The following is a 69,813-nucleotide window of genomic DNA, read 5'->3' as shown; positions in this document are numbered from 1 at the left end:
CCTGTGGTTTGAGACCACTATTTTTAGATAATGCTAAGGCAGAAAAGAAAACTTAAGCTCAAACTGGATAATAACCTTTCTCTAAAAGTTCCTGTACAATGCCCATTACTGTAAGTACTTCATAACTAATTAACATTCATTAAGTAATTCTAGATATAGCAACTCAGCTTGTTTGTTTGTTTTCACGTTCACCCAGCCCTGAATCCTAAACGTAGTAACAGTCAGAGGGGCAAGACTATGGAGACAAGCCAGCGGTAATAGCTCCCCGTAATGCTCTCCCTGTCACCAACAAATTTGGGTCAGGATATCCTGAACCAGACAGGGAGAGCTATATTTGTGTTTAACAGTTATCAAGGTATTTTTCTTTCATGATTTTGAGCTGTTTTGATATTTTAACATCCACGTCACCCTGCAGCAAAGATCCACATGCAAAGAGCCGGTTTCTTTTGTTTCTTTCAAAATCACAGGTTATTGGTTTCGTTTCAGTCCAGTGAGTTCTTGTACTGGAAGAGAACTATTGGCAGGAATGTATGGACCTCTAGCACTTCCTTTCCTCCTCATTTCTCTCTTTTCTGACCTAAATTGCTTTAGTCCATTTACTTATTATTTATCTGGAAAATATTCTAAACTTTTGATCATCTTTGATCAAAAATGATGATTCATTTAAAGCTTTTCCTGTTTAGCAGTACCATTTGGAGATGGAGGGTTAGAACTGTAGGCAGCACTAAATACACAGTAGTCTCACACATTAACCTTCAGAAACTCAAATCTGATTATTATTATTATTTTATTATTCCCTCTCTGAGTGCTTTGACGTAAAGGGCTGAAACTCAGAAATTGATACAGTGATCTTCAGGAAAAGAGCGTAGGTGGAAGGTTTGAGGTTTGAGATGCTTGTGGTGACCAGCCTTGCAGAAGGGAATTGTTGAGGTGTCCTCTGTCACTTGGAGTTCCCAGTTTTGCCACTGGCTTCACCTGTGATCTGTGTTTCCCTAACTGTCTTGTCTTCTACTAATGAAAATAAGGATAAGAAATACTTTCCAATGTTCTTTGATACTTCAGGTTTCATAAACTGGTGCAATAGAAACGAAAAACCCAAATGGTAGAATTCTTTGCATGCTTGCTCTGTGGTGGGCTGTCCTGGGGTCATGGCATGGAGGAGGGTGAGACCTTACTGCAGGAGGGCCAGCCTTGCAAGCTCTTTGTTGGTGCTCTTCTTCCACAGGTGCACCTCGCTGTGGTGCCTCGCTCACCGACCTCAACAAATCTTTAAAGATCGACCTAAATTCAAATGCAAACTGTGTCTGGCAAATTCAGAGAAACGAAAATCAAACGATTAGGCTCATCTTCTCCTATTTTAAGTAAGTATTCCCTCTGTAAGTTTTGGTATGTTTTCAATGAATTTGAACATAAAAATGTTGAAAATGTATAATAATAGTTAAATAAACTAGTATGGCTAAGCTGAATTTCTTACTAATTTCAACTTAAGACATTGCTGCCTCCAAATATTTCTCTGTGTTTGCTTAAGTAAAATGCTTTACTGAATCTGTGTTGTGGACTGCAAAGAGTCTGCATATTTATCAGTGAATTGAGGTAGTTCCCACCATGTTTTTTGTTGTTGTTTTGTTTTTTAATAGATTTTCTCCATCTTCAAGCTGTGAAACAGAAAGTATTAATGTATATGATGGTCCTTCCTCTAATTCACCTCTTCTTGGACAAGTATGCAACAACACTGATGCAGTCCCAATGTTTGAATCATCTTCAAACAGTTTAACTTTTCTCATAAAAACAAACTCTGTGGCTTTCGCACGCAACTTCTTTGTCTTCTATTACTTCTTTTCACCGGAAAAAAGTAAGTCAGACCTTAATGCAATAAAATCAATACCATTTGAATTGTACTATTAAAGGAGGATTAGTAAAGCAAAGTTTGGGATGACAATTAGAGGTTATTCACAGAATCTTTAATTAATCACTCAGCCCTTTGGGAATGGTTTGGGTAAAATCAGCAGAAGGAAGGAGGCAGCAAAACAACAACACATTTGCTGGAGAGCCTAAAAGATGCAGATTTATTCAGAAAAAAAAAAAAAAAAAATTAAAAAATTGCAAAGAAGGCATTATGGGACTCTAATTTTATTTAAAGGCATCTACTAAATTTGCTCAGTTTGCAGATGACATAGCATTTGCCCAGAAAAAGAATAAGGCCATCTTGTTGTAATTCCATCCGAGGACTTGTGACACAAGTCAGTGATGGTCTTCATTCAACGCATCCCATTTTTGTCCAAGCTGTTCTTATTCTTAAGAAGGAAAGAAAAAGCCTTAGCTTGTGACTAGTTCGTTCCTTTGCTTCTGTTGACCTGAGTGGCATGGTATTAAACTCTCAAAGACTTCAATGTGAGAGAGAAATTCCCACCTCATAGTTTTTGCTGCTCCAACATTTAATTAACTTTGCTGCTGAAAAAAAAAAAAAAAAAATATATATATATATATAGAAAAGGTGTATTTAGCACCTTTAATAATTTCCAGAGGAATGGAATCCTGAAGAAATGCACCTACTAGTGATACAGCTTTAGTTTTTGAGTTTATTTTTTATTGTTATGTATACTGTTGTGTTACCAATGTGTCTTTTCTTCTTTTCAGCACATTGTGGGGGAAGTTTAACAGGTCCCAACGGGACATTTATCAGTCCCAACTACCCATCATCTTACCCTCCATTTACATACTGCGTCTGGAACATACAAACTGCAAAAAAATCGAAGATAAACTTAGAGTTTAAGGATTTGTTGTGAGTAAATGCCCTACACTCAACTGTTCTTTTGTCATTTTGTTTAGAAACATTGCTTTAAACACAGCAAGCAGAAGTGCTTTTAGAAATCTGTAGACATGTAAAACCAATATGATTTACTGATAATCATGCTCCAAATCACTGTACAGTTCTCTATAGCTACTGCAGAGCCAGTCAGTGAACCACAGAAAGCTTTTCAGGTGCCTAGCTGTGAGGTGTCCACAAGCTAGCCTGAATTTAAATCCAAAAGCATAAAGCTTTTGCTTTGCTTTTACTATATAAGGAACATGCATAAAACAAACATAAAAAGGACAAAAGCCTTCCTTTTCCTCTGGTGATACACATAAGAGGCATCAGAGATCCACTTTAAAAAGTGGATCACACTTTAAAAGCTCTTCTTTATTCTAATGTGATTTTTTCCCTTTAATTTATTTGAAGGTGTGGTTATTTTTATTGAGTAATTTACCTTCAATATATAGTATCAGAACTACAAAAATGTAGCTATCTCTGTTGAGAGCACTAGCAAAATTTCTATTTCAATGAGAGTAGAATCATGCACTTAATTATTTATTACCTAAGAGTTTTCCATGTTTCATTTATTTTTTAATAATGTTGATTTGCGTGTTCTTTTATTCTCCACTCTTCTATTTGAATTGAGTGGGACTTGTCAGTTACTATCAGTACTGAATCCTTTATCCGATACGAGCGATGTTCTCTACACTCATGTTTCCTATCGTTATTTTTTCTCTGTCTACAGCCTGGAACTGGATCAAAACTGCCAATTTGACTTTCTGGCAGTCTATGATGGCCTCACCACAAACACTGGCTTAATTGGAAAAGCATGTGGCGTTTCTCGGCCCACCTTTCAATCTTCTTCAAACGGCATGACGGTTGTGTTGTCTACAGACTACGCCAACTCCTACAGAGGATTTTCTGCTCGGTACACCAGCATTCTGCCAGATCCCCCAGAGCCTGACAGTAAGTCTATTTGCTTCTCACTTCCACATATGAACCTTCCCTTTTGTAAAAAATACAGAGATCTGACAAAAGTGACTGAGGATTTAAGCCTTCATAGTGGTAGCCACTCTTTAAGTACAAAAAAAAACCAACACACATTAGTCTAACTTATAGAACATAAGTTATTTTGTGACCTATCCGCAAAACAAAGCTTGTTTTTCAGTCTTTTTGGTCCTTTTTTTTTTTGTGTGATAACTTATTTTAATTTCTCTTTCAATGGCAGCATCGCTTACATGCTCTTCAGACAGACTGGAAATTGTGCTGAGCAAGGACTACCTGGACTCCCTTGGCTACAATGAAACTCACTTGTACCTGATCGACCCAACCTGCAGGCCAATTTCCACAGATCCCGTGATCTTTTCCTTCCCATTAAGCAGCTGCGGAACAATTAAAAAGGTAAAGGGGGAAAAAAGTTCTGGGAATAAGCCAACAATAGCTCGGGAATGACGAGAGCTTGTCAGAACAGTTTGTTTTGCTTCATTCCCTCTACACCCAGATCATCCAAAGTAACACAAGGCTAGGTACATGACTCCAACATCCCCTGCAAGTGACACAAGTCACAAGGAGATGGAAAAGGCCCAATGATGGCAAGGTTCCTAGGAGCTCGTTAAGAGCATCGTTTAGATAAGGGTGACTGAAATGGAGCTTTGATACTTTCCACACTGTGCGATATTCCTTAACCTGCTGCATGGGTCTGTTCAGCATTTGGGACACATAGGTAGGAGGGCTGATGATGATTTTTTTGGTTGCAACACATTTCATGCAGCTTCCTAACGCACTTGCCTTCCACTGCAGTGCCCATGTAATCACAGCTACTTCATACTGTTCCTTTTACAGGATGAAGGTCACCGCATCACTTACACCAACATCATAACTCTCTCTGAAACCAACACGATTATCACACGCAAGAAGAGGGTACAGATCGTTGCAAAGTGCATAATGGAAAACAACTCAACTGTAGAAGTCATTTACGTAACAGAAAATAATCTAATCAAGAACACGACCTCTGTGGGAAGATACAATGTTAGCATGTCGTTCTACGACTCAGATTCATTCTCCAACCCTGTGCTTCAGTCCCCCTATTACGTAGAGTTGAACCAAACTCTTTTTGCTCAAGTCAGTCTTCATTCCACCGACCCAGATCTTCTGGTGTTTGTCGATACCTGCGTAGCATCTCCACAACCTGATTTTGGATCAGTAACATATGACTTAATCAGAAGCGGGTAAGACTTTACAACTGTCTCATACTACATGAGAAAATGTAACCTCCATATCAAATGTAGCCCTTTTGTCTCTTCTCCGCTTGTCTTCAGGAGACCATGGTTGGAAGCTAAATTTCATAGAAATATAAAGGCATTACATGTCAGGAAAGAAGCATACCACATTGCAGTGTGAGGGGAGCATCACTGTATGCCCACATTAAAAAAAAATAGCCCTAGTCAAATGCTTTGGTTGCAGCTAAGATTATTTAAAGTGTTTTTTGTATGCAGACCACTTTAACATATCTGTAAATTCTGTTGCAGCTGTAATAAAGATGACACTGTGGTAACCTACCCACCCATTGAGCACTACGGAAGGTTCAAATTTAATGCCTTCAAGTTCCTGCGGAGCTTTTCATCAGTTTATCTCCAGTGTGACGTTTTGATTTGTGACAGTACCACAAACTCCCGCTGTACTGAAGGCTGTATCTCCAGGCAGAAAAGAGATGCTTCTTCATACACTTGGAAAGCCAAGACTGTAGTGGGTCCTATCCGCCTGAAGAGAGGTCTCAGGGCTGCCGATCACTCAGGTAAGAGGGGTACATAAACTGAGAATCTGATTAAGCTCTCTTCCCTGGTGTAAATCCAAGCACAAACCTTCACCTGAGAAAAGTGTGTTAGGCCATATGCTTTACCATTACTCAGGCTCTTAATACTAATACATGAAACGTTTATTAACCTCTCAACTTTAGCAGCACTTTAAACATATTCCCATTTATTTTAATGAGTGAAAAAATTTGGAACCACATGCTAGAAACAGGACACATTTACAAATGAAAAAGTTTCTAGCGCAAACAGATCACATTCAAGGTATTATAAAACATATTAATTCCCATAGTGTCCTTTTCATGATTTACAGAAAGATAACCAACTTTACCAACGACCATCTAGTCAACTCTTAGAAGGTACAGGGTTAGAATTACAAGTTCCTTTTTTGCCCAACATTGCTTCAACAACATATCCCATATCCATTTCTGAAGATAATGGTAACACTGATGGGCAAGAACTTGACTGCAGTGATACAAAAGTATTTAACAACATTGTGATGCTATTATGCATTATCATTTTATTATAAAATTTTACAGCTCCTCTTCAGTACAAGTTCAGAATTTGCAAATCAGTATGGTCAACCCCTCAGAAAAAATATCTGAAAAATGCCAAACCTTCACTGAAATGACACGGTATTCAGAAAACTTTAAACATGCCACTTTCTTTTTTTTCCTCTACACAGGAACCCTCACTAAAACAGATGCTGAAGAAACCTCAAACCTGCAAGGAAAGAGCTTCTACATTCTTTCATTTGTGGCTTTGATTTCAAATGTTATTATTGTGGTAGCTGCAATACTAAAATATTACAGACGCCAGCCAGCATATGGCTACCAGAAAATCCAGAGTTCATATTAACTACTTTAGGATGTTGTGAATTTGTGCCAACTTCTGTTCAGATTTGTCAAAGAGGGGAGAGGGGAAAAAAAAAAAAAAAAGCCAACGAACATACTCAATAAACTAACAGCCCCAGAATGCAACAATGCTTGGAAACACTTCAACCTTTTTAATTATAAAAAGAGAATCACCTCAACTGTATCTCAAATTGAGTTGAAAGAATGCTGGTGTCTACATCAGGGTGTTACTGTTTAGAAAGCATCCAAAAGTAACTTTAGAAGTAATTTTATACCTCTGAAGTATGAGAATTTAGGTCCTTCTTCAAAAAAAAAAAAATCTTTTTATATTTTCAAATCACTTTGAAACAGTACTTGGCATGAGCTATGTTGAGGGACGTCTATGAGATATTTGTTCTATACAAGTTGTCCTGTCTTTGCAATCTACTTTTGTGGGTTGCTGATTGTCTTCAAAATACATCAGTTTTCTTGGAGTAGAAGAAAAAATTAGGTAAGCCAGGTAAAGAGCCTGGATTGTACGTGCCTACTACGTGCCTCCACCTGTTCTTTCAACACTTGCTTCTCCATCTATAGCTTTTGCTCAAAGCATTTTAAGACACCAAATGCAATCACTCTATGTTCAACTTAGGAGTCCACTGTTAAGTCCCTGTACAGTCAAAGTTAAACGGTGCACCCCAGATTTCAAAGAACAATTATCAAAATGGAGTATGAAGACCGACCTCTAAGACATACTTGTACCTCCTCAAATGACAGCAGATCTGATTCAAAGAGATTACAGTAAACATGACACAGTAAGAACTACTTCTTTGGCCTAAGATTGCTAAAACGCAGCAGATCCTAACCCAGCACATTCTGTTTTGCATAGGAGGTCCCCCTGGGGAAGGACCATGAATGAAGTACTTTCTTCAGATAGTGAAACATGGATAAATACAAATCTGCTCTGTATACATCTATTACAGTTGTTCCCATGGCTCAATTCATTTATAAAGGAAAAAGCCTAACATCCCCATTTTAGACATCACTTATGGAGCCTATATTGCTAATTTTGGTGCCTGTACAGCCAGGAGAGCTTTCAAACCCAGGTTAAGGATTCTACCTCTGTACACCTGATTTCTTGCAGAGTTTAAATGAAGCAATACAAGTACTACCATTCCTTTCACAGCTGGAGTAATAAACCACTTCAACAGCAGTCCCATTAGAACAATCCAAAGCCACAAGGAAACCATGTTGCTTTCCAGGGGTAACACATTACACACAAGACAGAAGAAAATTGAATTAATTACATGTACTTAAAGAGAGAAGCTGTAACTCAGTTTATTTAGAGTGTTCCTCTCTATTGTTCAAACTGAAAGTGGGAAACTGTGTTTTACAAGGCTTTTAGCAACACTCTTTAAATAAATAAGCCACAAAGGGCATACAAAATTCTTATTTAGGAAAACCACACATTCTTATGATCTTTCATAAAGCTAACAACTGTGTACAATAGTGGGTAGAATTACAGTAACAAAATGCAAGTTAACAACACTGAGGTTCTTTATGGTTATAACTCCATAAATACTTAGCTTTGTAAAGAGTAATTGCCCTTAAAAATACTTATATTGGAGTTCTACATCTATATACATTTATCGTTCTCCATTAGAGAACCCCTCACTAGAATCATAGTGTGCTTGTGAAATTTTGTTTTGCTTTGAGTTCTGAACCAAGTCCATTAACAGAACCATTTTATTATCTATGTGCGTCTGAAGAGCCTGGATTTGGCGATCAATATAGTCCATTAGTTTTTTCTCCATCAGATCCATATTTTTTGAGATGATCTTTTCCAAATAGGAGCAAATAGGCTGCTGTTCTACTCTGTAAAAAGAGCAAGTTAAGAATTAGTATTTCTTAACAAGGGGCAAAATAGCAATCTGTGTACTTGAACTTCATTTAAGTCTAACATCTCATTTTGTAGACAATGGGTTTTGGATGGTATTAGGTTTTTAGCATAAGCAAAGTATCTTTCCTGTCTGCTACGTTTTAAATGTGAGATTTTTTTTAATAAACAAGAAGATATACAGTCACCATCTTTCTACCTTACTTTTTAAAAAGGCTGTTATACATTAGAAGGAGCAGTAATGAATAACAAAATCCATATACCTCAGCAGTATAAACAAAGTTCAAACAGCATCAGCATGACAGGCTTTATTCTTTCCAAGTACAGTGTTTCCAGAGTTACATACACTATGCATTATTTATTTCCACACCAGTAATCGTTAAAAGCACTGTACTTTCCCAGGCCCTGGAGATATTCGAGCATTATTAGAACTCTGCCTCCTAGGCAACACTCCTACATCTCACCATTTCTTCTACGGTTCTTTGGGTATCTATCAAACTGGCTGCACTGCTAGAATGAAGTTTGCACTGTACATGCAAAGAAGCAAGGAGGTATAGGAAAGACTGATGGTATAAGATACACCAAGGACAGCAGAGAGATCATGGCACAACATGGAAACAAGGACAGGGTGACAATTTAGGAGACAGAAGCAGTTGAAGTGAAAACGGATTAACAGAGGAGAAAAACATACTAAATGCATGTAACTGAACAGAACCACCACACATTTTTTAAACCATAAAAGGTGGAAGGCAGGAGAAAGAAAAGATGCACAAAGAAGACAAAAATAATTTAGCAAATCAAATGATTTTGTGGTTTCTTTTAGAAAAATCTTATCTTTGAGCAACTCATCTGAAAAACTGTAGTCATGTTTGTCACCAGTCTTCAAAATCACATATTTTAAGACTCGCTATTGCTGTTATTGAGAATAAAATGCTTTTTTTAAAAAAAACAAACAAACAAAAAAAAACTTTCTCATACAAACTATTACTACGCTAGGCATATCAAACTTAACTTACCGAACAGCCTGAATGCCTTCCTCTTTAGTCACCGTATTTTTACTGAGATGCCTATCACCGTCTTTTAGCCGAAGATGATTAACCTGACTACAGATGTTTTGAAGAAAAGGAAGAAGCACCTGTGGACTAGCTACATTTTGGTTTGTTTGCTCCTGCATAAGCAAAGATCCCATGACTTTAAGATCGTTTCTGAAGTCAACTGTATTTTGCTGGGTAGTAAGTCCTCCAGAATCAGAAACATTCTCTCTTTCAGGTACCTGCGCGTTCTGATCAAGATTTATTTTTGAATCTTCACATACTGTTTCGCTTGTTAAAGGATTTTTGACAGATAAAGATTCACTGGCTGATTGATCCTGTGACATCTGAACAGTTGCACCATCTACTGGATTCTCATCTCCAAAGTCTGAATTTTTCCCAAAGATCCAACTAAGTTTGTCGCCAAGAGGTAAACTGTTCTGATGGCAAGAAAAAAACAATAGACTTAAATATTAAAATAGACTGAAAATTATACCATAACAACTAGTATATACTTCAAAACTCTAGTAATTACAGCATTCTAATAGTATAATACAATGACTTTAAAAATATTTGTGAATTATATTCCCAGGGAAAAGCAGAGGGAAATAATTCAACCAGGATTAAGGCGGCAGGAAGTCTAGGTAAAAAACCTTATTCACCAAATCTGTTTGGAACGTGCTTGACCATTATGGAAGGCAAAGTCATAGATCGATACTATTCATGCTTACGGAACAGGACAATAACTTACTTTCTGCTGATATCGGACCATGTCCATGAGTTGCTGAGCACCAGGAGACAACTTGGATCCCATAGATTCCATTATAGTCTGGACTCTGTCTAGATCTATGCTCGATCCTAGTGAAGGAAAATCAGTTGCTAGTTTTGCAGACACTGTTTTCACTTCTACAATTATTTTACTGATGAGTACCCTTTGTTTCTCACCAATGGAGAGCAGCTATCACAAGAAGGAAAAAAAGTATTTTGGTTAGGGGAAAAAAAAATATGTTTTCTTTGTATGAATATGCTGAACTCTTTTCCAGGGAAATAAAGCGGATTTCTCCTTGCTATTACTCTTAGGAGAATTCTGACTGGAACAGAAGGAGGTTGCATGACCTTAAGATCAACAAGCTCCTCATCTTCAAAGTACTTAAGACAAGCAGTAGCTGCACAGATTTTCCTAAGATTATTTACCTCCAACACAGAGTTATTATTACTAGCATACAGTAACACAGAGTTTACAATTCTAATTATATAGCAACTGTAGTTTACCTGTAATTTATCTGGTTTATGTTTTCTTTTTCTCTAATAGGATATCTTGATCATATATATTAGGTCTTCTTAAAAAGAAGATCACGATCCCAAATTAAGATACCTATGAAGACTATCATAGGTAACTGATTTTACATTTTATAAGAACTGATTACTGCATAAAAATATCTCCAATTGAGTAAGAGCAATGCAATATAGTCAATTAAATGATTAAAGAGACAATGAAAATTAAACAACTATGTTGAACTCCCTACCTTAATTCTACAGGAGGCTGCCGGGCATTCCAGTTTCAGATACTTTTTGTATAAAGTAACCTTTTCAGTTTCACTACAAAAATAAAATAAGCGAGCTGTGACATCACTAATACAAAGTTACTTTTAATTTCATTGAAATACACAGTAGCAGTAGACATTCAGATAAGAAACAAGACTGGCTCAAACACGTTTCTACTGTGGTACAGCAGTTTTAACGCTTATATTCAACTTGTATTGAAGCCGATCAGACAGGTGTATAAGAAGCGATTTGTATGTGTACGTACATTATCTGCTAGAGCAGCTTTTGGGGTTCAGTACGTTATTCACACATCCTCCCTGAGGCTCTGAGTCGGTTGTTTTTAATTAGTTAATTAAGCAGATGTGCCACGTAACGACTTAAAAACAAAAGAGAAAAGACATTGTTTTTAACTCCCCCGGCGAAGCACGGAAGGCAACATCGAAGGGGAAAACAAAAACCTTTTATTTTTCTATTTTTCTCTCTTGTTCTTGAAGCCTGAGGTGACTGCATACCAGAGAGACGAGACCTCCTGGCAAGCACCTGCTAGGAGAGCCCCACTAAAGCAGCAGGCAGACGCTTTGCCCAGGGTTAAACGGGACAGAAAAAATCACGTACCCTTGTTGCGGTCTCACCCAGCAGCACTTCGGAGTAAGATTTTATAGCGAATGAAGCGTTTCGGTGGCTGCAGAGCCACAAAACCACGACTCCCCCCTAACCCCCCCCCCCCCCCTTACCTCGCCCCCCAGCACCGCTGAGGCGCCGCCCGCGGCCAGAAGATGGCGGCGGGGCGGGAGCCCGCTCACTCACCCCCCCGTCCCCGCGGAGCCCAGGCTCTCTCCGCGGCCGGTGCCGCAGTACTCCTCGCCCGCGTACACCTCCATGTTGCGGGCCTCGCTCACCACACCGACTGCGGCCACCTCCTCGGCGCCGGGCGGCCGGCATTGCAGCTGCAGCACGCAGCCCGCTTCTCCCCCACCGCCTCCCGCTGCCTCCACCACCACCGCCACAGCCTCGCTGCCGCCGGGGGAAGCGCCGCACGGCCCCGCCGCCTCGCCTCGCCGCACGCACAGCACCCGGGCTAACTCGCCCGGAGGCGAGCAGGGCCACGAGCACCCCACGGTCACGCCGGGAGGCTCCCCGGGGCCGCCGGGGTGCGGAGCGGCCGCCCCGCAGCCGCTCGCCATCGCCCCGCCGGGATGGGGAGGGAAGGAGGGAGGGAGGAGGGCGCCTTAACATGGCGGCCACCGCGCGCATGCGCTGGGGGTGGGCGCTGTGTGAGGAGGCGGCAAAAGGGCGGCCGCTGTCAGGGCGACCCTCATCAAGGGAATTAATCCCTCAGGCACCGAGCCCGCGGGTCGGATCCGGGGTCTGCGTTGAGGGGTCGGCTCCAGGCTCTTCTCGCCCCCCGGGGGTCCGTGGCGAGCAAAAGACCCCTGCTGTGGATACCGGGGGGCTCGGTGCTCCGCGTGGGCAAGCGCGCCCGTGGTCCCTGTCAGTAAAAATAAATAAATAAACAAACAACCTGAAACCGCTCTTCCGGACACATAAAAAAAGCCCTAAAAGCGTGACGGTGCTACAGAACTTGATAAAATGGGAAAAGTTGGAGTACCGCAGCCCCGTTTCCTGCGCTGCGTGCTAGTAGTGTGTCACAGAGGAAGAAATATAAATTAAAGATTGGGTTCATTTAATTTTCAGTAAGGTCCCGGCTTCTGGAGTCGGGGAAAGTTCCTCTTGATGCTATGGTACAGATGTACCCAGGGAGTGTGGGTATCGGGTCTCCCAGTCCGCCTGGTGCTTTGGCTGAAGCAAATTAATTAGCTGCTTTAAATAGAAAGATGGGCTTGAACAGGCTTTACACAAGACAATATTACAAACACTGCTGGCATCTCTGCTTTTTTAAAAAATATATATAAAATAATTAAGCCATTCCTTTATGTGCATTACCACTGGAAAAAACAATGGGTTTGTTCTATTTTAATTTAAAATGAATGAATTAAAATTAATTAATACAAATGCTTTAGCTTGAATACTGTGTTGTATTAGCCTCCTATTTGAGTTTCTAAATGTGCATGATACTTCTGAAGTGCATTGCAAATTCACCCAGCTTTAGAAGCATTTGTTTTCTGCTTTGGATGATGATGTGGCTGCATGATGCCTCAGAAGATTATTCTGATCCCAGAAAAGTGATGAGGTCCTCAAAATTACAGACTTTGGGTGAGGAAAATTATCTTTAATGCAAATGCAACTGGCTAAAATCCTTGTGTGATATATGTTTGTGGGATTTCCACGTGTTCGTATGCACTGCATTTTTGATATTTTTAAAGTAAAGATAAAATAATGAAAAATAAAGAGCAAGATGAAATTTCAAAGAGTAGATTTTACTGATTTGATGGTGGCCAGTATAAATATCCTAATTATTGTATCCACTGGTAGCAACGTTTTATGTTCCTCATCTCATATAATCTCCAACTGTATCTCAGGTGGTATCAGCCTAAATCTTTTGGAATAAACCAGTTTGGTCCTGACACGATTTATCTGCCCGTCTCCAATCGGTATTTCAGAGTGTGCTGCTTTTTATTTGCGTTAAGCTGCCTAACCAGTTTTCTCGCGAGCCTAATGGATGAAATTTTACTTCCCGTTTCCCTGGCAGAGGTGAGGTATCGGAGTGCTTTTTCGATTGTTTACCTTCAGAGCAGAGCGTTCTTGTTCTTCTAGTTCTCCCGTGCCAGGCAGCTGAGAGCCAAGTGCACCGTGCCTCCCCGCATACCGTAGTGCTTTCTCCAGGAAATCTGGTCATGCTAAAACACAGCCTGTTTTTGTTCACCGTTGGACTAACATTAAAAGGAAGCTCTTTTGGGATAAAAGGTACGCTTTTTGGTTTTGTTATGTATTCAGACCGTTTCTCTAAGTCTTCTTGTAGTGCCTGGTCCTGATGGTAAATATGCACACCTCTCAAATCCAGTCACAGCTCTCCCTGGGCTATAGGCTGTTAGCAGATCTCCTAACCAAGAAACTTCATTTTAGGAAGAAAAAATAAATAAATAAAGCACTGTAGTTTGAAAATTTTTATAGTTTAGTTCTTTGTGTTTATTTGTTTGTTTCCCTCCATGATGTAGTAGGTGTTTAAAAACATTATTTTCTATACAGGATACGGTTGTAGCTGCTGTAACTGATGAATAGTAAAGAGTCTAGAAAAAGGTTTGGATCTTCAGTAATGTGAGGGAACTTGCTTGAGTTTTATTTCCTCATTAACTCCTGTACATTTATGATTTGGCTTCATATTTTAGACTTAGATTTAATGCCTGAAATATTTCTTAGAAGGTGATGCTCTTGTGACTGTACTAGTGCTTTCCTGCCTTCAGGTGTCAAAACTTAAACTCTTAGGACCACATTTCCACTGTTAGTTCCACATATACTTAACTCACGGAACAGATTTCACCATCTAGTTAATCGAGTTATTTCTGATGAAAATAAAAGTAAATATGGAGTGCCAAAGTTACTTGCAGACCTGTTTGTTAATAGCAACTTCCACGTTTTGATTGTAATGACAGTATTTAATGTTGATCATAGGCTGCCTGAACCCAGCTTTCAAAAATCCTGATGTTATCTGATAGGTAGAGATCATCATTACACTGAGGAATCCTCCTCCTCACTTTGAATGGGTGATTCATGAGTATTCTGTGGCTTCTTTGCAGTTATGAAATTCTTTCACAGAAACCTGGGAAGCTGAGGTCAACTTTGTACTGCTATAAACGAGAAGAAATCTCTTTGTTTCCTTATAAAAGAACAATTTAAGAAGTAGGAAGCTACTTTGGTTGTTATAACCCATGTTATGTTATTATTGACTCTGTAACCTGTTTAAAAACAATGGTTATGTCTCTGTTGACCAAAATGAAACCAGACTGATGAGCAGACAAGGAAAAGGAAAGGAGAAAAAAAAAAAAAAGTCAGTAGAGATTGTTGTTTTCTGTAAAACCATTTATCTGAAACCAGATACTCAGCTGATTTCTTATCTTTAACTTCCTTAGTTAGGACGACAGTTCTGGAGATAACTCTGATATAATGTAAAAGGTTCCAAACATTTTGCAAAGAATGCAGGAGAAATATGACTGTTGCTGAACAAACATCCATCAGCCATTCCTGGAGAGCCCTGCTATCTACTGACATATCAGCACATCGTTCCTGACAGCAGTGAGGTGATTTCACAAAACTCAGAGAAACTTAACGGATTATGAGATGTCAAAATCTCTTGCACAGTTAATTTTAACTGGCCAGCTACCTCAAAAATCACTAGGAGGGGGACAGATGGGTGGACAGAGAAGACAGTTACTGAAACTTTCTGTGTTGCTTCAGGTTAAAAGTATAGGTCATGGAAGAAAGAGGAGTTTCAGAAATGATAGACAAACATAAAAAGTTAACAGTCTGGGTTAAAATATGTGAGAATTGTTTAAGTAACTTGATAGCTTCTCTTTATGTACTCTAGAAGAGTCTAGCTTTAAGCAGAAGTTTCCATGAAAGGAAACTTTGGCCATGAAAGAAAATGTTGATTTCTGTGATTTTCTCAGCATAATCCAGGAACTCTGGCAGACACAGAACCTACCAAACTGAGCATGGACAGTTGGGTCCCATGCAGCTGAAATTACTCCTTCTTCTTCTATGACCTGAGCAGAATTATTTTTCAGTTATCACCACTGTGCACAATATATTACTTATCCTTCCTGGTTCCTTAGAAATTTCAAACTTTATTTTTAGGGGTATCTTCTGAAGAGATGTCCAGAGTTTCAACATTTGAAACAATTATTCCTCAACGTCTGACAGGCAAAGAGAAACATCACACATTTTTTCATGAGGTTTGTTGTTATGTCCATTTTTTTTTCTTCTGATATTGCTGTTTTTCACAATATTGTCCTATAATGCACACACACACACACTGTGTATGTTATATATTGATTATTTTGTGAAGAAATGTGCTATTTCTTCAGATTCTTAAGTGTTTTCAGGTAGTTTTGAGTAAATTTGTTTCCACAAAGGGCTGTAACTGCAACTCTAAGTTAAAGCCTTTCAAACTTCTAGTCCTGTTAACAACCTTTTTAGAGAGAAGTAAGAACAAGGAGAATATTTCTGTTTCCTCCAAGTGTGATTAGATGTTGAACTACTGTCTGTGCTCTATGTATTCTTTTGCTCATCGTACCTTGTCTTCGAATAACCAGAAGATTTCAGCCATGTATTGGCTAAAGGGCAGATGCTCACCTTGTACAAGCGGTTCCATAAAGTCGTACAGGTAAATGAATGAGTTAAGAGAGAAAGGTCTGAGCCTTAATTCTTTGGTTCTAAGGTTACCTTTGCACCAGATACAGAGTTTAATTACTGAAGTAACTGATAATAAAATTCCATGAGTCATCTTTGTGCAAACTGATTAACAAAGGAAGAATTTGTGAGTCGTTCATCCGGCTACAGGTGATTTACATAAGGAGTGTCATAAAACTTTATGTGATAGTTTAGCAAAAAAATACATGGGCTGTGCCCTCCTTGGGAACCTGAATCTGGCCAACCTTCATCCAAGCTATGTCTACTTCCTCTTCACTAGTGTCTCTGGAGTATCTGTTTCTGAGCCTATAAAACTATCATGGTTGCCTAGGTTTAGGTATACCGATTCTTCTTATTTTTTTGTTGTTTTAATACCATAAGTTTTAGTTTTTCAGTTTTCTATAGACTGCATATCTTTTACATTCCCTGTACAAGTCTCTAATGGCAGATATACATAATTTCTTGTGTAGTTTTTGTACTTTTTCATTATGTCTTCCATATGAAAATTCATAGCTTAATAGAATTTAGACTTTCCATAGGAAAGAATGTAGAGTGTGTTGCTGAAACTTTGTAATATACAGAGCATGAGGATTAGGAGTGCGTGTTCTGTGAATCTGGTAAATACTTCAAAGATGTATAGTAGTTGGATCTCTGTTATCAAAGAAAACATGGAACTGACACGCCCAAATAGAAAATAATATAGTTAAGTGATAACTTTTGTTCTGTTTTCAGGAGCATTCAGATGACAATCTTTCTTACTCAATTAAAACAAGAAATGGAACATACCTCCTAACACTGAAGAAAAATAAGTATGTGACAGTGTTCTGAGTAAGCGATCCATCTTGGAATTTTGTTGCATATAGACAAGTATTTTTAGATTGTAAAAAATATTTTAAATATTTTTAAATATTTATTCTAGTGCAGAAATTAGATTAATTTTATATTAGCACCACAACCAGTAAGTTTCAGAAATCCTTATGGAAAATTCAACAGTAGCTCTTTATTGGCAGGGAGGGGAGGGTTGTTAGTGTTGTTGCATTTGGAAAAAAAATATCTGTTGTTGTTCCTCATTCCAGAGTCAAAAATAATCCAGGCCCTCCTATGGCATAGTCTGCTCAGGTCATAATCTATGGATGTTTTAGTTAAAATATTTCAAAATGACTTACTTTCCAAATAGTGCAGCTCATTTTTAAGATATTTTGTTTCATGTCTGTGAATTTTAATAATAATGTAGCATGAGTATGCTGCTAACAATGTAATACTTACTAGGATTCCTGATTTATTTCTTGCTTTATAGACTCTTAAAAGAGCAGTAGTTTATTTTTGTTTCCAGAGACCTTGTTAGCAAAGATTTTATGCTATATACGTACAGAAAAAATGGGACACTGGAGGCAACACAATCAAAAATCAAGGTATTGTACATAATAAAATTTCCCTTTTGCATAAGAGTTTCCTCAAATCAGGAAAAACAACTTTTATGAACTGAAGGCCATATTAACAAATTGTTAGAGCTGAGGACAGCAACAAGAGTGTACATGCATCTAAATGTGTTTCCAAAGCAAACTTGAATGTACAAAACCATTCACTCCAAATTCTTTTTGTCTGTATCCTACAAGAGTGAAAATTGTTTACATTTTTGGCATTGGAGGGGAAAATGCAAGTGATGCACATAAAGTGCATACACAGAAGAAAAATATACCTGCTAGGAAAGAGAGATTTTCAGGTTTTCATATTTGTGGCATTTATCTTTAACAATTCCCTGAGATATAAAACATCAGGTTCTGTGTTCTATGAGGGAGTGGCCTTGTCCTCATATGATTATACAGCATCACTTTTGTAAGCTGTGAAAGGAGACACCAGGTGATTATGCCAAGGCTAAATTTGAGCTACACAAGTAGGTCACCTTTGCATAATATGCAATTAAAGGTACAATGGCAGCATCAAAGCTCTATAGTTTTGAGCAAGCCTTAAGAATGCTTTTACATTTAAGTTTCTACTTGCAGCTGCATGTTGGCTTAGTGAGACTGCTTTGCGCATGGGAGAGCTTCTCAGATCAGCCTGTGAGAGGATTCTGTCTAAGAACACAATGAGCAATATAGATACAAAGATCTTGTTAAAAGATGGTGATGGGTTAAACGAAAAAGCCGGTTGTTTTCTAGAACTAAGGGAACAAATGCTGTTGTAGTTACTCACATCAAATAATATTTTACTCCAAGAACTTTGGGATTATTTTAGAAAAGGGAACACTTTAAATATGCAAAAGCCAGATTTAATGTCATGCAAATAATAGGGTTGGTAACAAAATAAGTTTGTATTTGAATGCAGCTGCCTTATTTTGTTATTAATTATGTGGTTTTGTTGCATTTCAGGCACACTGTTATTATCATGGCACTGTTGAAGGAATGGCTGACTCAATGCTTGCTCTTAGCACATGCGATGGCCTGAGGTATTACTTCTTCCTTTTTACTTCAAGATAATTAATTGTGCAGTATCACCAATTTAAAAACAAACAAAAAAAAAACCTGCTGATATTCATTATACACCCGGAAAGAAAACACAATCCTATCTTGTAAATGTTTTTTTACATTTTGCCTCTTGATGAAGCTGAAACTCTATAGAGGTTTTATACTTTCCCTCCCCTGTGACAGATACTGTTGATAGGCTGCATTTAGAATTTAGCTTTCAGAATAATGAAAGTGTTTCAAATATGATAAAATTACATTTATCTGAGAAACATGAAGGTGGCAGATTAATGCATAATAGTTTTAGGTATTCCCCTGACAGTATCGGTCTATACAAGCTGGCAAAAGGAGATGGCATGCACAGCAGATCAGGCAGATACTCAGAATGTGCCTGGAGCATGTCAGTGCTTTCTGCCTTCAATGAGTTTGGCTTATCACCTGGATTTAGATACACTTGTCAGTCCTAGCAGCCTTGTTCAGCTTGGTATCTTTTTGACAAGCAGGAAGAGGCAATAGAACAAAGTTCACCTACGTATCTTTCATGTGTATAGTATCAAAGCGAGATGCCACTCACAATAAATAAAGATATTTCATGGCATTCCTTTAAATTAATAATAAAATTATCAAACTACTGGTATTTCAGATAGTACTGGATTTCACTAAGCAGAACAGAGATGTCATTTTGGCCGTTCTGCAAATTTATGCAAACTCAAATAATCATTTATGTCAAAATAGTGGTACGAAGAGTTACAGTTTTTAAGTATGCATCTGTTGTTCATTCACCTAGTCATATCCATGAGGGAAAAATAATTTTCAATTCTTTTATGCTTGCTAGAGGAATTATCTACTTTGGTGGCAAATGGTATGGAATGGAGCCACTCAACTCATCCAGCACATTTGAGCACATGTTTTACCGGTTAGAAGATATGGAGCATATCCCTTTCCGATGTGGTATGCAGAACGACAGCCTGCATCATGAGATGAAGATGTTTGTGAAGCAGTCTGTGAAATATGCATTTTCATCAAACAGTACCTCGAGTGGGGAAAAACATTTGAGGGTAAATGCATTTCTGTTTCTCTCCTGTGGGCTACAGTCCAAGCAATCTCCTCAGTCTGTTCCAGATGTCAATGGTCTATGGAGCTCTTGCTTTGGCATGGTGCTTTTGGTTTAGCAGGCCACCTTGTTGCTCTCATTTTCATGGATCCCAAGTTGGTAGGAGTAGGGTTAAGGAAATCCTGAAACAGAAGGATATCACAATGCCAATTTAACATAGCTTGAAGCACTCATTTAGCAGAAAAGCAGAGCTCAAACCACTGTGGGTGTGTGAAAGCTGCCATTCAGCTCATGCATCTCGGTGTCTGACCAAAAGCAGGTTACTTGTACACCAATATTGATCTGGAAATCTAAAGCAAATTGGCATTTGAGGCCATATTATAAGATGTATCATTACTTTATAAAAGCATTAAATGAAAATCATGAGAAAAATAATTTTAAATGCCTTGAATTTATTACTCATAATGTTAACTTATTGTGCTTCTTAATTTGCAGAAGAAGCGAGCTGTCCTGCCACAGGAAAGCTATGTGGAATTATTTATGGTTGTGGATAATAACAGGGTAATGACTTCATCCAATGCTAAATACTTTTTGTTAGATTATTATTTTTTTTCTCTGACTTTTGCATATGGCATCTTACAGTTTTTGCTGAAGAAATCGGATCCTGCTGCGGTGCAAAAGGAAACAGTTGAGCTGATTAATTATGTTGATGGGGTAGGTCAGTTCAGTCACCTATACTTGGTAATTTTTACTTTACTGTAGTTTTCCAAAGTAAGGTAGTAAAGTAAATCTGTACAGTTATGTTCTGAAATTGTATTTGGAAGTTATACAGCAATTTGTAACATTTGAGACATGTCATGAATCTATGCACAAGTCTTGTAGAGTTGCAGCCCAGATGTTTTTAAACATCTGTGTGCTCCCTGACTTTGGCTCAGTAGCAGTAAAAATCTTTCATAATTCAGTTGAACTGGATTGATGGACATTAATTATCTTTTTTTTTTCTTTTTTTTTTTTCTTTCTTTTGTCTTCAGATGTATAGAGCATTAAACATCCAGATTGTTCTGGTTGGATTAGAGATATGGACAGTTACAAACCCTATATCTGTAATGGATGGTTCAGCTGGAGACGTACTGGGTAGATTCGTTTCTTGGAGACAGAAAGATCTTCTAAAACGATCAAGAAATGATGTTAGCCATCTCATAATGTAAGTTTTCATTTAGAGGCAATGCCACTCCTGCAACACTGCTGGTGTTGCTAATGCATGTGATTTTGGTTTTGCACATGAATGAAAATATAACGAGTAAAATTCACTCAACTTCCAAAGTGTTTTAACCTCAAAAAAAGAAGAAGAAACTATAATGAATTCTTCATAGTTAATCAACTCAAAAGCACTGACACAGCAGGCTTAGGTGATTGATCATTGTTTTCGATCTATGCTATTGCCATGTTCATTATTAATTACAGTGAAAACATGATAAGGTGACAACTTTCTTCTTGACTTCAGTAAGACCAAATTTTGCTTTGCAGTATTTGTTTCAGACTTATCAGTGTCTTTTAGTAGTGATCACGAACTTTCAGCCCCTCTTTCAAAAGTACCTTCAAACTGTGTTTGTTGCAGAGGGAGAGGCTCTTACGGTGGATCCATTGGAATGGCTTTTGTAGGTACCGTCTGCTCACATGTCCAGGGAGGGTCAATCAGCACTGTAAGTACGTAATGTTGTGCTTAGTGGAAGAAACTAGCACAGGAGCTGCTCTTGTAGATGTGCTGCTAGTGAGACAATTGAAGGCATTGTGCATTTACATAACGCAGAGTTGTATTTATTGCTAGACATTGATTCCACAGAGGCACACCTTCAGAACATGCTAACAGATAATGTGCACTTTGTGAACTCACCCAGGTGTTGAAGACTGGGCTTGGAGTGGACTGGTTTTATCCATAGGGTTTATGTAAAGATTTGTGCGTATTTTTATGCTTATATACAAATACGTATATTTCCCAATTTCTGTCTTCTTCGTGTTACAATCCACTTGCCTGATTTAGTCCTGAAATCATTTTTTAATCACATTTATGTAATTCATCTAGTTCAAGGTTGTATAAGAAAAGTCCATCCTCATAACGTTAAGGTTCATAAGCACAGTATTTTGGGGTGGGAATGCAATTACAACATACGTGCATTGTTTCGCTCTTTATATGGATAGATGCTGAACATAATGCACCATATTTTCAAGTGTCCAGAATACTCCATGAGACTGTAAAAGGGAAAAAAATAATAATAATAATAAATAAATGTCAAAACTAGCTAGAAAAAAAGTGTTTTCTCCTTTACCCTTGGGGGTAGATCCAGTATTTCCTGAGGTTCCTTTTCTTATCATAGGGATGCCATAACATAATGGACAATCTTAGAAGCAGATTCTGTTCTTTAATAGTATATTTGTCTTTGAACACCCCACTAAAATCAATATCACGACTGATTAACTGTGCTACTGTTCAGAGTATGATCCTAGAAAGAGTGGCAGAACTTGGCCCTGCCTGAAAATAAACAACTTATCTGTTCTTGCCGCTTTTGTTCTGCAATAAAATTTGATATTGTCTTCATGGCCTCTAAGAAACTTGTGGCCTGGATAACTCAGTAGATAGAAACATAGTAATTTCTTTAGATTCATAATTTTTAACACAGATTCTCTTCATTAGTTGGATCATAGCAATTTGTTACGTCACGCTACAGTAGTTGCACATGAATTGGGTCATAACCTTGGAATGAAACATGATGATGCAAGGTGTCCTGCATCCTACATTATGTACAGCACAGATAAGTAAGATTTCCATTTATTTTAATAAACTTTTTATTTTTATTTTTTTAATTTAATCTGCAGTGGCTAGATAAGCTGAGAAACTTCCATGAATCCTAAAGAACTTTTGTGAATGGAAAGTTTAATTACAGAGATGAATTCTTTGACTTAGGACTTTTATAATTTCAAATTAGTTAAAACATTACCTGTTTTCTGACCTAGTCATTCTTTGTTTGTAGCATTCATTAAAACTTACTTGGCTTTTGTTAATTGCTCATTTTAATAATAGCATATTGCTGTTGGGTTTTTTACCCTGCTGAGAATCCTCTACGTATATTCACCATGTTTGTGCAAACATGCCCCCTTTGCATAGGTTCTCTTAAATGTTAGTTTAAACAAAATGTCTCATCCTATATTTCAGTTTATTTGTTCTTTGGCTCAGCTTTATCTAATAAGAATCATAAAATTATTTTATCTATTCACGTTTATATTAATAAATCAGCATAACTGAATGCTGGACCAAACTACTATGAGAAGATGCATTCCTGAGTTTTTTGGGAATCGCAGTTAAGGTGAATGTCCTTCTGGAAAGTATATTTTAATCAGACATTTTTGGACTCAGTACAGCAAAGGAATTTTGAAAGCCTGTTTTATAGAGAACATCAGAATGTCTAATCTGATGGTCTCTTGCTTCTGAAAGTATTTGCAGTTGTTATATATAGTATATTTTTATTTCCAGAAGTACTGTCCTCCAATACAAAATAAAGAGGAAATATCTCAAGATCTCCTAACATTCTGAAATGTGGTATTTATTATAGATTGACAATATTTTAATGGTCTGACTTGAATTGTCTTTTTGCAAGCAAAATGTTTGTAATAAAAAATAATATTATGCTTTCCAGGGGATCCAGGAATTTCAGCACCTGCAGCGCTGATGATTTTGAGAACTTTATTCTAAATGGAGGAGGAAACTGCCTTAGAAACCCCCCCAAAACAAGCAATGTTTACAAAGAACCTGTCTGTGGTAATAATGTGGTTGATAACAATGAAGAATGTGACTGTGGTAAACCACAGGTAAAGAAATTCAGCTGGATACTTGTGTATTATACTTGTATTATACTGTCCTTTTGTTGCACCTGATTTGAATTAGTACCTGAGGAGTTTTCCCTATAAGTTTATATTTTTGCAAGCTGTATAAAGATAAATTCTAGAAAAAGCCTAAAATCATACTTTAATTTAGATATGAACTCAGTTAAGGGTTACTGGACTTCACAGAACTTTGAGTCAATGCCTAAGAAAGAAATTTCAGTGCACAACATGTGGAAATGCCATCATTTTTTGTGCTGACATTAGCAACATTGAGACTTCTGTTATGTAAATGGGACTACTAGTCTGTATAGCACTTACAGGTTTCCTAACTATAACTCTTAAGCTTAGCCTACAACAACATTGCTTTTATTGGTCATATTTACATTGTGACAATGCTCCTCAAAGAATGGGATATATTTACTCCTTCTTTGGAAAATAAAGGTCTCTCTCTCTACAGTTAGCTTAAATTAGGCTATAGTGAGGTGGGGATCAGTCTCTTCTCCCAAGCAACAATTGATAGGACAAAAGGAAATGGCCTCACGTTGTGCCAGGGGAGGTTTAGATTGGATATTAGGAAAAATTTATTCACTGAGTGTAAACATATCCTATATTCCTGAGCCACAACCTGTCAAAATATATGTTTTTTTTCTGATGTCTTGTTGTAAAAAAAATGCAGCTAAACTGTATGCTGCTTTATGTTGGAGAATATCAACCTCAGAATATGAAAGAGAGTATGAAAGTATTTAATGCTTGGTTCGTCCATGCACTTGGTTTGACCATGTACTTTCCTTGCTATACAGCAAAGTAAAAACACTGTGTCCCCTTGTTCATGTCTGTTCTTCAGGAATGTACGAACCCTTGCTGTGACGCTGCAACCTGCAAACTCACATCTGGATCACAATGTGCTCAAGGACTGTGCTGCAAAAATTGCAAGGTAGGCTATATTTTATCAAGCTAAATTGATGCTAATTATTAGGTTGGATTTTGGGGGTTGGAGTGGTGGTGGTAGTGTTAAAAGGTTATCAGGAAATTCCCATCTGTCATTGGTTCATGACTGAATTTCTGCTGTTGCAAAATACTGAGGTGGCATTCTTCTCTGGTTCTAGTTTAAAGTGGCAGGAACAGAATGCAGATCGAAGATGGATTTCTGTGATCTACCTGAATACTGCAATGGAAGCTATGCCTACTGTCCAGATGATGTTTATATCATGAATGGTTACCCATGCAACGACATGAAAGCATACTGCTACTATGGAGTATGCCAGAGTTTTGATTCACAATGTGAAGCTATATATGGAAAAGGTACATTTATAATTTAACATAAAAGACTTGTAGTCTTCTACAAGACATTTAATAGTTTTTGTTTTCTTGCTCATATTTTTAAGACAGCGTGGTGGCTTACTAAGATTCACTATTTTTCACACAGGGGCACGAAAAGCACCTGATCTATGCTTTGAAAAAGCCAATATTAAAGGGGATAGGTTTGGAAACTGTGGAATGAAAGGTGGAGTGTACAAGAAATGTTCTGTTCAGTAAGTCGATAGCAAGTAAAACCCTTCCCTAAAACATCCAATGTAAAATTCTACTCTGAGATCTCATGTTCTACAAGCTCACAACAGAAAGTATCTGCTATAAACTTGTAAAACATGAGCTTTAAGAGAAGAATATTTGCTTGAAATGCAAGCTAAGTTTGACTGGATGGTGTATTTGCACTGACATTGTGGTGTGTTTTTTGTGCTTTTTTTTTCCTGTTCATCTTGTTTCTGAGTATCATCTGTTCACTGCAGGCATAGTCTGTGTGGCAAGGTCCAGTGCACTTCTGTTAGTCTTCAAAATCTTCCTGCTTGGAGTGTTGTCAATAATGCGTCTGGGGTTTTATGCTGGTCTTCTGATTTTGACTTAGGGTCAGATATCCCTGATCCTGCTCAAGTTCACGATGGAACAGCCTGTGGAGAAAAGAAGGTAAGACGAATCACAGCAGCATTACGTGGTATATTCCACCAAGTGGAAAGTTCTTAACTTTCAAAAGCATTAAATTGTTCTCTTATTTATATGCTATAATATAATTAAAAATATGCTTTTTCGGATATACACACACAATTAATTAACTCTTTAAAAAAATGTGACGCTACAAATCAGTGAGCTACATTATGAGTTACTGAAATTATTTCCATCAAACTGCATCCATAGATTTTGAAATCTTTGAGACAAACAGAGCTATAAAATTGTGAAGTATTGAGAGTTCTGTCAACCCTGTTCCCTGACATTTAAGTAAGAACTGTAGACTTGTAAACATATATTTTTGTATAGTATATTTATAAAATGGATGGGATTTTTGGAAGTCTTGTGTGTAAAAGACACTAAATATTTTTTTCCAGGCCTGTTTAGATTTTGAGTGTGTTGATGCAAGTTTTCTGGGCTACAGCTGTGATGTAAAGCAAAAGTGTAACAATAATGGGGTGAGTAGATGGTGTTTTCATGCCCTATTTCTTGAAGACAGAGATAGGTGCAAAATCCCTCCATAAAAGCAATAACCTGACAGATGGCTTTGTTTTATTCTGATCTGAATGAAAAGTTAAATCCTTTTTTTTTTTTCTTTTTTAATCTGCAAGTCATATTGCCAGTATACTGTAAACATCTTAGCACTAACCCTGAAAGACATTTCTTCTAAATTTCCCTAGGGAACCTTTGAATATTACTGAACTGTCAAACTTTAAAAGGAAAGTATTCCTTTTAAAGGAACAGACTAGGGATCCGTGATTTACATATTTCTCTGTAAAAAATCAAAAAGGAGCCCAGAGGTTTTAAAACTAAAAAGTTCTTCTTTGGATGGTACCCTAGTGTAGGCAAATAGCAACAACATCAAGAAGAGATTAACTTCTACAGAGAATGGACTATTGTTATCAGTATTACTCCGTGTTTTGGGATTGGAGGGAGAGAGGTGAATACATTTCTATGGAATACTATGGAATATTCTTATTTCCACATGCAATTCTTAATGTGTAACTCCAAATATATATTGGAGGTTGAAAGTAGATCAAATAGATGTTCCCTCGACTAATCCCTTTCGTATGGCCTCTAGGTGTGTAACAACAACGGGAACTGCCATTGCCATTCGGGGTGGGCACCTCCCTTCTGTAACCAGCCGGGCTATGGTGGCAGTGTTGACAGTGGTCCAGCTCACATAGGTAGGACACCGAAACTTTCATTCTGCCTCCAGTGTCTGATTAAAATGATCTACTAATACAGAGTGTTTTTCAGTCTCTTTTCAAAAGCTTTTTTTGCTATTGCATGGGCTGCTTAATCATGGAATGACTTGAGAATGAACATTATTATTTGATGTGTAGGTCTGCAGGCATCAAGCAAGTTGGTCCAAGGAAGAAGTTGATCTCTCTTTTGTCTGAGATAAAAATCATTAATTGCTTAGAATTACTACTACATTTTTAGATAGTTGGATATTATTTAGTTAGGTACTATTCACCAGATAAAATGGGTGTAATATAGCAGGACTACAGCTTGAGAATGAAACTAGCAGCCTTTATGTATGGAAAAGGTCTCACTGTAATGGGAAGGATTAAGGTGATGCATGCAGCAACTAGCAGTTCCCTCACCTAAGAGCCATGAAATTCTGTGAAGGGAAAATGAAGTAGATTTTTCTGGCCTTTACACTGAAAGACCATGCAAAATGTTCTGTTTGTTGACTAAAAGGAAAAAGGTTGTATGTCATACAATGTGGGGTGGGTAAAGCAGGAAGAAGTACTTGTGCTTACATATGTTCAAATCCTAATTACTAAATTTGATTTATAATAATTTGAAGATTGTAGTTTTTACAACAGAAATGAGTTTTTAATGGGAAAACGCTTTAATACAAGGTTAAGCAAGATGAGTATCTTACATGATTGTAATTGTTTTCCTCTAGATACATCACTTCGGGATGGTCTGCTTATATTTTTCTTCCTTGTGCTGCCAATATTGATTGTGATTGTAATAGCAGTAATTAAGCGCGACGCAATAAAAAGGAAGTTTTGCAGGAAAAGTAGAAGACAACACAGGTATTGCAATACAAATGTGTATTTCAACACTTGGGAGCATGCTTCAAATAACTTCAGCAGGATACAGACCTTATACAAAGAATCAGAACCCCCCAAAAAGAAAAAGACTACCCTGCTAATAGTAAATGTGGGTAGTTTAAAGCTCAGGTTGTCAGTTCTTAAGCATTTTTTCACAATATTCACTGCACTTTCCTGATCGGTACTTATAATTGTATTGCATGGACACAGTGGCACAGAAGTTGAAATTAGTTGCCAAAGCCAGGAATGGGTGGAGTCAAAACCAGAATTGAGACCTCTGAGCCCAGTCCCTTGATAAGCACTCAGCTTAATGTTGTCAAGTCAAATGGGGATTTTCCTGACAATGTGGTTTTCATTTCAGGGATAACAATGTGCAGCAACCAAAGCAAAATAACAGACCAGCTCATAGCACAGGAAATAATCAGGTAAGAGAGACGCATACGTGCATTACTTCATGCTGGGTAATCCAAATTATATAGTGCCTTTTCTCTAATGTAGTTGCTCATGACTCTGTGGGTTTTGATACGCTAAACCCATCAGAATTTACAAGTATTTAAATTGGACAAGACTTGTGTTTGGGTAGGTATGGACCTTATTGCCTGCCCTGTCAACACAGGCTGTGAGTAGCATGGGATGGAACAGGCTGCTGCTCAGCAGAGCAGCCAAGATAGAACTATGAATTCTGCAGCCAAGTACCAGAGAAGCTGTTTAGCCAGGCTGTGGATCTAGTTCTGGTAAAAGAAAATAAAAACAATCAAAACACAATACGCAAGAGTATGAAATGTCACAGGAAATGAAAATAACCTCTGAAATACCACTAGCTTTATACTGAATAATGAGCCACACTTTGAAATGTGTTCCCTGTTAACCTGATTTTCTGCAATATCTTTTCTAGTCGGCCACATCAAATCCTGATTTTTTTACCATATCACATTTTCCCGGTTCAAGGTTTGTAGAATTTAAACTCTTCTTTAGTTCTTGTTTGCTATGTTTGCACTGCTGTATCGATGTAAGTGAAATGCCTAATGGCTCATGTCCTGCTCTGGGGCATTTTTCATGCAGCATCATATCAGATGAAATAGATTAAACGCTTAAAGGAGAAGTGCAGCTTTACTACTTCCATAGAAACCAGCATAATGGGACATGCAAATGCTACCAGAGTATTTTGTGTGTGTCTGTGTGTGAAATACATGTATAAATGCTATAAATTGATTAAAAATCATGAAGTACCAGTTTACAAATATCAGGTGTCTCAAGTCATGAACTATTTCACTAAATGTGCTTTCCACACTTCAGGCAGCCAGTACAAACACGGATTCCTCCAGTTCCTTCAGGACCTCAGCGACCTGCGGTCCCACCTAAACCAGTTGTCTGAGAAGTTTCTTGGGAATCCTCACCAATTCTGACCAGAAACTGATCTGAAACAGATTAAAGGTTGGAATCCCCCAGTCCTCACCTTGCACCTTATGGAAAAAACAAAAGACACTGAACACAGAAAAAGAGACCCTGAACGCAGATTTTCTAACTCCCCATTATTTTGCTAAGAGCTGCTGGCTATATTTGTACCTCACCTCTTTTTTCTTTTTTCTTTTTTTTTTTTTTTTTTTTTTCTTCCAAATCAAAAGCCTAACGTTCAACATTTGTTAGTTTATAACAGCACTGGAGAACAGGACTCCTCTGAAGTGTTGCCTTACCTGCAGGCCAAAAAGAGAAGCGGATGTTTAACAGACATAATTTATTCACTTTTATTTACATGCTGACGTGAAAGTCAGAGCAGAGGCTGTCCTCTGGGGAAGCCTACAACCTGTCTACCTCCCAGCCATCCTCCAGGCTGTATGCTGTGCTTGCTGAGCACCCCACGTGCAGGGCCCGGAGCCCATTCTGTGCCTTGCTCCGAGCCCTTCCTGCGCTGTCGCTGTATCCACACTGGGATCCAGAGCCACCTCTCCTGGAAAAGAAGCTGCTACAAGGAGGAGAAAACGTCACTGGGAATAACAAAGCTATGGATACAGATCAGTCATCTTTATGAAGGGAGGGTAAAGCACGTGCTGTGTTTGCATGTAGGCTCTAGGAGTACGAACAAGCAATGGGTGGTGAATAAATTATGGAATCATCTTGCACAAGTGTTTCTAGTCCTTAAGCCGGTCATTTTGCAAGGGAAATGGTCAAAAGGACCCCAAATGCACTGTGGGAAAAATCTGCATTGGCAAGGCACATCTTCCAGGGAAGGGAGATTTCTTTCTTAAGAGAGAGAGGCTGTGGGGTGTCCTTCTTTGGAGATATTCCAAATATCTGCCTGGATGCGATCCTGTGTAACATGAGGTGACCCTGGGTGAGCCTGCTTGAGCAGGGGGTTAGACCAGAGGATCCCTGGAGGTCCCTGCAATTCTGTGGCAATTCTGTGATTCCCGAATGAAACATCCCTATCGTTTCGGTGCCACATCAACAGAATTCAATACCAATCACCCGTGTTTAATATGTGGTTAATGTGACTGATTCATGACCACGAAAAGTTAAAACCACCGCTGTCCCCTCCGCCAGCAGCGGCGCCACCCGCCGTGCGGCGGCGCTCCTAAAACCCTCATTTCTCCTCATATTTCCTTCACCCGGTCCTCCGAGCCGCCAGAGGACGCCGGTAGGGCCGGGAACACCCCTTTTAATCCCACTCCTGCTCCCGGCTCGGGGCACCGGAGCCCTATGGAGCGGGCGGGCGGCAGCCGTGTGGTGCTGTGCCTGCTGTGCGGGCTGCCGGCCGCCGGCAAATCCACGCTGAGCCGAGCCCTGAGCCGCCTCCTGCCGCCCCACCAGGGCTGGGACTGCTCCGTGCTGGTTTACGACGAGCTGATCCCGCAGGAGGCCCCCGGCCCGCCGGAGCCCGGCTGGAAACGGCGGCGAAGGGAGGTGCTGAGGCAGCTGGAGCGCCGCCTCAGGGGCCCGCCCGGCCCCGCCGCCCAGCGGGGGCTGCAGGAGCCCGGAGCCGCCCCCCGGCCGCTCTGCATCGTCCTGGATGACAATTTCTACTACCGGAGCATGCGATATGAGGTGTACCAGCTGGCTCGCAAGTGTAATCGCGCTTCCTTGTCGGCTTTTTGGGGCAAAAAGCAGGCTGCTGGGGCGGCACTCGCGTGCTGAGGCGTCCTAAGGTTGCGTTCTAGGTTATGAGACCGCTGGCGCTCACGGAGCTCTTCTCTCAGAAATTGCTGCTTGCACAGCCATAAAGTAAAATTCTCCCTTTATCCTCTCACAGATTCGCTGAGCTTCTGCCAGTTATTTCTGGAGGGCCCGCTGGAGCAGTGCTTGCGGAGGAATCGCCTGAGGAGCCACCCGCTCCCCGACGAGACGATTCGGCTGATGGCCACAAGAATTGAACCGCCAGACCCCAGGAAAAACGCCTGGGAGCAGAACAGCCTGGTCCTGAAAAGTCCTGAATGCCCCTCAGAGGACGAGTACGATGCGGTATTGATGAAGGGCTGTTAGTAAGTTCACTTTCCACAAACAGGCTTTTTTACTGCATCTAAACAATGTTTTAAAAACGCTCCGTGTGGCAATCTTTGGCAGTCGCACACGACACACATCACTTGGTGGGAACACACAGCCATCCTTCATTGCAGAATCAACACAAAAGTCAATTTCCAAACTGTTGAGAATTCATGTACGTCATCTGGAACATTAAGATTGGAGGTTGTGGCTGTGGTTTAACTTGTTTTTCATCTAACTTGCTATCTACAATTAACCCACTGCCTCATAAATTTAACTGAAAACTTTCCTTTTTCTGCCATGAAGTACCATTACAAAGCAAAAGAAAAATCTTCAGTGAAACTGTTTGATCAATGTTTTTATCTTTTTTTTTTTTTTTCCTCAGTGCACAGATAATTAATTTGCTGGCCACTGCTTTGGAAAATCCAGTGAAGCAAAATGAGGAAAATACTGAGCAGAAGGTAGAAGTACTTGTTTTAAAAGTCACTCCTCTTTCAGATGATAGTGAATGAATTTATTTGTGAATTGTACTCAGATCATCCCAGTGACAAAAATGGAGATTGATTTATAGCAGTTGATTGCAAAACCATGCACATAAAAGTTGATCCTATTTGAAATCATAGAATAATTTAGGTTGGAAAAGACCTCTAAGATCAAGTCTGAACTACTTTTAAGCATACTGTTCAACAGCAGTAACAAGAATGCCTTTTGGAGCTGACACGTCACACTTAGGAAAATAAAATTCACTTCTTAATGTCACTTACGTGTCTGACAGTCGCACTCTGCCTCAGAATTGAAAGGAGCATATGTGCACTGTGCAGGACACTGAGTTAGTGTTCACATTTCTTGTCTTTGAAGAGTGAGTACTTCAAAAGCTGGTAACAATCTAGATGAATTTAACATGTTTGCATGTGTTCTCACTTTTTTGGCCATTGTGGCTAGGAAGCAGATCGAGTGGCCTGTGCTGCTAGTACTGTCCATCAAGCTGATCAGACGTGCCGACGAGTCATCTCTCAAACAATGAAGGAGGCAAAAGGTATGTGAAGTACATTGTAGGTGCTAGCTGGCAATGTAAGACTAAACCTGTGGAATTCCCTCAGAGTAAACTGGAATTCCAACCCTGCAGGTGTGGCTGAGGCAGTAGCCGTCAGAAGTCTTGTCAAAGTTACTTGTAGAATGTGAACCAAAGTCTATAAATTTTATTTTCAAAAATTAACATAAAGATGTTGGCTTTCATTTTCTTTAAGATAAAAATGTGCTTCCAAGTGAGATGAAGAGCCTGGCAGAAGAACTCAACAAACTCAAAGCAGCGTTTTTGGAAGATTTGCGGCAAGAAACTCATCTGAAAAATGAAACTGGCCAACAAAATCACTCTTTTGACCCTGCAACAAGTGTATTTTCTTCATTTCAACGTGAGGCAACCAGTGTAGTTAATAAATATATTTTAAAATAATGACAGAGTATATTTAAAAAAAATGACAGTGATGGATTGCTTTTAAGAATAAAAAGCATTAAAAACAGAGTACTGTTTCAGCAGTACTGCTAAAAATATCTGAGAGCTCAAGCCTCCAGAGAAGGAAGCTGTCTATAACTCCTGTCCCCATGTTACAGAACAGAAACACAAGCTAGCACACGGTGTTCAGCTTCACAGGACAAGTCAACAAGAAGCCATCCGTAGGTTTTAAATTTCACAGAATCTCAAAAAGTTTAGCCTGGGAGGAACACCAAGAACTCATCAAGTCCAGCTTCCCTCAAAGAGGACCAACTTCAAGCTGGATCAGCTTTCTCACAGCATCACCCAGTTGTGGTTCTGAAGAGCAGCTTGGATGGAGACCTGCTGAGCTCTTTCAAAACATGTAGCTGAGTGTTCCTACGGCTCTTTTGTGCCTGGGAAGGTATGAAAGCAAGTGAGGTGAAGTTTAGCATTTTAAGCATGAGGTGGGTTGACAGTGAACTGTAGTTCCCAATGTCAGCATGTAGACACCTAAGCTCCACTGAAGTACTGCTTCAGTTTCTCAAGTCCAATTTTTAGATCAGGTTCTCATGCTCTCTACTTGTTTCCCTCACAGCAACTCTACAAAGAACAAAAGATTTCAGATGCATTAAACTGAGATTATGGGAACTGTGTGCACGCATGTGGGAATAACTTGGATGTTCAAGGGAACTTAAAATTTGGTGCTGCCTTCAAAGATGTAAAGAGTAACATATAAATTCCATGCACAGTGACAACTACCTAACTGTGATGGAAATTGTGCTTTCAGACATGCAAGCACTGTTGCTAATCAGGAAATCAGAATATCAGGAAACAAAGCACTTGGAAGATGAACAAACATGAACGATGAACAGTGGAAAAGAGTAACAAGAATGCCCTGGTTCAGTTCTAAAATCAAGTATCTTCAATTAATAAGACAAACATCAATGTACTGTTCCCTGCTTACTCAAAAGCTAACTGCCATACCTTAGATGACCAGTGTCACACACACTACCAGTTCTCCAGTTCCAGCTGTTGGGAAAAATTACTATAACATAATCACCAACTTAATTAGAAAGTGTTATTTTATTCTTATCTTACAAAAGCAAAGCTTCACAACATGAACTGCACTAGATATAGTCAAGTTATTTCAGAATTAACCTTGTCTTCTGAAAACATTCACTACACAATAAAATTGTAAAATACAACTCTTAACAGGTTTCGGTTTTGCATACAAAATATGCTCTTTACATTGAAATACATATTATTAACAAAGCAGGTACTCAGAAGCACATACACAAAGATTGCTCAATGAAAAATGCTTCAGCAGGGGATAGATTTTCCTGCAGCAGAACATCCATTTGCTGTAGATTCTCAAAGAAGCTTAAAATTAATAGAAAACTTGCCAGTGAAGACTTCTAAATTACATTCCCTTCGTCAAAAAGAAACAAAAAGCAAACAAGCAAAACCCCAAAACATTCTGTAACAGAAAACACAGCAACAGATCATTTTGCTAGGAAACAATGTTGGAACACATCTTTGAAGTATTATGTAAAAATGCCAATCAACATTTTACGTCAAAATTAACTTCATCTAAACATTGTATCTGTGAAAAAAAAACCAACTATTATTATTCCCTATTAGCTGCTTCACAGTTGGTAAAGAGTATTAACTGAGGTTTAAGAGTATTAACTGAGATAATCTATCAAGAAATTCAATCTAATATTTGCGTGCTCATTGGAATATTCCTTCTCAAAATACAAAATCTGTATTGAGTGCTATAAATAGTGCATGTTAAAAATGTCAACAAATCTATAAAACTATTACAATAAAAACAAAAAACTCACAAAGTTAATGTTTTGCAGCTACAGAATTTAACAGAGTCAAACTATAGAAAAAAATTTAACGCATTCCCAAACTTCCCTGTTAATACAAGATGCTAATCACCACCTTAAAATATAAGGATTATTCATTTGTTTTGTTTAAGTTAATGCAGTGTAGCACAGAGAACTCAATATGGGAAGTCCTGCTGAGGGCTTGCTCCTACAGATCCTGACATTGACTCTGAATGAATAAGGCCTACCTGTGCATGGGAATTGTCAGGATCACAATGCTCTAAAACAATTTTCCAGTACTAATTCTGCACTTTAAATTATAGTAAGTAGTATGTACAGCATTACAAAAAACTAATATGAAAATACACTTTCCAAACCTACTCGGTAGTTGGAAGGAAATAGGTGTAGTTTGGCACAACTGAACGCACAGTATTAGGTTGAAAAACTAGGAATCCTAGTCCAGAAGCTGACTCTGTGAAGAACTAAGCAGGTAACAGGGATCCACCCCACAGATCTGGTGGAGGATCAAGCAGTGAACACTAAAGCCTGCTGCTGCCTACAAACCACCCACACACAAAGGGGAGCTTGCACACAGAAGGGAGGAAAAATGTTTTTGTAATTGTTCATTTTCAGATGTTCAAGATAGTTTTTTTTGGGGAAATCCAACGTAGAAACTGATATTAAGTCAGCAGTATTAAAAAACTGCTACAGAATAGTTTGCAAGGTTTGGGGTCTTTTTTTTTTTTTTTTTTTCATGAGTTCTATTATGAAGAAAATATGTTCCCCCTCAACAGAGATCCCCTTTTCAATAATGTCATGCAGGCTTCCCATTGCTAGCAGCTCCTTCTGTTGGTGACCTAACTGTTCTCCTACCTAAAATTTCTTTCAGGGGAATTATGGTTCAGAAGTCATTCTTTCTAAATCACCAAGTCATTAGCCTACACCAAAAGAAAAGTCTGTAACATTTGGGGGCATTGCCAATGAAAGTCCTAATGGATCAAAAGTGGTGGAAAGAATGGAAGAATTAAATCCCAACATTTGTGCACGTCAGAGTTAATCTCCCTACCAGTATTGAGAGGGACAAGGACTGGAGCCATGAACCAAAAATAACTTTGCTGTTGCAATCTGCATTATTCAGAATTGGAAGTTACTCCTTGTAGCAAAACAATTTAAGAAGCTTCCTTGTAGCCGCTAAAACCTGGGAATAAAAGTTTACACCACCTGTCAAAAGGCAAGGAAAATGGCCTCTATACATTACTACCTGTAACAGTGTTCAAAGTTTGGGGTTCTAATGCCAAATTTTAGCCAAATTTAGATTGTCGATGGTATAAATGTGATCAAAAGATCTACCATTTCTACATCGTTCTTTGACTGGGAGGGTCTTGTTACAAAATCTGTACAGGAGCAATAAATTCCAACTAAATTTCAGTTTAGTCAACTTTACTGTAGTCTTTAACATGCAGAAAGCAATGCAAGTAGATGACTCCAGGTCCTCTGCATATCGGTTTCTGTGTACAGAATTGCTGTTTTCCTTCTGAAAATAAATTTTAAAAGTATAAAGCAACACAGGGATATTAGGGGATTATAAAGAATGTCATTATGTGAAATGGAAATTATATTCTCAGTTACACAAACCAGAAAATGAAACATTTTTAGGAGTGACAGCACGTTATCCTTAACCTTCACTGCCTTGGGAACACCGAAACAGAGTAATTCTAATCCCCTTAACTAGGTGTGGACAAGAATCCAGTTCCTTCAACTAGTAATTTCAGCATGGGAAATTCAACAGCAGATAAAGAAGATGTAGAGAAGCGTACTCAGTTCCCAAATTTCTAATCCATTCAACTGAAAATTACTTCCGATGCCAACACTTCCAGCAGCATTTTTTTTCCCTGCATATTGATCTTACACTGAAGTCATTGTAAGTTCCTCCATTGGAGCTTTAGCTCCCATGACAATACAAATCTGAATAACCCAAACATTTGCTATTCAGATTGCAGCCTCTGACTTCCAGAACATTAATCAAATCTTCTTCCTACTTTTAACAAATCATATTTTCTGACATATTTTGCTGAAAAATATCAGGGAAGCTTTAATTTGTCTCAGGTAAGACAAACTAAGGTAAAAATGCATGTCTAAATATGGGAAAAGTAACAGTTCTTCCCTTTTTTGAAACATTACAAATTCCTACCTAGCATGTCAAAAACTTTTATTAATTTTAGTAGGATGTTTTATTTAGGTTTATATTAAAGTGCCTGTCCATTAGCCTAGGTGCTTCTAAAGTAAGATGTACAGAATTATAAAAAATAAATGTGTGCAATGGACTTTGTGTACATCTTTAGTGACCATTTGCCACTTACAGTATTAATCACAATGACTCCAAATGTAGCCAGCCAGTATTCCTTTGCCTGCCTACTACATGACCTGTTTAAAAAAAAAAAATAAAGCACAACCTCTTCCCCTGATTTCTAGCACACCAAAAGGATAAAAAATTTAGGGAGGGGACAAGACAAACTGACTTCCATGTTAGCTGAAGTTTACAACAACCTAGATTCCACGACTTTCAAACATAAATGCAACCTACCAGTTGTAGCTCAGCCCAAGGTAAAACTGAACAAACTACTTTTAATTCGTAAACCTCTTGTTTGTTTCTATTAGAACTCCTATCAGCAAGACAGAAGACTAATTGTGCAAATTTTAAATACGTGTACAAATTAGTTTAAGGCAGTTAAAGTCTCACTGAATCTGTATTAGTTCTACGAGCTCTTTATTATGACTGTCTTTGAAGAATTACCTCCTAGGACACAAAATTTTGGTACGTGTAGTTTAAAACAAGTTGTCATGTTTGATTTTTCTTTATACCACTAGTGAATGCCAGGCTCTTAAATTTTTTCCTACCAGAGTTTAATTCACAATAACTTTTATATTCTAGTTTTGTGAGGTGTCTTAAAAATAACAGTGTTTGAGCCCTAGCACGAAAAGTTTGGGCTATACCAAGCAGAAACATACTAACCTTAATCAGATTAAAGTTAACTTTTAAATCCAATTGAATTTGTACATGAAAGTTGCTTCTGTTTGTGATTTCAGCTTGACAGGAGCTAAGTTTTTAAGGATAAGTATGTCTCCAAAGTAACCACATGTCATTGCATTCACCCTTCATAGTTAATGGTTAACATTTTATCTTGCCTAGTAAATAATCTCGTAATTGCATCCTCTGTTTCTGGACATGTGCTCTGCTTCTACATCTGTAGAATGTTTATTGGGATTTTAAATGCAAGCAACTCAAATTTAGCAACCAAAACATCTTAAAGCATTCCAATTCATGTAACACCTTCACTTGCTCTTTTTTTTTTTTTTTTTTTTTTGAAAGGCTACATATAAAATAACAACCACATGTTATACAAAACTCCTCTGGCAAGTTTTATGACAACAAATAAATAAGTTTGCCTCCTTTTTCCAATTGCTTAACGTGAAGATTCCTTATGGGAACGTGCAAGCTTTCCTTCAGCAAGTATGAAAAATATATTGTCATATGTTAAAAAAAAATAAATGAAAGCATGTTCTCAATGTTGATTATGTTGTCCTCTTGCAAAATGGCAAGCAAAGTCATACTTATTTTTACACTTGCACCCGCATATGTTGCACTGAAAGGGATTTTCAAATCCATGACACCCCATGTGAATAGTATAAAGGATATTGTCCGCAAAGTACATGTCACAGTGCTGGCAGTGATGCAGAAGCTGAGGGTCCTGAACCGGCAGGGTGGGAGCTGGAGTACTTGGTTGGCTGTTGCTTATGCTGGGAGTGCTGGTGTGGGCACTGCGATCGCTGCTCGGCCCTGCCACCGGGCTGTAGTTCCTCTGATTGTGTGCGGGCCGGGGGTCTGGGCTGGTTGGAGATGAACTTTGAGGAATATTTGCCGACACAGTCGGAACGACTGCAGGTGCAGTAGGCTGCTGCATCAGGAAAGGCTTTTCATCTTGACAGGAAACAACATCAGGAGAGGCAGGATTTGGGTTTTCAGGCGGCAAGCTAGATAACTGTCCGGCTAGCGTAGATAGCTGGTTTAGAGGATTATCTACCATAAGGTCTTGCGGATCTCTTGGCAACCCGCTGCTCTGGGATGGTTTTGTCATGCTCTCGTATGCTTCAGTCTGGATATTTGGGATTTCATGAGTAAAATCGTTAAGGTAGTCCGGTTTCTGAACCACCATGGAAGGCGGGCTCAAATTAATTAATGCTCTTCTGCTGTACCCCAAGTTGCTGGTCTTCTTCTGCAAAACCCCCCACATTTTCTTGCTGCTTAGGGAGGACCTTGTACCCTTGATAGGCACCATTTTATGCTTGCGCCTCCGGTGGTGGGATAAGTTGCTTCTGTCACTGCAGCGGAAGGAACACAGCTCACACTTGTATGGTTTTTCACCGGTATGTGATCGCATGTGTGCTTCCAGATGGCGTTCGTAAGCTGATGCGAAGGGACACAAATGGCATCTGTGTGGCTTCTCACCTGGAAAATTAAAATAGATAATACAGCATCTCACTGAAAAAAGCTTTCCATGGAACAGAAAGTAGCTTAACTGTGAGCTGCTAATCAGATAGTTCAAATGCAGCTTCAGAATTGCTGCTAGTCTTGACTTTAGCTGGGTATTTGGTGGAACAGTGGAGTGAAGCTAGACATGTCTGCCTCTCCCAAGTGAGAGAGCATCAAAAAACTGTGAGCAGAACTAGCATAACAGGTAACATGAGTAGGAATTGCAACAATGCTGAGCACTGAATGCAGTGATGTCTGTGTGGTGCTCTCACTAGATCCAAACTCCACCCCACCTTTAAAGCACACAAGCATTAAGCTACAGTAATGTCTGTATTGTCATTTTCTTGCTGGTAACTGTGTTTAAACAATGAGGGAGGGTATTCTTTTGTTATCTTTCAAACATTTCTACTTTTAAACATTCTGGAATTATTATCTAAGTAACTCATGTATATACATGCAGACACACAAGAACTGAATTTTCAAAAAGAATCCTGTGGCTGAAGAGTTATCACACCCAGGGGTCGTGAGTAAAGGATTATTTTTTTGTATATCACTGGCTCCTCAAGAGGCAAGGAAGAGATTTCTGTGCTACTCTGTACCAACTGAAACTATGATTTTCTGATGAGCATACACATGTGCTCAGATACACATGTAAAGATTGGTACAGACAATGATGTAATGAAAACAAACTCCCTGTATTCTGACAGGCAATTCACACAGACAAGTTCTTTTTTCACTCCACAGAAAAAGATTTGCATCCCATGTCACAAGCCCTTAATACACCGCAGCTGGTACTGCTGTTAGACTCTGCGTGAATTTAATTCTGCTCTAAGGTACACTTAATAATGGCTGTGTGATGCTGCCTGCGCCATCATTGCTTTAGCAGATAGCTCGCTGCACGTGCAGGTTATCTGTTTACTTACATCGCTCTGGGGCTACTGGTCAGCTACCACTTCCCTATTATAATGCTGATTCACTCACTCTGAGCTTTCATAGTCCATGCAATCCATGTCTTAGCCCTTTGCCATGCCTCCTCAGCATGCTTCTGAGCAAAACCACACTCAGGTCTTGGATCTCCTTGCCCTTAAGTGGAAACAAACAAAACAAAACAAAGAGCAACCTTCCTTTTTTCTGGAGTCCCCTGGCTGTGTACAACAGAACAAAGTGGGGCTTTCTGAAAGAGCCATTAAAGGGAACGGCAAAACAGCCTTGCCATCAGGACACCATGCAGTGCAGTATTAAAATTAAGGATATCACACATATTGTTAAAAAGGCAAAGGATAGACAATGCAGAAAAAGCTCTCTCTGGCAACCTGAGATTCTTGTCTGTATTATAAGACTGAGCAGACTGGCAGAGGGAAGCGAACCAGGAAGCCACTGGTATTTCAGCAGGTATTGAAAACGTCTGTACCAGTGTTCTGTTTATAAAGCATTCACTGTGTGAAGATGCATCCAAATTGCAGAAGCTCTTTGATGTACAGTAGGCTGATATCCCCTGTATCCCTCTCTCACTGCTAGTTAGCCTTCTGAAACCGAAATACATTCATACTCCATGACTTTGTAGTACAGCAATGCATATCTTCAAGTCAACTACATTTTTCTAGGGCCTTTGTGAAGGTTTGCTGATCAAACAAGTCACACGCACACTCTCCAATACTGACAACGCTTGCAGGAGCACACTGGGAACAGACATCCCAAATGTAAAGCTCCCCTCTTCCACTGTTTCCCAAAACTTGGATTCAGAGCCACCATTTTATTTGAAACAAAAAACAGCCGACAAAGCAGTGCTAGTTTTACAGGCTGCTTGTCTTTCTTACTACCCAAAAGTTCCGGGTAGTAAGAACAAATATCATATACTACAACCATGAAAAACAACTCAAGATGTTAGTCAAGACAGAAACCCAAAGTATTACTTTTTGCACTAAAAAGGGCTTTCTTTATAAAAGGAAGGCTTGCTTCTGAATAATTACCACTGGGTCAAAAAATTTTGAGGACGTTTCTCAGCATCACAATTTTTAACTGGAATTTTTCTTGCTTTTGTATACCACAACCGTACTGAAATGATCATGATCTGTAGCAGGTACTGGTCTGCTAGCTCAAGCCACTAAGTGACCTCCACTCCCTAGAACCGCATCAGGATAAGAAGGCTTTTTGAGAACAGAAATTAACTGCTCACCTAAGATCTGAGAGTACAAAAAAGGTAGGCAACATCCTAGAGTATAAGAAGGAATGCTGGCACTGTAGCCTCATCCACGTTCTGATACTTAGCAAAAGAAAACATCATTTTTGCTGTTTGGTACAGCAAAGATGTTATGACATTTAACGTTAAGTAACAACACGTTATTTCGGTCATTGTTTGCAGAACCCCACACATATCAAGCCATTAAACACACCTCAAGAATCAGCAAACACACGATACAATACCAACATCTAGCAGCAATTTTTGTTTCCCATCACAGCTCTAGCAGTCCATCTGCTCATGCTGACAACTGACTAAGAGCTTAGAGATGCAAGCTTTTAGATGGCAATAGCTATACCCTACTGAAGAGACATGAAATTTTAAAGTTGATGTTACCTCTGCATCTTTAAATACCATTTGTCATCCTAAACTGCTACAGTTGCTCCTACTACACAATCCTTGTTGCACAAACTCAGAAATAGCACTGCACAGAGTAAAGCCATCAAAAGAAAAATCTCTCACTGTCCACATACTATCTGAGGCAAATGGCAGGTGAAGCTGTAACTGATTTATCAAAAACTGTTGCCAAAAAAACAGTTCCAAAACACCTTGCTGCTTTGCAGGTGGGCAGCAAGCTCTGCATTAACACTGTGTCAAACACAGGTAAACAAACCACAGTATTTTATCCCCTTCTGAAAGGGCACAAAATTTCCACTGGGAATTTGAAAATGAAAATTCACTACAGAATAACTTAAAAGATTTTCTGAGTCTGAACCTCAGAACTCTTGATTTCTAGTTGCTTGCCATCTTCTATCCCATTATGCCTTGTAAAACCAGGTCAACGCTTTGAGGACCATGCAAGTAGCACTGACTTCCCAAAAGTACATCCTGGGAGTTACTGTGTAAAAACAATGGTTCACAGTAAAGCAAGCATCTGACTAACAACAACTGTACCTAAAAAGTTTCAGGATTACATCCAAGATACTACAATATGCTTCCTTCAAAGCATTTCCCAGGATGTCTCCTACACAAGACAGTTGAAGTGAGAGTTGGAAGTTTAGGACAGTCCATATACACAACAGACTGATAACCTGTAACAACTCCCATTCTTTGCAGAACGTGACTTCATCCCCAGCCCCTTATTGCCATAATTAGTAGCCATGAAGTATTCCATATCAGAGCAACATACTGTGAAAACACCAAAGTCAGACTTTAAAAGGCCCTTTCACTTATTTTCTCTCAATTGCCAAGAGGTTAGAGCTAACTTCACAAACACTTTCGGGTATTCTTACCTTTACTGTGAGCTTTGCTTTTCAGTTTTAAAAACTCAACTGTGGCAAATGCACTTAAGCAAGCCACAAAAGTAGTTTTCTTCTTTTTATTACTCTCTTTAATGACTTATTTGATGCGACCTCACACTTGAGTAGCTCACTCGTATTACATTTAGTACTCTCACATCCACAATGTTGTGCAAAACAGGAATATTTTCCTAATTAAACAGCAGAGAAAGAACAGCCCCCATGTGGCAGCATATACATTTCTAACTCTTCTAATTACCACGGAAAAACTCGAAGTTACCATTATGGCCCTTCAAGAGCATCGATGCTTTCATGCTGAACTTTACTCCCATATATACTTACTTCAAATTCAGCAGTCTGCAACAATAAAGCTAAGCGGGCATTAAAAAAAGAAGTAGGTCTAACTCTGGGATAACCTTAAGAACTGTCACGCTGCTCGATGATGCCAGCTGCTCACAACGCAAATCATAACATTGAGCTAATACCACCATGTCTCACAGCAAAGTACCGTAGAATATTGCATACCTGTATGAATTCTGATATGCTCTATGAGCCGTGCTGTTCCTTTGCTGGCATAGTTGCAGTATCGACACTTTAATTTTCCATCAAATGTCCTTTCAAACCCATCCACTAACATTCCTGAGTTTTCATCCAGTGAAACTTCAACAGAAGGATGATCCAGACCATTCTGATCACCTTCGGTCCCAGCTGTGAATAACGCAACAGAGATTTCAATAGAGAATCACTGGGATACTAACTATTGTGCTGTGAGAATATGCCAAACATCGCTGTTTCTGTGTGCCCTTGCTCATCAGATATACAGAACTGTGAGAACAAGCCCTGATTAAGATAAAGGTCTTACACACACATCTTTTATGATGTGAAAACTACTCCTAGAAGTGCTTCCATACAATTTCAGTAGTGTGAATAATTATCTGGAATGTAAACAGTGCAGTCCTTCTCAAAAATAAAAAAAATCATAGCACTGAAATCAGCTTACCTCCTGGAAGAGTCTCCGCTTCCTTGTCTCCACTAACTGATCCAGAAATCATATTTACATGGTGAGTCTGCTGTGTAAGATATTCCTGAAAGTCTTTCACAAAGTCCAAAGGTTCTGGCTTCTTTTCACCCATATTCACTCTTTAAGTTTAAAACCTCTTGTGCCTAGAAGGAAAAATATTTTCAAATCATGAGTTTCATTGAATTTGAATGCAATCATAAAACCAAACTTTTTAAAGTGAGGGATTACTTTTATCATGTATTGTGCCTAAATGTATACATTGACAACCACAAGGATATGATTTTCAGAATTCTTAACTCATTAAAGATCATTAAAAAGTATTAGTGTGGAAATAATTTGCAGCAACAGTAACATAAGGACTATATAAATTTGGATAAAATGACCTAATGTCAACAAGACACTGCTCGACTTGTTTTTTCATATTTTAAAATGGATTGTACCTGAACTTTAGTTCTCCTACTAAGTAGGAAGCATCCTCAAATATGTACTCCCGTTACGTCAGAGAGAAAGCACAGAACACAGCTTCCCCAATTTCCCTGAAAGGAAGAAAAAAACAAATAAAGGAAATAAATTCATTATTCTTCCCAACTGCCACAGGTTATAAGAACGAAACTTGACTATATATATACATATGTACGTACATATTTTGGAAGACAAGTTCTAACATTCCACCGCTACGAATTTTATTAGAACGTCTACATTTTTCATAAAAGTATGTCAAAGACTCTGTCCACTCTATCTATCTCACAGAAAGACACGTTTATCTCACTGATAATTTGAATGTTTTCTCTGGTGAACAACTGGCTCCAGAAAACCCAGAGCCAGGGAATTCAGTCATAGTAACTGTAATGCAGTCTCATGTTGGGAAGTGACTGCATGATTAGCAAAGCCAGAAAGAAGCCTTGTAGAAAGGCTTTATTATTATTCCTGCAGATTATAATCAGAATCACTTTCCAATAAGAATATCTTTGTCTTCTCATACTTACTACTCAGAACAAAGGTGACATACAAAAGCTCAGTTCTGAGGTCAAGATCATGTTTAATCACATTCTCCCGTGCTTTCAAAGTCATTTACAAGCATTAGTTCACTTTTTGTATCCAGACGAATATATTCTTTCACATCATACCTAAGTACCCTCAACTATCATTGCCATTAATACTGTTGCTCTAGTTTTGAACACGTTGTTACAGGCGAATTTTGCCTACCCGTTTTCGGTGTCACCGACCTCAGGCTCAAGTCAATTTGTGTTCCATTTGTTGGTGTCTCCTGCAATAAAACAGAAAGATATCAGGTCATGAATTAAAGATATGGAAGAGGACTACAGGACAACGTATTGTAGAGTCCTGACCAAGACATCTTCTAGTAAGTTATAAAGTTAAGAAATCAGATTGAGAATAGACAGTATTTTGGGGGATCTTTATCTCACCAACTTAATTTGTAGACATCCATTTTTCTATTTTAGTGTAGGCAATTTACCACAATTTGACAACAAAACTCTACATCCGCATGCACATATGAATGTTCTGTGATACTTTTTTTTTTTTAAAAAAAAGCAAACATACAGCTTACAATTCCCCTTTTCAGCAAAGAACAGCCACTCGCTGTGTCACTACCACAAGATAGTAAATGCAATTTTAATGATCAGAAAACCTGAGCAGAAGGGCTCACGTTTCGTGCCCTTGAATGGGGGCCCATAACGTCAGGTATTCTCTTGGTGCTCCTTACAAAGAGCATTTTCCACACAGACAGCTCTGCCTGCTCCACGTACCATGGGTACAGGCTCGGTTTGTGTGGGAAAGCTGCTGTAGGATGTACTTCGACGAAAGGCGTTCTTGTGAGTATTTTGCCCAAAGAATTCAGCTGGAGAAAGCAAGTTGGGTACCAGAAAGCCACGAGCAGTGATGCATTTGGGGGAACCTCGATCTTACTTGTGAAATTACGGTTGTTGGAGAATAAAGTAGGGTGATTACGTGTGTGCATCCCGTTTTATTTTAAGTGGATCGGGGGGGGGGGGGGGGGATGTAATGGAAAGGGGGGTAGAGAGGGGGCTGTATCTCTGACATAACCTCATCTTTTCCAGTGAAAACGCCTTAAAACGTGGAGCACAGCACACGAAGGACCCGAAGGACCTCTCCTCCCGCCGCCATCCCCTCAGGGGACAGGAGGGGCAGCGGCGCCGGCAGCCCGGAGGTGCAGCCGCCGTCGAGGGGACGGGGGGACACGGCCACACCAACGATCCCCTCCCCGCCCACCCACCCGCCCACGGGGGCCGCTCCCTCCCCGGTATAACCCCGAAGCTCCCCGAGGCGGGTGCTGCCCGTCAGGAGCGGGCGGGCGAGGCCCCGGGGCCGCCCCGCAGCGCCGCTCACCACAGCCTCCCCGCTCCTCCGCCGCCCCCGGCCGCCGCCATCTTTGTTGTGCCTCCCGCGGCCCGGCCCGGCCCGGCCCTGCCCACCGCAGCCTCGCGAGAGGGAGGCGGTGCCACAAGATGGCGGCGGCGGCGGGCGGGTGGCTGAGGAGCGGCGCCACCAAGGTGAAGCCCGCACTGAGGGGGGCTGGAGGGTGCCAGAGGGTGGTGAGGGGAGCGATGAGGCTGTGGAAAGAGAGGAGACGAACCCACGGCACGGTGCCCGTGGTGGGAAGGGGCTGGCTGGGGGCGTGTTATGGGGAAGAGTCGTCGGGGAAGGGAGCTCAGGGAAATAAACAGCTGTGGTGTTTATTTCGTGTGTTAATATTCGTGTCTTAATGCTGCTGCCGCGCCCGCCGGCGTTAAAACCTCGCTTCAGATTGTAAAAGTGAAGGGAAACTGATAAGGTAATTTTTTATAGGAGCTGAGGTGAAGGCAAGAGTTGAGATAACGTTGATTTTTCTTCGGTTTATCAGCAGCCCAGGAACAACCATATATCAAATATATGCTTTTAGTAGGGCAGGAAGCCTGAATCTTCTAGGAACACAAATCATTGCCTTATCTGCAGGAAAAAAAGGAGGAAAAAGCAGTGAAGTGGTATCAGGGCATTTGTGTAGTGTGTATGCATGTTACTTATCTGAATTTGCAATGGTATATGACTATGATTTCTAAGAATAAAATTGTAAACAGTAATATTTAATGTTTTTAAAAAAATCTAAATATTGAAGTGAAAACCAATTGCTTCTACACCATGCTGATACTCAGGAGTGAAATGCACAGAGTGGCGACCCACAGGAATATGGGTGGGTGGCCGTGGTAGGTTTCATTTCAGGGTTATCCTGGTGGTTTTAAGACTTTTTGAGGTAACCCTGTTATGAATAATTCCTTTTATTGCCTAGTGCCATCTCTATGAGGCTGTAACCTGTAGCAAACACCTCTACAGGCTGTAACCTGTAACAAATACTGAACTATTTACCCTGCAGAGCTTCCACGTGCCAGCCAGGTGTGTTGCAGGTCACCTCGGCCAGTATAGCTCCGCGTACTTGTGCATGTCCTTGCTGAGCTGCTGCTCATTTTCCTGAAATCATATGAGAAAAATCTGTTAGTTTTTCTCTGGATGATGAAATCTGTGCTTCCCACCGGGCAGAGTGCTCTGCATGTGTTTAGCGATGTGTTCACCTGCATGGTTGGTAATTCTGCATCCCAGCTTCAAGTGCAATAAAGGAAAGTACAGGTGATGCCCAGAGCATTACCAGTTGTTTCAACAGTGCTGGCTTGTTGCATAATGAGCGTACATACTTGCAGCTTTTCAAAAAGTTTTGTATTCTTAAAAGGGCACTGTGCATTTTTCCTGGCAGCTCATTGTCAGTACTGATGAAATGTACTCAATGGTTCATCGCTGGTTATGCCACCATGAAAGAAAAATACTCTTTTCTTTGTACTTAGAAATAAAGTAGTGGAAGAAGCGTTCTCTAAGCAGGAATTATGTGTGATTTGTAGTCCTATAACTCTTCAGGAAGCTCACTATGTTAAATGCATGTATATGTATGTATATATTTATGTTTTTTCCCTCATAGACCTTACCAAGAACACTGACTTAGGCAGGTAAATGTTTAATAGTTTTGCACATCTAGGTTTTGAGTGTTCCTACCATAGGTGGATGTTCTGTGTGTAACTAGTTCCTCACTGGCAGCTTCAGGAGTGTAGTTGCCTTGAATTTTTTCCTTTATTTAAGCGTCTCTTGTTTTGGTTTTCTCCAAAGACTTGTGATGACTCCAGTAACTTAGTCTTCATTTGAAAGTGTTAGAATTATCTAACGCTTCTGATCGTCTAAACATGGTATTTGTGAATCAGCCCTGCTAGTAAGTATTTGTTTTATCTGGCCAGTGGCGTTGAATATGAATGAACATTGTATGTTCACAGCAATATCTGTCTTCTCTACTGCAACTTTTTTATTTTTTGCTATGCATGACTGGTTGTGATGAAGTTCGAGTTCCTTACTTGTAGTAGACTTGGGTATCTTGTCTCTAAGACAGAAGGAGTCCACAATCTGTTTTATATTAGTTCTTCAGCCAGCAAGGTGACAGGTATTGAAAGCTAACATGGAATAGAGTAATTATTGGAAGGATCAAAAGAAATTTTAGTTCCTGACCCCAAAGTTTCTGCTGTTTTGAGGAATGCTACTATCACGTTGTGCACTGCAAACTTGCCCTGCGTTCTATGAGCTAGGTAGCAGTCTGTTTACAGCACAGCCTGTCAGTCTGCTCGCTGTGGGGTTAAGAGTGCACGCTAGCAAAAATGTATGTTGGCAGGAGAATGTTCAGATATATGTTATTTTTATGGCACAGCTGTGTCTCTACAAGGGGTTTCTGTCAGCAGTTGTCTTGATAAGAAATGAATGCCTGCACTTCAGACTGACATAGCAATAGTGAAAGAAATCTCAAGCCAAGATCTGATCTTAAGACATTAGCCACAGAGTTAGTTGGGTTTGGGGAGCTATGAAAGCAAAGCCTTTTTTCTGTCTTGCCTCTTTCGAGGTCAGGCAGTCGAGCTGTTCTTTTTCAATACTGCAAAATAAGTTTTGCAGCAGGGTAGTTACTGTTAGCCTGCTACTTTTTGAGCTAACTCATATTTGTTATACTAACTTTTTTAAATCCTAAGAGCTTATTTTACTGTTAGAAAGTGTATTAACTTTTAAACCAAAAAATGGGCTCCTTTCTAATGCATGCAAAATCTAAGATTTGCAAAATCTTAGAAAATCATTAGAAAATGCATTTCCCCATACAGTAGAGAGAGTAATTCTGTCAAAGTATACATTTCATACTATGAATATTGCAGCAGACTTGCAAAATTGTCTTCAAAAATAAGTACTATCAGTGAAGCTTATTTGCCACAAAAATTAAAACTGACTAAAATTCATGTTTTGAATATTTTGTAGCATAAAGTGTTAAACTTCAAGAAAGAAAATTGTTTTGTATTAATAGATATCAGGTAGATTGAGTGTAAGTTATATTTCCTATTCTGTTACTGTTCTACCCAGTGTGTTTATTAAGTATTTTCTGTATTAATATATGAAGTATTAAAGTAGTCTACAGATGCAAACTCTATTAACTGTTCTGATGTTCTGTATTTGTTTCCAACAGCTGAAAAAAAACATACCAGCGTACTTGGCAGCTTCGTGGAGGGCTTCTCCATGTGTCTTTAGATCCTCCAAATCAGAACTTGCTCCAAAACTAGACAGTGATGGAGTTGTCTATGCTCCGCTTCAAACGTTCACTGAAGAGGAAACAATGCTGAAGAACATGGGTACTTACTTTCTGTGGGGTTAAAGTTCAGAAATGTTTAGCTAGAAGGGAAATTTTGTCTGATTTTGCTTAATTTTAAAACTGCTTTAATTCACAAGAGAAGAATGTAATGTTCTTTCGATTCTTTTTCCATGCTACCATAGCACAGTTCCACATACCATAGCGCAGTTTACTCTGCATAAATAAATATTAACTGTTTGAAGCTGTTGCTGTTGCAGCAGTGAAGTTGCCTGACATTGACTCGTGCCCTTTCTCAGGCACTTAGTTCAGCTACAGGTAACTGCTCCAGCTGGTTTTCAGAGATTTCAGGTATACCCAGAATGGTGACAGATACGATCCGTGTGTCTGCAATGTAGGCAGGCCTGCATGAAGAAGAGGAGTCCTCAGGGCAAAGGTGAAAGACTGAGAACCTGCACGTTTGGGAGAGAGTTTATAAAAGGCTCAGGCTCAATAGAAACAGTTTTGTTTACAGGATCTTGTACACTCAGTATGTTTTAAAGCCTGAGACCATCTTCCCAAACTGCAGATTAAATTTAAAAAGAACAGGATAAAGCTAACAAAATAAGAGGTGTTTTTTTTTTTTTTTTTGTCAATTGCTCTCATATAAGTGTTGCTGAGGTGCTTTTGAAGTTTGAGTCTATAAGAAGTATTTGTTTCAGTTCACAGACTTGTGGCTGAGTTCAGAAAGCAATGATAATTGAACGTTGTGGCACATTACTCTGTTTCACTTGGGCAACTTGTCCTTTCATTAAATTGTCTGGGAGAGTCAGAGAACATATGCATAACCTCTCAGAAATACCATATGACTGTTATATTGATCCTCGAGTGTTAGAATACTTACACAGTTTCTTTCTTTTCATTACAGTGAAAAAATTTGCTCAGGAACGAGTTGCACCTTTGGTGCAAAAAATGGATGAGAATTCGAAAATGGAAGACTCTGTAATAAAGGGATTGTTTGAACAAGGGGTCTGCACACTTTTACTTAACTTTTTAATCAAAAAGTGACACTGCTGATAGGGATTTCTAGCTGTCTGCTTTTCAGATTTTTAGATTGAGAGATGTAAGTCAAATTAACTTGATGAATTGTTGAAAATGTTGAGTTTATCAACACCAGGGCAACTTTCTCTTCTTTTTTAATGCATTATCTCTCTCCATCTTTTACTGTGATATTCTTTCCATCTTACCACTCCCATAGTAAATTCTTCATCTTGAGTTCCTTTTCTAGCCCACCTCTTTTTGTTTTTTCTTTGCCCTGGATAAACAAACTTGCATAGAATCCTAGAACCAACATGACTTTGATAAGCATTGCTGGAAAAGGATGTCAAGAGTCCTCTGTGTCCATTTTGGGCAACCACAAGGGCTTGTGTTGCAGATAACCTGTTTATCGTTCCTTGTAGCCTTTCCTGCTATCAAACCTAAATAAAGCTTGTCTGTGATGAGAACATCACTTTATACAATGACGACTAAATATTCGTCACGAGGTTAGAGATTGCCATTGTTCTGAAGATTGCAATCAAATTAGTCCGTGATGATTGACCTGTATACTGCATTTGTTTATTATTTCTTGCTTAAGTTTATCAACTTCTCTGATAAAATGTTAGTTTTTTAAGGGTATTGAAGGAAGCTGGGTCTGTGGGGAAGGATCTAGAAATATTAACATTCTGTGGTTTTTCTTTTAATCTCTAAGTGTCTGCTTAGATTAACAAATTGTTGGTGAGAACTAATGAGAAAGACTGACATATTTGCATCTTTTACCTTTCAGCTGATGAGTATTGAGCTTGGGGAAGAATATGGAGGAACTGCAGCTTCATTTTTTTCAGTCATATTGGTGGTAGAAGAATTGGCCAAAGTTGATCCAGCTGTAGCTCTTCTGTGTGAACTCCAAAATACACTAACAAATAGGTTGTTTACCACGTACGGAACAGAAGAACAAAAGAGAATTTACTTGCCCAAAGTGTCTAAAGATACAGTGAGTCAAAGTCACGCTTTACTAAAATATAATATAGTTTTTATAGTTTCAATAGCATTAGCGTGTTTTTTCAGTAACTAAATGGGGTGACTGCAGCATTAGAAAATCTTTGTATGTGAACTTTGAGATGCCTGTTAGAGATGAGTTCTGGGGTGATACAGATCCTGTCATCAGTAGCTGAGAGGTAAAAGTGGAAAGGGTGTTACTAGTGTCATTAAAAGTTAATTTACTGTGGAAAAAAAACTTTAAAGCTCTTGAGTATGAGACATCTAATTATACAGTGTTTGTATTGTTAATTTCCATATCTGAAACTTAGTTACTTTGAGGCAGTAAGTTAAAATGTTTGAATTTAAGAGGCTTGTGCTTGCTGATAACTATTTTTGTTGTGTAACTCCTAAGTTGTGTCTACATATTCAAAAACAAGTAAAATGATTTTTTTTTTTCCCCTTTAATTGACAGATAGGCAGTTTCTGTCTGTCAGAGGCTGGTTCTGGCAGTGATGCTTTTTCTTTGAAGACTCGTGCTGAAAAGAAGGGAGACTACTATATTATCAATGGCTCAAAGATGTGGATTAGCTTAGCAGAACATGCCGGAGTTTTCTTTGTGATGGCAAATACAGATCCTGCCTCAGTAAGTTGCTAAAGAATAATTGCATTTTCAATGACAGCTGATGATATATGATACTATGGATTTTATATTAATAATTTGGTACTAAAGGTTAACATTATTTGTATCTTTTCCTAGCTGAGAACAAACATTTAAAATATTTCCCAACAAAAATAAAGAACTTGCTGAGCAATTTAATAAATTCCTCCCACTGGGGAAAATAAAAACGTCAGAATCATAATTGCTTAGATGAAGAGCACAGCATGCATTGGTATTATTCTGAGTAATGGAAGAACAGAGATTGTGGCACTTCTGACCTAACAGACAAGTTGCTGTTCGTAAGAGGCAAAACAGAGCTTAGACTACATGTACTTTGTAATTAACAAGTGTACAATAGTAGTAAAGTATGATCAGATTAAAAAGCAAAACAAGGAAAAAAAAAAAATCATACCTGAATATGCATGTTTCAAGTCTTGTCACTTAACAATTTTGATATAGTTAGTGAAGACTCAGAAAAATCAACTAAAGACTTTAAGATATGCTGTACTGCAAGAGTACAGCAATTTTACTTAAAATAATTATTTGAAGATACTCTATATTTTAAATTAGAATTTAAAACTCTAATAAATCTTATTTTTTTAAATATATAATGCATTGTCTTCTTAAAGTTAGAAAACTGTTTTTACATTTAAACGTTCAAGAACAATATTAAAAGTCACCGAAGTTCAAAGATTAAGTAACAGTTGACATCAGTACAAATTAGAGACCAGACCACCACAGATTTGTGTACTGAAATGTACATTCTGCACTAGCAGCTCCTGTTTGGTGAGGTGGGCTGTCATTAAGGTGAGATTTGAAGAGCAGTCTCCTCTTCAATAAGATGCAACTCTTCTACAAGAACCACAAGTTGTTTCCTGCCTCACTGTGTTCCCCTTCTAATAAGAGGAGATGCTGTGGATGATAGAGACAGGAAGAGATGAGAACATGGCCCGGAGCACTTCATGCTTCTGTCTAAGGCCCTGTAGAACGTTGCATGAGAGCCCTGTGGTTCCAACAGGGGGAAATGCTGTCCGTAGAGATGCCAGAATTTAGACTGGCTGTACAGTCTGTGTATTGTCGCATGCCTGATTTTCAGAACAGCCAGGCACTACAGTCCTTCCTGTTACGTAGTACTGGTCTCCTATCTTCTCAAGAGAACTTCTAAGACTTTTCTGTTTTCTATGTGGAATAGAGGGGTTTACTTTGGCCTTATTAAACCACAACTAGTAGACATAGAGGGAGCAGGTGATGGTGACTTTTATTTACTAATGTATCATTAAGCAGGTATAAAATTTCAGTGTTGGAATTTGGTTTTTATATATACTTGTTAGTACTAGTAGGAAAAAAAAAAGTTTTTGATTATTTTTAATTCATCCTAGGGATACAGGGGAATTACGTGCTTCATAGTAGATCGCAACACAGAAGGACTACACATAGGGAAGAAGGAGGATAAGCTTGGAATCAGAGCATCTTCTACTTGCCCAGTAACATTTGAAAATGTTAAGGTATTGTAAGCTGTTCAGCTATTGAGTCATGATTTGTATATGACTTGAGCTTGACCAGAAGTAAGGAAAGAGAGTTAACTAAATTCCCAATTCTTTTCCTGCATTTCCCTCTTTCATCATTTGGCTTTCTTTGGCTATTTTCTCCCTAATTCTCAAAAGTATCGAGGGGGATTGAGTTCTAAGTTTTGATAGTTTCTCTCCTTTGTCAGTTTATAATCATGTGTGCCAGGGAATGTTCTAATTGGATATTCTAGGAATCAAATGTCTGCTTTACGTTTTATGCTGTCATTTATGGGGAACATTAAACAATGTAAACTAATTCACCTGTGAACACTTCTAGCAGTTGCAAAGATGAATAGAACAGGAATAACTGAGTGGTTTTATTCTTTAGGTTCCTGCAACCAACATCCTTGGACAGGTGGGACAAGGCTATAAGTATGCAATTGGAATGCTAAATGGTGGCAGGATAGGTATTGCTGCACAGGTGGGTAACATTGCTTAATACTGGATACAACCAGTGTATGACTCTGAATTTGGATGGAAATTTACGAAGTATTTACAGTTAGTAAGAATAAAGTGTTTAGGAAATCCTTTATTTAAAAACTACATTGCCACTAGATGTCACTGTCCCTGTGTCTAAGTTACAGTAATGTACAGAAACAACTGCAAATGATAAAATTGTCCTTTGGTGATACAAGCAATAGATTTAGAAAACATTAAATGGCAATTAGTTTGTCTTTGGTGGATAACTTACTGCTACTGAAATGTATCAACATTTTTATCTCCCATTATGCACATTTATTTCTTGAAGAAGACAGGCTCTTTGGACAATTTAACATAGTGAAATGTACAAAATTAATGTTTCCAATTGTAATTGGAGGGGATTGCCAAATGTGACCTTATGCTAACTGATGTTTTCTCAACAACTTGCTTTTAAAAGTCAACTTATTTTTAAAGTAAATATTAACTTTTGTAGCAGAAATGTTCTAGTTCATTGTTGTGTTTGAAAATTGTACCTTATGGCATCTTAGAGAAAATATTTGCTGATTTTGGAGTTACTTCCAAATGTTGCATTTTGTTGTAAAAATCAGTTTGGATCTCAGACTGGTGCTGATTTCAGTGGAAATCAGATTCAGCCTTATAATAAAATAGCCTATGACAAGCTTTGGTATTTTGAATTTGCTTTTGCAAGTGATCTTTTCTTTGTATTTTGCTGTGGATGTAGTTGTGCTGTATAGGCTGTGATGCATCTGTAGTACCAATCTCCCTTACCTTTTGCTCCATCTTGCAGACAGTCCTCGTGAAATTTGGACTTTCCACATAGCAATGTACTATGCTGCTAAATAGGTTGGCTTTTCCATCATTTCTGAAAATTATCTGTGATTAAACTTTGTCGGATATGGCATTTAAAAACTAGAGCTGTGGGCCTCTGTGTTCCCAGAGATATAAATAATATAGATGTTCTGGCAGTAAAATACATGGTCTGGCTTTTTCTTTTAATTACTCCAAGTTAGACTTATAACCTAATTAAAAGTTAAGGCCAGGTAGTTGTTATATCTTAGTTACTACTTTTTTGGCACCTTCTAATTATGATAAATATACTTGAATGGACAAGAACAGCAGTTCAAAAGCCCTGTAGTACTGGATTTAGTTTTGCAGTAGTGATAGGTTTAAAAAATAATGAGCATTTTATAAAAATGTAATTGTGGCTGTGAAAACAGTTTCAGATAGTTTTAGTGCAAGGTAGCTGTATATATTGTCACAGGTGCTGAAGTTGATATATTTAGTTCATCTACACAAGTTTATATAAGAAAGCAACAAGTATGCCAGTACAGCTAATTAGCAACACTGCATTATTTACTTATGTTCTTTTCCCACATACACCTTTTCGTATATATTGTATTTTTTTTCTAGAACCTTAACTGAAAAAGGATTAAATGTCTTAAGGTAGTCAGAGTTGCATTTTTACCTTCTTGGGGCTATTGGCTTAATATTTGGACCTATCCAAAAATACCCATACGCTACTGGACATCATTACGGAATCACAGAATTTCTAGGTTGGAAGAGACCTCAGGATCGAGTCCAACCTCTGACCTAACGCTAACAAGTCCTCCACTAAACCATATCGCTAAGCTCTACATCTAAACGTCTTTTAAAGACCTCCAGGGATGGGGACTCCACCACTTCCCTGGGCAGCCCGTTCCAACGTCTAACAACCCTTTCGGTAAAGAAGTTCCTCCTAACATCCAACCTAAAATGAGAAATTATTCTGAAAACATTTACTATTTGCAAAAACACATTTGACCCACAACTTTTGCTCAAAATTTAGTGTTTTCACAAATATTTTGCCTTTAATAAGAATGTTTAATTCAAGATTGAAGTAGTATAAAGTAGGCTTATTGTGGTGACTCACCTCAATAAGAAGGGAAGAAAACTTTTCATCTGCACATTAAGGTTTTTACACAGGTGATCTGAACTGCCTGACTGAAAGAAGCACAACTACTCTCGTCTCTTTAAGGTGCATTCATTCAACTATTTTTTACTGAATATATGCTTTTTTTTTTTTTTTTTTTTACAGATGTTAGGATTGGCGCAGGGGTGTTTTGACCATACAATTCCCTACACAAAGGAGAGAGTGCAGTTTGGGAAAAGCATATTTGATTTCCAGGTACCTGATAATGAACTCATGGGAAATTTTCTGTAAAAGGGTAACAGTGATCACATGGTAGTTGGTGAAATAAGTGATTTGCCTAATTTGTGGTCAACCTGTCATTTCTCTGCTTCGTATTTGAGAAGCATTTTTCAGAAGAATTGCAGATGAGCATTCATCTGCCATGTAAAATGTATAAATTCAGTGCCATGTGTTTTTGCAAGTAGAGTATAAATCATTAAAAACTTCAAAACAGTATTAATGTAATTCTTTTTATAATAATTCATTCACTGCGTTAGAAAATAATACGCACGGAATTACGTTCTCTTTGGATTTTAATCTCACACTGTATAGAATGTGTTCCACTTCTCATACTCTTTTATGAGGTGTAGGTGAAGGCCTTTTCTGGAGACACTAGAAAGTATAAAAAGATGAGGAAAACTGATTGAATTATTATATTTCCTGTGTTATACAAAGACATTTAGTTTCCATGATAATATCTGTATCTTAAAATGAAAAAGACTCTTTGTTGCAAAAATGATGTATAGTTTAATAAGGAAGATGTATAATTGTAATTACTATAGTAATTTTCTTGTTAAAAGAAACCTACATTTCAGCTGAAGGGAAGGAACATTAGTACTACTCATAATTTATACAAATTTTAGGAAGTACCCACAGATATCTAGGAAATGATTGGAACTGTGTCTTTTGAATCGAAAATGGAATTTGTAATTGCCAAATCATTTTGTTATTTTGACCTGCCTATATATTTCTGCAAATTTTAGGGAGCAGTGTTAATGTTCTAATAAGATGAAAGATTTCATTATGTTTAGGAGCAAGTTAGACTACTAAATGTCCATTTTCAATCATTGTAATGTTTGGGTCACTCTAAGTAATCCCATTCTTCTGTAATACCTGCCATGTAGAGGTGAGTTCCATCACCTTTTTCTTTCCCCTTGAATCCCCTCATCAGACATGTCCTCTATACTTCTTTCTTTGCCGTTCCTAATTTCTGTTTCATGGGTATGGGGCATGGGAAGTAGTAGTTGTCACCTTTGTAGTTCTTCACTTTATTTAAGAGGTACTTTTTTCAAGTCTGTCTCACTTACGCTTCATTAGTAGATAGTAGACATGTTAATAGTAGACAGAAGTAGACATGTTAATGTACAAATGTTCTCATTAGCTGCAAAATATGGCTTTGACCAACCCCTGTCCCTGCACTGCCAAGGAGAATTCTGAGGTTTGGGTGACACTTTCCTTGGTGCTCATGGGTTTGAGTAGGTTCATGTTGAACCCTCCTGGCTAGCCAGTCAAGGCAGAAGTTACCCATTACACCTGAATCCAAGAATAGGGAAGGAGAAAAGGGGAGTGCAGTTTCTAAAAGGACTCCAGTGACTTAGAGTTTTGCCAACTTGGATGCCACCAATGCAGAGGCATGTGCAATTACCAGACCATCTGAAACTTTTTTGTTTTTAATTTTAGAGTGTACGTATGTTCCTTTGTAGTAGAAAAACTGATTCTTGCTAGAAATTCCAGTTGGGTGCTAGTTCTGTCTGACTTTTGGCATGCTTATTGCAGGGAATGCAACATCAGATAGCTCAGGTGGCCACACAGCTGGAGGCTGCGAGGCTGCTGACCTACAATGCAGCCCGTCTTGCAGAAACAGGAAAGCCATTCATAAAGGAGGCAAGCATGGCCAAGTATTATGCTGCAGAGGTAATTTACAGTTTCTCTATTCAATAAATTTGTTTCAATGCTGTTCGAAAGTTTCTTTTGTTATTGAATGTGCAACTTTTAATTCACATTTTGCTGTGAAATCTGTGGGTGTACTTTTTTTTTCTCAGTCTCAAAGTAAAGTAGGGACTTGAGCAGTTTCTTTTTCAGTGGCCAAAATAAAATCACAAAAAATAAAAATAAAAAGAAGAGCCCCGTTAAAAGAGAAAATGAATTAGTATTTTTACTCATTTGAGAGAATTCACTCTTTCAGAATTCTCTTTTTGTGGCCACAGAAATGGTATGGTGAGACTTTGTGATCGTTTCAACTCTACTGGTCACAACTGTGGGGCTTAGTAAGATTCAGAACTGGATTGTTTCTGCCTCTTTGTAATTACTGTTAATAATGGCTAGTGAATTCTTGATGTCTTCTGATATAGAATAATGTTATTTGTATGATGATGAACACAAACGTATCAGTGTCATTTTCTCACTTGTTCTAGTTTACTATTTTATTTACTATTTTGTGTTTGCTTTAAATGGCTACAGAGAATAAAATTTACTACCACCTTCAAGAAGTTCAATCCTGAAATCATAACAGTGAAACTATTTTCATAGGTTGCCACACTGACAACTAGTAAGTGCATCGAATGGATGGGTGGTGTTGGATACACAAAAAATTATCCAATAGAAAAATACTACCGTGATTGCAAGATTGGTGAGTGGTAGCTTCTTAACAGGCATTTCTTGTAGCATTAAAGCTTGGGCATGCGTGACTGGCTGTTTTTTAAAGATACTTTTTTTCCTTAAGATCTGTAACCAACACTGATCCAAAGCCTAAGATATGACATGGTAAAACTTTAGGTATAAATAGCTGTGTTTGTAGAGCTAGTAACAGTGCTTAATTAGATATTAATAATATACAGACACACATTATTTTCTGTTTCATTAGGAAAATTCCAGTTTGAAAAAAAATCAAAGTAGTATCTTTAAATTAATGATCTGAATTTATGTAGAATTTTATTTTCAAGATGTGTTTACCAGTGTAATTTCTGAACCTAACACTTTGACATTTCTAACAATGCTACCCCTTACTTTGACTTTACTGCTGATATCATTTGTTAATAGTTAACTTTTGGTGGTTATCTTGGAATTGCTTTTCAGGAAAACTTCTTGTCATTGTGTTGTACCAAAATAAAAGTATTTTGATTATTGCAGATAATAAGATAGGAACGCTTATGCAAATATTAATTCTGCTTCTAGAACTTGCTCAGTAAAGCTTCACTTCATAATTATAAACGTTGTAGTTGGTCTGTTAGAATAATATCTTGATCTCTCTGCAGATATTCACCAAAGTTTTATAGTCTTGTAATTTATTCTCTTCTGATTTCAGGTACAATATATGAAGGAACTTCAAATATCCAGTTGAGCACCATTGCAAAAAGCTTGGCCCAGGAGTACTGAAAACTTAAGGACTTCTTGACTGTTAACAGACATTATTTCACTGAACATTAATCGTGAATTACAGGTTTATTTGTAATTGTAAAAATCAATATGGTATAATATGGTATCATAAATGAGAATACATCATCACAGACAAAAGCATAAGGAAAGCCATGAATTCCCATTTTAGGATATTGAATGTGTAAATCATGCTAAATCATGAATTCCATGTTCAAATCCAGATCATGGGTAAAAGTATTTCTTTCTGCCCAAGACACTTCTAAGCTAATACATTGGCTGGCATTATTTTGTTGCTTTAGGTTATACAAGCAGTGTGTCTCAACTTTGAGATTTCAAAGTGAAAACAAAAGAAATCCTTGGCTTGACTGGTGTAAAAGGCTCTGTTAAGCCACCTGAGAGAACAGTTTCTTCATGTGCAACACAACTGTTGTGTGGTGTGAAGCTTCTGTTTGTTCTTGATGCCTTATAGGTTACAGGAGTGGTGTTTGAAAATAGGTAAATGTGATGGTTTTCTCTTTCTCTGGTGGAGTGATGTCTATGGTGCTGCTGTAACTGGAGTAATTTTTATAGCAGCCCTTAGTGTGTTCTTAAGTATATCTTGGTAATTAAGCCCTTCCAGCCCCCAATTTGTAGTACTGAAAAGTGGATAACGTCTACCTCCCTTTCCAGCATTCTCAGCTCTTAAGGGTTTTAATCAAAGAGACTATTTATAGTTACCCTTTTATAAAAGATTGAGTTGAAATCTTTGTGAAATGGCATTAAAAAAGCTCTGGTAGTTCTGCAAAAAGACAGAGATATAAGCTAGGTAATAAGAAAACTGTGATACTGTTTCACAGGGACTTCCCTGCGTTCACTATGTGTTACAAACCTTAAACCTCAGCGTTCCTTAGAGTTGGGGAGGGTCTGTTAATTTGCAGTGAAGAAAATTCACTCATGGAAATGAGTGGTTCTCTACATGCAGAGATGTTTTTCTTCTGAGAGAGTGGGAAATAATTTTCTTGAGATATATTTGCTTTTTTGTCCCTCTCTGTTTACTTTAAAATTAGACATTTTATTTACTGCTGAAGACTCTTCAGTGTTGGAGAACTAATTAACTAAGAATCAAGAGACTGAAAGCCCAGTGTATGAAAAACTATAATTGCTGTAACCGGCAATTTGTTTCAAGTGGTTTGGGGAGGAAAGGATTGTTTTTTCTGTTTTGTCCAATTTAAAAGAATCTCACTTTTAAATCTTGTTAGTCACTGGTGAGTCACTTTGGAGCTTGGAATGTTACAGTCTCAAACTTGTAGAGAACTTTTTGGCAAAACTAGTGAAGATGATCCTTAATAAGTCTAATTTGATAAGACAAACAGACTGCAGTGCCTTATACAAAGAAACAAGGAAGGACAAAAAGCATCGTTAAAACAGTTTTTGGATTGGCTGTCAGCCTCAAAGGGAAGTAACTACTTTTTTTGTGAGTGATTTCCCTCACATACACACTTTGTCTGTTGGCAGGTGAAGAATTAATGTAATTATATCAGATAAAAAAAAAAAAGTATCTTCCATATGAGTTTGATCAACAATTTTGAGATTTTCAAAAATGCACAAGTATGACAGTAGACTAGATTTCTGAAGGATTATTCTAGCTATATTATTTTTAAAAATACATTTAGGATGTTTGCAGGCTTTCTTTCAGCTGTTAGACTAGAATTAAGAGTACAGATGCCACATTGTCTAACTAGTTATTCTGTTCACTATAGTCTGTGAGCTGACAGAAATCATAATCATACTACGAATGCTTGAGTTACCTTGGTTAATACAATGAGACGTGCTGGAGTGAGAGGCTGTCCTTAGCTGCTGCAGTTCAGCCTGCTTTGCTAACATGAGTATCAGCAGAGATCACGTTTTGATTCATACTGTTTAGTAGGTTTTCTAGTTTGAAACACTATCTTGGCTTGGTTTCTGTAGTTTTGTGTGAGGCTACAAAGTGGGTGACAATACTTAACTGACTTAATATAGTGCTAAAAGCAAACTGTTTGTGAAGGAAAGTGCAGAGCTCTTTGAAGGACTGCTAAAGGCTGGATATTCAGCATTATGTAAAAGGACTGTCTGTCTGTGTAGAACTGTGTCAGATATCTATTTGAGGGGAAAAAAAAATGTGAAAAATCAAAATAATGATTTCCAGCAGTCTGAACTTGGGTGCCATACTCCAAGAACCAACCTGGACAGCTTCATCAGCTGCGCATCAGCTCTTAGGTCAATGCATTAACTACTGTTACAGCTGTGAATATTTCACATCTCTCAGTTCCGTATGCTGCAATTCTAATACCTTTTGGGAGAAATGTATGCATTTCATTTGAGTTTTGTCTACAAAATTCTGTGGAGGAATATGCGCACAAATGAACTGTAACTGCCAAGTTTCTTTCCAGGCTCCACTCTTGCTTCGAAAGGGTGCACATGGGCACGTCTCCGCATCAAGCATCGGGTGCTCTGGCCATTGACTGACTCTAGGAAGGGTTAACTTGTTTGATGGCTTCAAGTCCGGTTCCATTCCTGCACTAGCACAGGCTCTGGTTTAGTAATAGAATGTGCTCCGTTGTCCAGGAGCTATTAAATACTGCCTGCGTCTCCCAGCCCATGTTGAGTCTTGGGACAGGCATTTATGGATTGCCATAAACTGCAGTTCTGCGTTTGGCATGGTTGGGCATGGGACTGTTCATGCTGGTTGGCTACACCAGCAGGTGTAGGGCTGCAGAGCTGGCACTGTGAACGTTGGGAGGCTTTCCGTGCAGAGGGTAGGACTTGAAGCTGCTTTATACACTACGTATGTATATTGTGAGTTGTCCTTTTGTGCCCTTAGTCAACTCAGCCAGTCCAGTCTGTTGCCTTGGAACAACACCTTCAGTAAGCAAATGTGACATCTGGGCTTCCCTGGATGGAAGAAAAAAAAAGCATTAGAAATGTATAAAAAAGTGCCTGAATTTGATGTTGAACTAGATAGGATGCTGATCTTGTGCATCAGCTGAGGGTTCTCTAATAATCTGTCATTTTAAATTGCAGTTTTTTTCACTGGGACAGACTGAATGTATCTTCTGTCAGGTTTCTTTAGTATTATCCTGGTTTGATAAAGATCTGAGGCAGTTCTCCACAGAAAGATTTAATTGTTACGTGGAAAATACTCAAATATAACATTTTATATAATGTTTTCTGTGCTGTTGTTCTTTCTTTCACATTTTCTTTTCCCCATGTAAAGATTGTGTTAGAAAAGGATTACGTGAAATATAAAGTAATTGTTCAGTGGGAGCCTTTCACTATGTAAAGAATTTTCTAATTAACTTGTTATTATCTTTCCGTTTGGAAGTCTTCTGGTGAGAGACACATTTCAAGTTCTTCATGCCACGATAAACTAGATTTGAAACACAGTCTGGTTCAAAAGCAGCTGCTGTCTTTCTTGAGCTTGCTTATTGAACACATGAAAACTGAAGAAACATTTTTTCTCAGCCCCAAAATGTATTCACAGTACCAATGTGATGGATCTTCTCTTACGAGAATTATGTGAAAGTGGTCAACAGCTGCCACAAATATTTCACAAATATTTACCTGTTACATTATCACTGTGCAAACTGTTGGAGGAGGCACAAATCAAGCATGAGCTGATGGGGCAGATAAATATGTGCTGTACAATTCCCAAAAGGTTTTCACGATTTTGAATTTGTTCCATTGAAATACAGTAGTTGCAGAGCATTTTGCAAAGAGTTGTCTTTTCCTCTGAAGTGTAACTCCACCGTCTCAGTGAAGGGGAACAGCTGCAAGTCTTACTCGTCCAGGTTTGGCTGCCTAGAGGTATGTAGGTACGTAGTATGGCTGGCTGTGCACTCAGGTGAGAGGGAGCAAGTGCCTTCCTTCTTGTTCTGCTTCTGAGTGTTCACTGAGTCCATGCCAAGGACAGTCAGACATCAGTGCACAGCTCATCCAGAGTTCTAGGCTGATAGAAATGACCATAAATATTTCAGTTAAACATGGTGGCTGTCAGATCAATCACTATAATTAACAAAGTCCAGTGTAGTGGCATTGAGGGAATTTCTCATTAGCTGGTACGAGACACATGATTAAGCTGCTTTGAAATCTCTGTTTATTATCCTCTAAAAATACTCTATTTGTGTGCAATACCACTAACACGTTGGGTGACTAGAACTAACTGCTGTGTTTCCTAATAACTTGTTTCATAGTTCATTGTTCAAACATTGATTCATATTGGTATATTAATGTTCAAAAGAACATACAATGTATAATGTATTTTTTCTGACTTTGTAACTTTTTTTGTATTTATATTTAAATATAAAGATGTGCAATCTCAACAGACAGCAATAGCATTTTTGTGTATTCTTCTGTCCTTCAAGATCATTTGGATTCACATCCTTGTGAAACTTTTCTCATCTTTCTCATTTGTGTAGAGTGACTAATACTGGAGAACTATCTATCTATCTATCTATATATATATAAAAAGCCTCCAGGTGACTTCACTAAAGATACTAAAGAAAAATTATTCTGCACCTGATGGAAAACTGTATCTTGATGGCCAAAAACACAGTGCTTTCAGAGCTCAGTGTATTTAATATATACAATGAGGACTTCTGAACATGTGGAAAAATAAATTCATCCAATGTCATCTGGGGTTGGGAGGGACCTTAAAGATCATCTAGTTCCAACCCCCATGCCTTGGGCAGGGACACTTCATACTTTGAAGGAAAAAAAAATAATAGAAACTGGAAAACCTAAAACACAGTGATGAACTCAACTTCGGTGTGGCTAAAATAAAATTAAAATTAAAATCGGTTGATAAAACTTTGTTCATGGAATCACCTCATTATGCACCCAACACCAGCTAAAGAGGAAAAAGCCAACTTTGAAATGATACAAAGGTCTTTTTTTTAGTATTTTATCTCATATGGAATAGCTTCGTGTTCTGACTGTTAAACTGAGTGAAGAAAAAAGGGAATAATTCAGAAATTAAAGTTAAGATTCTGGAAATTCATTTAAATGCTGAAAAGCTCCATAGAACTTGTTCTGTTACTTGAGCTGCTGAATATATAGTTGGTATGCAGCAAATGTGTTTTAGTGCAAAAGCCAATGCTGTTTGTTTTAGGAAAGAAAATGTTAAGACATTCTGTTCCTGAGATGGAAGATGTTTACGTACCAAATGCAGCATTTGCTCCAATTGTTCCCGCAAGAATTGAGGCAAAGCACTTTTTCAGCTCAGGTACTTTTTGAACTTTTGAAAATGTTTTATGACTCCCTATTATGTACTAGAAGATTGGTATATGATATGAAGGCTGTACTTACGTTCATAGTCTTGTTTTCCCTGTGTTCAGAGAAAAACTCCTTATGTTCCATTCTATGATTTTTCTCAAACACAAACTGTTGTGCTCCCTTCGTAAATTCCAAATTTCTTTGGTCTTTTCAGCACCTGTCCAAGCAAGCTTTAAAAAGAAAACAATTTTCTCCGCTTAATTAAGGCAAGGTGTACAATTCATTGCTATGGCAGGTTATTTTGCTTGTTGCTTGAATAATAAAAGCTAAATCCATTTTATTGTAAGCTATATTTAGCTATTACCAAAGATTCACAGTTTCTAAGGTCCAAGGTAAGGTGCAGTAACAGGTCTTCCATTCTATACCAGAAGTATTTTAGCTCTACCGTGCTTCAGCTTCAGTGATTCAATTTGCAGAGATAAACAATTCTCTGGAGGTAATATAGTTTGTCATTATTTAATAATTATTTAAAATGTAAGACTCTGGGACACGTGAGTGTTGTGGTTGTCCTCTAATTCTTCAGGGGCTGACACAGCACTGGGTTAAAACACCGAATGCTCTGGTGTCTCAGACTTGCAATTGAATAGCTCACCTTTTCTATGCTGTTACTTCTATTTAGAAGTGTCCAAAATTCCTTTTTTTCTCTTTTTTTTTTTTTAAACTATAAAAGCCTTCTGGCACTGAATTACATCTATTTCTTGACTGAAACATATCTGCTCTATGCTAACATCATTATCCAGGAATGATTTCTAGAAGAGGAAGTGAAGAATAATTAAATCATTCCTAACTGAAGGAAATGCTTCGCAGAACTATGCAAATTCCAATTTGGCCAAGATGCTGCGGTTTCATATTCTATTTCTGGGAAGGGCAGAGAGAGAAGCAGTTATTTTTGGAGCGAGGTTCTGGCTCTAATTTTTCTCCCTTGCCTCGAGATGAGCGCGTGCTGGGACATCTGTGTTCAAGGCAGGAGCACGGTACCTGCCGTGGTCTGCTTCTAACCCTGTCCTGCTGCGAGTGCTTGTAAGTTATTCTTGCTCCCCTTGCTGAAAGTGTCATTTGCTGGGGTGCTCGCCCAGATCCCTGACGGGGGATATTTTGCCAGGATGCATGAGGAGGGCTCAGACCTAACCTGAAGCAGTGACGTCTCTGCCCGGTGAGTAGGGCTGTCTAGCACTGCTCTGGCTCTGCCAGCACAGGGCAAAGGTACAAGGGAAGTACCTGCTTAACCCTGCTAATCAGCTTGGAAGAAAGCAGGATTACGTTCTGGAGTGCAAAAAAAATGAGATGATTCCTCTGTGCGTGCTCAGCAGGAGTGCATGGGGGGAGCCTGCGGACTGGGCACAGCCTGCTGTGGCTCTGGGGCTCGCAGGTTTAGATCTTCCCTTCTTTCCATATGCAAATCTTTTTCCCTTCTTTCCATCTGCAAATCTCACTTTTACAAGGGTTAAGGCAAAATGCCTGGTGGGCTGGGAGGGGAGGGGGAGACTATTTATTCTTACTATTTTTATGTGGGAATGTTTGGGAATACATTAGTGATGTGTAGTTGAATTATTAACTGGAAAAGTAAGAGTGTTGGGAGAACAGCTCCACAACTTTTGCCATTCAGGGAATCAAATTGCTAAAATGAGTTGTGTATTCAAGCAATCTGTGTAAAGGAAAAGCTGTAAAAGTAGGACGTGTTATTAATTTTAAAGTTACGTTATAATAATGAAGTATAAATAGTGAACTTCGGTGATTTGCAAAAGGTACCAGCCTCGTGTCTCTCCTAAACTGGTTGATTTATGTGCTGTTTGCTGTTTTTGGGAACACAAAACAATTAATTTATGTGTGAAAAGAACAGTGAATTAATCCTAGAGAGCCCTGGAGCCTTTAAAGACCTGAATCATATGTTGAGCTCGTTTAAAACTTGCATAAGAAATTAATGTAGAATAAAGCCCCTTAATTTGAAAAGTGCATCTATAGTAGGTGTCCCTAGGATATCTTCTGGATCATTCTTCAGAAAGGTTAAGGAGGACTTTATTTTTTTTTTCTTTCTTTCTTTTTTTATATTCAGTATGTATTTTCCAGTTGCAGCTCAACATGGTGCATTTCAACTTATAAAGAGACAGAGATTTTAAAAAGAAACGGGGAGCTTTTTATTCACCTTCCACTTAATTTCCTTGCTGCCTTGCCAGTCCCAGCTTAATGAATGTAATTGCTACCTTTGATGAAAATACTATTATCAAGATCACACATTACATTGGAAAACAGTTTTTCTTTAAACACAGCTACTGCAGTCTCTAATTATGCATGTAACAAGTGGCTCCTGAACAAAAGAGCATGTTGTCTACAATTGCTAGGAATTGGAGCAAGGCAAATTTGAACAAAGAACAGATTAGATTTGCTCCATGCTCCACAAAGCCCATTCCCCTGATTAATTTCCTGCAAAAACTAAAACAATTCTCTCTTAAAAGAAACTAACCCTCATCTCCAGAATGATCCATATGCCATTTGTGTCAATCTATATGATGATAATGGCTGCAGATTTAAATTATTAACTATTAGATGTAGTAAAATAGGAAAGCTCTTTTATAAACTTACCTTTTCATATGTAAATAAGCAGTACAAGGACTTAAGGAATAAGGGACAAAAACCTGACTTTTCTGTGGAAACCAGGAGCCAGAAAGCACCCAGTAACTGAAAGTCTGAATTGTGTGTGCATAATCCAATTATTTTGTCAGTTTACCCTGTGCTACGTGTTCTGCACAGGCGCTGCAGCGGGAGCATCATCTCTCCTAAAGGCTGTGTTGGTTTTTCCAGGAATGAATGACACATTCGAGGGCTGCTTCCTCCAACTACGTGTGTGCACCTTGAGTTCTTCTGAAAATGATTTCATTCTCGAAACAACAGTATTTAATGAGACAAAATCAGAGTTGGAAATACATTTGCTATTATTCCATGGAATAGCCAGCAAGACAGCAGTAAAATTTTGAATTAGTAATTGGCCACTGATACAATCCTGCAAGTATGGATTGAATTGTTTTTTGTGTGTGTGTTACTAATACAAGGAATCAGTCATAGTAATTTAGCACATCGTATTATTTTTCATTTTTATTTGTATTGATCTTGGATTCCTGGCTGTTTCCCATTGTACATGATGCGTATAAAACCCAGTTATGTGGATAAAAGAAGAAGTTCTGCTTAAAAGTGTTTATGGGTTAGGATCAGATAAGGACTCATGTAAACCCTTGTCTAGATAAATATTTTTAAGAAAAATTGGTAAGCAGAAATGCTGTAGTGGTAAAAAAGCATCTTTAGTCCTGCATCCTCTTGCTCGCTGTAGTGAAGATGCTTTGTTCCTGTGAGTGAAGTCAGATCAGTCGTGTAGGAATGGGCCCTGCAGCTTGTGGTGGTGCCTGTTCAGCTCATTTCTCTACCAGGCAGGATCCAAAGCCCCTTTTCTGTGTGATGCACACTACAAGCAATGGTTCAGTTAGCCTGGGTTTGATGTTTTTGGAGGAAGGTGGTTTAACAGTGTCCTCTCTGTCCCTGTCAGCTCTGCCATACGCAGTAGCATATGTGAAGTCTTCCAGTGGCCGAAGTCTACGGTGCAGTCAGTGAACAGTGATGTCCATTCATCCACTCACTCAGTGCTGAAACAGGTAATACTAAACATTTTCTCTGTCACAAACCTATCAAAGATATGAGGTGTTGAAGCTTCTGTGTAGTTTTAAAACATAGTGAGCTATATCTTAATAGGATTGGTTTATGAGCTTGAAATTTAGAGATTTCTAAGACACTGTTGAGAAATCTTCCAGGCTTTGCAGCTGTTGCCCATGCTCCCAGTCCTGTTCCATAAAGCAGCTTCTCTTCACCTGCAGTGTATTTTCATGCATGACCAATATGTGTACCCTCTGCACTGTTCTGAAATGTCTGCTTTAGAGCTCTCTTAGAGTGGGTAACTCTGGTCTGCTGGAAATAGGTGATGCTCCCTATGCTGGGATGACTGTATTATGCAGGGGAACACGGGACCATGAGATGCAGCACAAGAGAAATGACTCTGAAATTAATGATGTGCAGTGGCCAATAATAGGTTCCTTGCTGTGAAGCTATTTCACAAGAGATAATGATGGGGGGAAGGAAAAGCGATACCAATTATATTTTTCAAATGAATATTAATTGTGAGGATTTTTCCAAGTATCCAAATGAATGACTGTCCAAATCCTTTCTTCTTCCTTGGGACTCATCCTGCAAGGTCCTGCAGCATCTCATTCAAATCAGTAGGGGTTGAAAACCATGTGGAAATTCCAAGGAACAAGTTTGTGAGTGCCTTCAGTACAGGCAGGCTTTGCCAGTGCTGGGGAATTCAACACAGCTGGAGCTGCATTACAGCCAATTTGCATGGGCAAGCAGAAGCTGCCTCCTGCAGCCCACACAGCTTCTCACACTTCTCTTTGGGGCTATGGCAGGACTCACAAGAACAACTTACAAGTGGCCAAGCTTAGGAATTGAACACTATATATTTTTATTTTTTTAGCATAGCCACTAAACATCAAACAGAGGTGTTACTGGCCAAGGTAAAAGAATTTCACTAAGCTTAAATGACTTCACAAAGCCTACAAGTGCCCAAGTCTTACAGCCTGTTTCAAAAGTTGAGTTGTGCCATGTGGGGCCATGCGTCCCACTGAGTATTGCAGGACTGAGGGTGCTGAGCTCTGGTGTCTCCTCCAACATGCAGCAAACCATAAGGAGTTTCTCTCTAAGAGGACGTGTTGCATAGAGTGCCAGAAAGGGAAGATGTAAGATGGCAGAGGTCTGGTAGGTATTAGCAGCTCACAATATCTGCATAGCAGCTTTCAGGGTCTTGGTATTCTTATTATGCCAATGCAGCGATCAGGGAGACAATCCTACCCCTGGTATACCTGTCATTTATCTCTTAGTCACTATTATAATTCTTTCCTGATTGCATTACTTGCCAAATCACAGAAGTATTTAGGTTGGAAGAGACCTCCAAGATCACCTAGTCCAACCTCTACCCTAACACTAACAAGTCCTCCGCGAAACCATATCACTAAGCTGATAATACATAATCTTTAAAATCTGCACTTAATACAAAATCTTTAAAATGCACCCTGCAGACAAAAAAAAAAATCATAATTTTCCATGAGGATGGAATTAATCAAGATGTAATTATGACACCAAATGAAATTACTTAGAACATCATAAAAATCTTGTTCATCTCTCATCTTTAAGAAACTGAATATAAGAAAAATTAAATCCTTTCTCTGGAAATGAAAATCATTTCTGTTTCCAGATGCACTTTTCTTGAGTGTTTCAGATACCATGGGTTTTCTGATGATGGGACCACTACAGATCTTGCACTGGTGAAAAAGAA

At 38.6% G+C, this 69,813-nt stretch overlaps 6 protein-coding genes across 11 annotated transcripts in view; 4 read left to right on the top strand and 2 right to left on the bottom strand.

The window, feature by feature from the left end:
- Positions 1-7,609, top strand: part of CUZD1 (CUB and zona pellucida like domains 1) — an 8,410-nt gene extending 801 nt beyond the window's left edge. Inside the window, exons 2-9 of the mRNA XM_082765300.1 lie at positions 1,226-1,361; positions 1,638-1,852; positions 2,638-2,782; positions 3,540-3,760; positions 4,023-4,195; positions 4,637-5,022; positions 5,323-5,588; positions 6,290-7,609. Coding sequence (XP_082621426.1) covers positions 1,226-1,361; positions 1,638-1,852; positions 2,638-2,782; positions 3,540-3,760; positions 4,023-4,195; positions 4,637-5,022; positions 5,323-5,588; positions 6,290-6,462 — 1,715 coding nt within the window. The 3' untranslated portion in view covers positions 6,463-7,609. The remainder of the gene's footprint in view (positions 1-1,225; positions 1,362-1,637; positions 1,853-2,637; positions 2,783-3,539; positions 3,761-4,022; positions 4,196-4,636; positions 5,023-5,322; positions 5,589-6,289) is intronic.
- Positions 7,610-7,752: 143 nt separating this feature from the next.
- Positions 7,753-12,116, bottom strand: LOC309880397 (ATPase PAAT). The gene is made up of 5 exons (XM_082765301.1): positions 11,715-12,116; positions 10,889-10,961; positions 10,114-10,320; positions 9,348-9,802; positions 7,753-8,309 (listed from the first exon to the last, which is right to left on the bottom strand). The coding sequence occupies exons 1-5, from the start codon at positions 12,089-12,091 to the stop codon at positions 8,081-8,083; spliced, it is 1,341 nt and encodes a 446-aa protein (XP_082621427.1). The 5' UTR covers positions 12,092-12,116; the 3' UTR covers positions 7,753-8,080.
- Positions 12,117-13,657: 1,541 nt separating this feature from the next.
- On the top strand, positions 13,658-29,900 carry LOC309879990 (disintegrin and metalloproteinase domain-containing protein 9-like). 4 transcript variants are annotated; one of them, XM_082764366.1, is made up of 22 exons: positions 13,658-13,772; positions 15,660-15,757; positions 16,947-17,023; positions 17,548-17,626; positions 18,584-18,660; positions 19,512-19,734; positions 20,226-20,291; positions 20,373-20,444; positions 20,762-20,934; positions 21,349-21,433; positions 22,423-22,544; positions 23,423-23,594; positions 24,454-24,543; positions 24,716-24,911; positions 25,036-25,141; positions 25,397-25,571; positions 25,988-26,068; positions 26,692-26,797; positions 27,529-27,661; positions 28,041-28,104; positions 28,575-28,627; positions 28,976-29,900. In XM_082764366.1, the coding sequence occupies exons 1-22, from the start codon at positions 13,703-13,705 to the stop codon at positions 29,052-29,054; spliced, it is 2,397 nt and encodes a 798-aa protein (XP_082620492.1). In that variant the 5' UTR covers positions 13,658-13,702; the 3' UTR covers positions 29,055-29,900. The 4 variants fall into 4 exon arrangements, with proteins under 4 accessions (XP_082620492.1, XP_082620493.1, XP_082620495.1 ...); XM_082764367.1 differs by lacking the exon at positions 15,660-15,757 and having other exon boundaries at positions 13,679-13,772; XM_082764369.1 differs by lacking the exon at positions 15,660-15,757 and having other exon boundaries at positions 13,679-13,772; positions 16,947-17,042.
- Positions 29,901-30,360: 460 nt separating this feature from the next.
- Positions 30,361-33,921, top strand: PSTK (phosphoseryl-tRNA kinase). The gene is made up of 5 exons (XM_082765178.1): positions 30,361-30,743; positions 30,927-31,155; positions 31,542-31,617; positions 32,099-32,192; positions 32,404-33,921. Exons 1-5 carry the CDS (start codon positions 30,377-30,379, stop codon positions 32,607-32,609), a joined length of 972 nt encoding a protein of 323 aa, XP_082621304.1. The 5' UTR covers positions 30,361-30,376; the 3' UTR covers positions 32,610-33,921.
- A 150-nt stretch (positions 33,922-34,071) lies between these two features.
- Positions 34,072-44,786, bottom strand: IKZF5 (IKAROS family zinc finger 5). Of its 3 annotated transcripts, none has more exons than XM_082765175.1 (5): positions 44,698-44,786; positions 43,932-44,027; positions 43,471-43,634; positions 42,996-43,178; positions 34,072-38,969 (listed from the first exon to the last, which is right to left on the bottom strand). In XM_082765175.1, exons 3-5 carry the CDS (start codon positions 43,601-43,603, stop codon positions 38,026-38,028), a joined length of 1,260 nt encoding a protein of 419 aa, XP_082621301.1. In that variant the 5' UTR covers positions 43,604-43,634; positions 43,932-44,027; positions 44,698-44,786; the 3' UTR covers positions 34,072-38,025. The 3 variants fall into 3 exon arrangements, with proteins under 3 accessions (XP_082621301.1, XP_082621302.1, XP_082621303.1); XM_082765176.1 differs by having other exon boundaries at positions 44,718-44,744; XM_082765177.1 differs by lacking the exon at positions 42,996-43,178.
- A 1,182-nt stretch (positions 44,787-45,968) lies between these two features.
- ACADSB (acyl-CoA dehydrogenase short/branched chain) lies at positions 45,969-63,493 on the top strand. The gene is made up of 11 exons (XM_082764557.1): positions 45,969-46,025; positions 49,043-49,205; positions 50,070-50,170; positions 50,967-51,173; positions 51,633-51,803; positions 53,198-53,323; positions 53,715-53,807; positions 55,902-55,991; positions 57,552-57,689; positions 58,305-58,404; positions 59,080-63,493. The coding sequence occupies exons 1-11, from the start codon at positions 45,981-45,983 to the stop codon at positions 59,148-59,150; spliced, it is 1,305 nt and encodes a 434-aa protein (XP_082620683.1). The 5' UTR covers positions 45,969-45,980; the 3' UTR covers positions 59,151-63,493.
- The last annotated feature ends 6,320 nt before the right edge of the window (positions 63,494-69,813 follow it).

The sequence above is a fragment of the Aythya marila genome, assembly GCF_965140915.1.
Source record: "Aythya marila genome assembly, chromosome: 7".
NCBI lineage: Eukaryota > Metazoa > Chordata > Aves > Anseriformes > Anatidae > Aythya > Aythya marila.
This window is presented reverse-complemented; position numbering and strand designations above follow the sequence as displayed.

Bases quoted from the DNA above. Each gene is read 5' to 3' on its own strand.
- ACADSB (XM_082764557.1), top strand. From the start codon at position 45,981: ATGGCGGCGGCGGCGGGCGGGTGGCTGAGGAGCGGCGCCACCAAG. The intron at 53,808-55,901 runs GTGGGTAACATT...TTTTTTTTACAG, and splicing joins GGATAGGTATTGCTGCACAG to ATGTTAGGATTGGCGCAGGG. The intron at 57,690-58,304 runs GTAATTTACAGT...CTATTTTCATAG, and splicing joins CCAAGTATTATGCTGCAGAG to GTTGCCACACTGACAACTAG.
- LOC309880397 (XM_082765301.1), bottom strand. From the start codon at position 12,091: ATGGCGAGCGGCTGCGGGGCGGCCGCTCCGCACCCCGGCGGCCCCGGG. The intron at 10,962-11,714 runs GTGAGTGAGCGG...TTATTTTTGTAG, and splicing joins GGCTCCGCGGGGACGGGGGG to TGAAACTGAAAAGGTTACTT. The intron at 9,803-10,113 runs GTAAGTTATTGT...TCTTGCCATCAG, and splicing joins TGGTCCGATATCAGCAGAAA to AACAGTTTACCTCTTGGCGA.
- PSTK (XM_082765178.1), top strand. From the start codon at position 30,377: ATGGAGCGGGCGGGCGGCAGCCGTGTGGTGCTGTGCCTGCTGTGCGGG. The intron at 30,744-30,926 runs GTAATCGCGCTT...ATCCTCTCACAG, and splicing joins GTACCAGCTGGCTCGCAAGT to ATTCGCTGAGCTTCTGCCAG. The intron at 31,618-32,098 runs GTAGAAGTACTT...CATTGTGGCTAG, and splicing joins AGGAAAATACTGAGCAGAAG to GAAGCAGATCGAGTGGCCTG.
- LOC309879990 (XM_082764366.1), top strand. From the start codon at position 13,703: ATGCTAAAACACAGCCTGTTTTTGTTCACCGTTGGACTAACATTAAAA. The intron at 21,434-22,422 runs GTAAGTACGTAA...TCTCTTCATTAG, and splicing joins AGGGAGGGTCAATCAGCACT to TTGGATCATAGCAATTTGTT. The intron at 25,572-25,987 runs GTAAGACGAATC...ATTTTTTTCCAG, and splicing joins CAGCCTGTGGAGAAAAGAAG to GCCTGTTTAGATTTTGAGTG.
- IKZF5 (XM_082765175.1), bottom strand. From the start codon at position 43,603: ATGGGTGAAAAGAAGCCAGAACCTTTGGACTTTGTGAAAGACTTTCAG. The intron at 43,179-43,470 runs GTAAGCTGATTT...CGTTATTCACAG, and splicing joins AGCGGAGACTCTTCCAGGAG to CTGGGACCGAAGGTGATCAG. The intron at 38,970-42,995 runs GTATGCAATATT...TTAATTTTCCAG, and splicing joins GCATATCAGAATTCATACAG to GTGAGAAGCCACACAGATGC.